The sequence below is a fragment of the Chanos chanos genome, chromosome 12 (genome assembly GCF_902362185.1).
Source record: "Chanos chanos chromosome 12, fChaCha1.1, whole genome shotgun sequence".
Taxonomy (NCBI): Eukaryota; Metazoa; Chordata; class Actinopteri; order Gonorynchiformes; family Chanidae; genus Chanos; species Chanos chanos.
In genome coordinates, this window is record NC_044506.1 from 20,893,222 (window position 1) to 20,963,288 (window position 70,067).

At 44.4% G+C, this 70,067-nt stretch overlaps 4 protein-coding genes and 2 long non-coding RNA genes across 6 annotated transcripts; all 6 read left to right on the forward strand.

Moving 5' to 3' along the window:
* The first annotated feature begins 3,674 nt into the window (after positions 1 to 3,674).
* On the forward strand, positions 3,675 to 10,565 carry hcn3 (hyperpolarization activated cyclic nucleotide-gated potassium channel 3). Its single transcript, XM_030788577.1, has 7 exons — positions 3,675 to 3,856; positions 7,166 to 7,598; positions 8,037 to 8,198; positions 8,595 to 8,813; positions 8,980 to 9,126; positions 9,661 to 9,901; positions 10,381 to 10,565. The coding sequence occupies exons 1-7, from the start codon at positions 3,675 to 3,677 to the stop codon at positions 10,563 to 10,565; spliced, it is 1,569 nt and encodes a 522-aa protein (XP_030644437.1).
* Positions 10,566 to 14,442: 3,877 nt separating this feature from the next.
* Positions 14,443 to 23,001, forward strand: ndufv1 (NADH:ubiquinone oxidoreductase core subunit V1). Its single transcript, XM_030788966.1, has 11 exons — positions 14,443 to 14,505; positions 15,659 to 15,847; positions 15,958 to 16,040; positions 18,039 to 18,209; positions 18,412 to 18,595; positions 18,902 to 19,091; positions 19,382 to 19,594; positions 19,826 to 19,992; positions 21,065 to 21,146; positions 21,409 to 21,554; positions 22,428 to 23,001. Exons 2-11 carry the CDS (start codon positions 15,668 to 15,670, stop codon positions 22,503 to 22,505), a joined length of 1,494 nt encoding a protein of 497 aa, XP_030644826.1. The 5' UTR covers positions 14,443 to 14,505; positions 15,659 to 15,667; the 3' UTR covers positions 22,506 to 23,001.
* Positions 23,002 to 26,268: 3,267 nt separating this feature from the next.
* On the forward strand, positions 26,269 to 35,938 carry LOC115825594 (uncharacterized). Its single transcript, XR_004025746.1, has 3 exons — positions 26,269 to 26,460; positions 35,618 to 35,687; positions 35,864 to 35,938. It is a non-coding gene; the product is annotated as an uncharacterized LOC115825594 (long non-coding RNA).
* Positions 35,939 to 36,232: 294 nt separating this feature from the next.
* Positions 36,233 to 57,030, forward strand: kmt2ba (lysine (K)-specific methyltransferase 2Ba). Its single transcript, XM_030788578.1, has 36 exons — positions 36,233 to 36,238; positions 36,298 to 37,843; positions 38,070 to 38,266; positions 38,468 to 38,566; positions 38,748 to 38,904; positions 39,199 to 39,412; positions 39,574 to 39,638; positions 39,836 to 40,090; positions 40,936 to 41,021; positions 43,033 to 43,143; positions 43,256 to 43,369; positions 43,564 to 43,710; positions 43,956 to 44,048; positions 44,595 to 44,712; positions 45,062 to 45,175; positions 45,525 to 45,715; positions 46,050 to 46,154; positions 46,934 to 47,044; positions 47,314 to 47,390; positions 47,980 to 48,080; positions 48,321 to 48,406; positions 48,516 to 48,650; positions 48,781 to 48,939; positions 49,051 to 49,168; positions 49,289 to 49,367; positions 49,526 to 49,686; positions 49,991 to 50,146; positions 50,323 to 52,912; positions 53,040 to 53,159; positions 53,265 to 53,386; positions 53,609 to 53,740; positions 53,993 to 54,245; positions 54,618 to 54,725; positions 55,132 to 55,215; positions 55,566 to 55,695; positions 56,360 to 57,030. The coding sequence occupies exons 1-36, from the start codon at positions 36,233 to 36,235 to the stop codon at positions 56,633 to 56,635; spliced, it is 8,616 nt and encodes a 2,871-aa protein (XP_030644438.1). The 3' UTR covers positions 56,636 to 57,030.
* Positions 52,864 to 53,322, forward strand: LOC115825595 (uncharacterized). Its single transcript, XR_004025747.1, has 3 exons — positions 52,864 to 52,912; positions 53,040 to 53,159; positions 53,265 to 53,322. It is a non-coding gene; the product is annotated as an uncharacterized LOC115825595 (long non-coding RNA).
* Positions 57,031 to 64,387: 7,357 nt separating the features above from the next.
* On the forward strand, positions 64,388 to 67,060 carry LOC115824959 (trypsin-3-like). The gene is made up of 5 exons (XM_030788666.1): positions 64,388 to 64,427; positions 65,321 to 65,483; positions 65,659 to 65,916; positions 66,313 to 66,445; positions 66,911 to 67,060. Exons 1-5 carry the CDS (start codon positions 64,388 to 64,390, stop codon positions 67,058 to 67,060), a joined length of 744 nt encoding a protein of 247 aa, XP_030644526.1.
* The last annotated feature ends 3,007 nt before the right edge of the window (positions 67,061 to 70,067 follow it).

Below are 70,067 nucleotides of genomic sequence, written 5' to 3' on the forward strand. Positions count from 1 at the left end.
TTCTCGCGGTCTTTTTCTCTTTCCCCTTCGCGGCCTGCCGTTATATGTCGGGTCTTCGCACACCACCGACCTACTACGCGGCGTCCGCTGCACACCTTGAGAAACGAGAGACACTTCAATCAGCAGCTCTAAGGATCTCACTCACCCCTGCCATCCTTTCATTCATTATTAAATAAAGGGCTCAGTGAGGATAATATGGCAACCAATCATTGTCGTTATAATTCTTTTGTTCATATCACCATATTAACATAGCCCACCACAATATTTCCGTATATGCTTCTGTATGCTACGTAGGGCTGACAAATATATAATTATCCAATGGCAAAAATGTTTCCTCAGAACACACTCAAGAGGATGTCAGATATGGGGTAGCTTAAAAAAGCCAAAAAGTTCAAACAAAACCACTGTTCCGCCAAACTACTATTTACATTCGGCGGCTATCAACTTGAAACCAATTACGCAAGCTTTGAAAGATGTATGATTGCTTTATGATGGAGCGGTTACTTAGCAGTCTTAAAGCATGTTGCTGGGGTGATGAGTGTTTTGTTTCAGGACCCCTGGAGTGACTTGGGGTTAAGTGCTTTGCTCATGAGCACAAAGACCAAAGCCAGAGGAAGAGCACAGACAATCAAGGCATCAACCCTCTTATGACACTACGCAAATATCACTACTGTTCTGCCTGGGATTCACATAAGACTGCAGGTGATTTTAACAATATCTGTGATTCAAATTTGTGTTAAGCGGTGAGTAGACCTGGAGTGGTAGCAGAGTCGTTTAACTCTGCTGAGTCACTGCACGCTCAGGCTTACCATTCATTTCTTGGGACCTGGCAGCCTTGTTATGGAACATGACAGAGACTTTAAAAACTAGTGATACTTTTCTAGTGAGTCTGGTGTGTTTGTCTGTGTGTGTGTGTGTGTGTTGGCTTTTCAGATGGTTTAAAAGGTTTATTATGCAATTTGAAGCTGTCAGGGAGATGCCCCTCAGTGCCCCTAAGATGGAGCTGGGAAGCCTGTTATGAGGAATGTGGAGGCATTGTTATTTACTGGTCAGATCACAGAAACTGATCTAGGATCAGACTAGTGGAGCTTTCCTGATCAAGGCCTGAATCAGATCAGCCTCACATCTGAAGCCATTCCCAGACTCATCTTGCAACCAGAAGTGGGAAAATGCCCTTAGAAAACCATTCATAAACATAATCCGCATGGTCTACACCAAAGTTTTTTCATTGTTAACAAACAGCTAATGAGTGAAAGCTCTCTCTTCTCACATGACTCTTCTCTTGGATCGCATTTAGCTGCTCTTTTATACTGATCTGATGTCAGTTTTGTTACATGTCTTTAATGGTTCAGATTAAGAGCTTGGCACTGGGAGGTGAATGTGAAAGAGAACCCTCTGCCTGGTGCTCAGTGATCATTCTGCACTGTGTGCTGGGGTCCTAATGCCCAGTCCCAGGCCCCTTCTCACATTAAACTCACAATGTTAATAATGCAGGTGCAGGAAATTTAGTTTGGCTCTACTCTGCTCTGCTTACACACACACACACACACACACACAAATTCAGTCATTTCTTTTTTTCAAGATGCAGAAAGTGTCATTCATTTTATTTAACACTTTATTTTAAATTCATTTTATTTCATTTTATTTCTCTTCAGTGAAACATTATCACAAAACATTACAGAAATGTTCATTAACACAAACCTGGTTAATGTATATTCCAATATAATAACACTTACAAATACTGAAAAATATCTTTTGAATAATTCATTAGGTCATGTGTTATTATATAGGCTCTAAAGTGACGTATAGAATGATTTCCTCTGACCTGTTCTTTCACCAATGACAAACGACTTTGCAAATCATTTATTTATGTTTAAGGAATCAGATGTCCTTCACGACAAATTAACCTTGTACTTATTTTTAATTAAGAAGCTACAATTTACCTAAAAACCCGTTTTAACTTTTAACGCTACACTGATGTCTTACAAGAGGACAATATACTTTTGGCTTTGAGGTTCATTAAACTTTTATCCATCGGTTGTCGATCTTTCTGCAATATGTTATGTAAGTCTGAAGCAATTTAAAACCCTCAGAGGGTCCGTTAATGTTTACAGCTTTCCGGTGACCTGATCTTCACGAAGTAGCCTAAATGTCTTGGTAACGGGGAGACGTGTGCTGTACGCTAATTCCTGATATTCAGATTATGATCTTAAAATTGCATTATTTATGTCGGCGTGCCTAGTTGAAATTCTTTAAAACTGATTGTAAGACTTTCGAGGTAAAATTGAAAACTTGGTAAAGTAACAAGGGCAGAAGTTCCCTCCCGTTGTAGTGTGAGGGCGAACTGTCCGGTGTCTTTGCACAGACACCAGTTAGGTCATAGCCTTAATTATACTCACCTCCATCCACTTGTTCCGCTAGGAAAGAAATACCTGACCTACGTTACAAGGAACAGCAAAACAGCACAGTCCTTAGCAGGATCCCGTTCATTGTTTTAGTCACAGCACACTATCAAGACTTCTGAAGAAGTGCAAACGTTAGAAATCGACAACACTCAGCCTAGAACTGGAAAGCATTGTAATTACTGTTCTGTATGTATTTGGGAGGTTAGAGCGTGACTGCAAGATTGCGAAAGCCTGTGACTATCGGATGCGGGCGCGCGTGGTACGTCCCGCCCACTTCTATACTGGCAGTTCATCACGGGAAGTAACGCACTCGCCTCCTTCTTAATCCAGTCTGGAAAATAAGTCGCGGAGAGAGTCTCTCTACTCACACCATCAAAACTTGACCCTGTTGCACCAGAGCCTCGCAGCTGTGGACGTCGCAAGGGCTCCGAAATTACTTTTTCAAAGCTATATAAACAGATAAAGGTGAGTCTACGTTAGTTGGAGTCCTCGGACAGTTTAGACTTTAGTCAAGTCCTCTCAAACTAACTCTCAAACATGTTACTGTGTTAGCGCTATTATTCGGATATGTCAGTAAGTTAACATTGCTCTGATATGACATTTCCCAACATGTCTTGTTTACATCATCCTGAATGTTTGCATTTTCAGGACGAACATGCCTTGTTTACAGACGTTTGTGACAACGGATTTACCACTGCTGGATGAAAACTCATTAAAGAACTAAATAAATGAGAAAGGTAACAATGATTTTTATAAAAGCACAAGATTCCATTAATTCTGAGCATCTGGAAGAGCACTGATCTGATTATTAAATTGGTCATTTCAAAGCAACATTTACTCAAGAAAGCATAGACAGACACAGCACAGATGCTTGACCAAATGATCCTTTTCACAGAATATGGAAACACTCTTCACAACTCAGAACTGCACTTTCACTTTTGAAACTTTCTGACCTGCTCTCTGGCCAAGATGGACGGTGACAGACAGCCAGGTTCTGACCAGGGCCCGGCCCAAAACGGAGACTCCAAATGCCGCCCCTCGGGAAAGCGCTCGGCCTCTCAGGGCTCGATACACAGGGAGCGCAGCGGCAGTGAGCTGCACAGGAGGCTTCTCTCTCTGGTCAGTCACCATCAGTACGGGCCCTGCCTGGCACGTGGCGCCAACCCCAAAACCGCGGAGGAGCCCGCGGACTCTGATGGATCCGTCATGACCACAAACCAATCCCAGAACCTAGCTGCTCCACGCAAGGAGTCCATCCTGCTGCCTGACATGGAGGAGCAGGGTCCGTTCGAGCCCGACTCGTACCTCCAGAGGCGGCTGAGCGCCATACTACAGCCGGGGGTCAACAAGTTCTCCCTCCGCATGTTTGGCAGCACCAAAGGGGTGGAGGCAGAGCAAGAGAGGGTCAAGTCTTTTGGGGTCTGGATCATTCACCCATACAGCGACTTCAGGTGACTTTTACCAAAGAGAAAGAGAGAGAGAGTGAGAAGAGTGTGACAAAACGTGAAGGGGTAGGAGTGAGAGAGAAGGTGTGAGAGTCAGAGAGAGTGAGAGAGAGAGAGAGAGAGAGAGAGAGAGAGGGATGGAGAAAGAGGAAGAGAATGAGAAAGAGAGATAGAAGGACAAAGATAGTGAGGGGGGGGGGGCTGATTTAATATTTTATCCCTAAATTGCTGTGTAACTGAGTGGTGACTGTGGTATTTTGTAATGTGTGTAAATGTATGACCAGTCTCTTAATATTATCTTTAAACAGATGTCTTTAGCCACAGGCACTTCTGAATAATGAGTCTGGCACCAACTTGGAGACGGCGAAACAGAATTAGGTCAAAAAAGGGTCAGCTTCCTGTACACACCTCAGGATAATGCTCTTGCGCTAGTTTGTTTTCCTCCTGTGGCATTCCTCACCTTACATCTTCACTGACAACATGTTTTAATGGTTTATATCAATGACAACAAAATATCAATGAACTCCACTAAGGAATATTAAGAGCAGACTTAAATAAATGATTACGTTGTACAAAAGTAACGTCACAACAATATCAGATGTTATCAGAACCTCTTCAGCCTCAAATCAAGTTTGCGGTAGGAGGACATAAAACTGACCGTGTCTTTCAATTGCTTCAGAAGTGAACGGTCATGGCTATTGGATTACCCTGTGTTGAGTTGTATTGAATTACCATTAGCCTGAGAGGGTAGTCCTGTGATCTGAGCCAGGTACAGACGTTAACAGCGAAAACCTTGTCCTTGGTATTGGGTGTATACTGGTCGTGCTGGTATCAGTGCGTAGGAAGGACAATAGGATAAAAGGATGAAGAGATTTGAACAGAGAGAGATGATCAGGATGAAGCTCTGTATGTGTGTCATTCACACTTGCGCCTCAACCAAATCCATGCCTTGAGTACAAGAAGAAATTTTGAAAAGTCAATGGATGGTACCAGATTGGATTTAGAGAGCCTATGTGTTGACGTTTAATGACTGGTGGAATCTTGTGGTGAAATGTGTCTTTGGTGTGGAAGTTGGCTGGTTTTAGAAACATAGTAACAGTGCTGTTAAAGAGCTTAATTAAAGTTGAATTAATTATTGAATGAAGGTGACGGCCAACGTTTTCCCATTAGGTGATGTGATTTGGTTACCGTGGCGTATTACCAAAATGTTTTATCCATGTACTTCTCAGCTTATCACACCAGAAAGAGCACAGACACAAAACAGGTTATCAGCACTCTACCGTCAGCTGGGGACAGGGTCAAGCGGAAGAATCATTTGGTACACATAAATATTAAGTGTGGATTGATGATCTCGATCTTCAAAGCGATCTTTTTTTTTTCATTAATATCAGTGATAAAAGACAGATAAGTGACAGTCTATTGCGTGAGAGCAGTAAGGACAGATAAGGAATATGAAGTGACCGAATCTCTCGGGGACGGGGGCGTGTCTTAGCCCTGTGTGTTATGCTCAGAGTATATGCTGAGATGGGGTAGGATGCAACCACATGGGATCAGGTAACGCGTTTTTAAATTAGGACACCACCAGTGATAGTCTTCATAACAACATCCGCTTTGAAACCACCGCGTCCGTCCTGGATAGCACGGTGATCTGCCCGCCACGGCTGGGACGAAATGAGCAATACAGACGCATTTCACACACGTATACGCAACCTGCTTTTCAGTGGAGATCAGTATCTTTAACCTGTGAGATCATCTGTGTTTTTTGGAATTAGACAAGAGAAACCTCCAGTACATTCTTGATTTAAAACTCAGTAAGAGAACCCTGTTAACTGGAAAAGTGGTAAATGTTTGCCTCCTGTCAAAAAATAGAAACAAAATGTTTATATCAGGTATCACTGGCTAAGCAGGATGTGTAATGTTGCTGCCCCTTCGACACAGCCAATCAGAGAGCTCAGAGACAGATCTTCTTTATCACTATTAGCTAGTCACGTCCCTTATTTATTGTCTCTAAATTCAGCCTACAGTGTGAAGTCAGCAGTAGTATATTTTCACAAAGGAAACCGCTTAGCATCTCTGAGCGACGTAATGTGCTTAGAGCACAGTGATGTTCTCGCATCAGCACTCACAGTTACTGACCGTCAGCGATCGCCTATCCAATCAGCAGCAAGAGGGAGACCCTAGATGACACGCCCACTAAAGCAAGCACAGCCTGTTTCACACTGCTGGAACCCCTAGCCACTGACTGCAGAGGTGACACCACTGAGGTGGGATCTGAGTCTAGAATCCCAGACATGGGACACGGGGCCCCTGAACTCTCAGGCCGTGTGTTGGTGCAGTGAAACCTTTGGAGCTCAGATGAGGTGTACTTGAGAAGTCATAATTAAGCAGAGAGCTCTAAGTCCAATCATATTAACTAACCAGGTCAGAGGTTATAGAGACGCGACGCCCATGTTCACCGACACCACAATGGAAAAATTGACCATAGGAGGAAACCTCAAACCTTTGACAGATAAGCCTGCACACACACACACACGCGCGCGGTTCCCCGTCTTTATTTATTCCATGCAAATACAGTAAGCATACAGAAAACACATTCGACCTGTGGGCAGAGCTGAAAGATTGTACAGGCAGTCTCAGCTGTAAATGAGGTATGCTCATTAAAGAGATCTGAAAAAAGAAAATTAAAAAGAGTGAACATGTTGATGTTTTTGAACAAGCTAAAGTAATGCACAACTCAACACAGAAGAGGACCAAGAAGAAGCGTAGATATTTTACGCCGGAAGGTTCTGCTCAGTGCAGGTTTGGAGTTCAACAGCCTTTAAATGAGAGGGACTGATTTAGTGTAGAGTTATCAGGAATGAAGTACAGAATGATGTGGTCAATTTCAGTGTGCAGCAGGAAATCTGAGGGTTTGAGAAGTTGTGGTGTGCTGTAATTCACTAAAAAAAAAAAAAGGATGAACTTTCAAGAGCCAGATAAAACCCTTAAACTTCAACACCAGAGACCTGGACTGTGGGTTTTTTATTGATGATAATCCGGTTCAGACAAACATAGGATAAGAACGATATCAGTCATTTTGTCTCCTGCAGACTGTTATACCTTCACATACAAACCAACCTCTGCCACACACAGATAGACTATGAAGAACACCAGAGCCACTGTCTCAGTGTCTGCAGCTGTATTCTGCATTTACATTTACATTTATGTTCTGATGTTACTTACTGTTGTTTACTGAAATAAAAAAGCAGACTGTCGTTTTCCACCCTCAATCCACATTTTGAGGACACATCTCTGGTAACCAGGGTTCTGTTTCAGGTTCTACTGGGACCTGGTGATGCTCTTCCTTATGATGGGAAACCTCATCATCCTCCCGTGGGGGATCACGTTTTTCGAGGACCAGAACACGCTGCCGTGGATCACCTTCAACGTGGTGTCCGACACGCTCTTCTTGGCCGACCTGATCTTCAACTTCCGCACGGGCATCCTGGAGGGAGACAACTCCCACATCGTCCTGGACCCGCAGGTGATTCGTAGCCGCTACCTGCGCGGCTGGTTCCTGGTGGACTTCGTCTCGTCCATCCCCGTGGACTATATCTTCCTCATGGTGGACCTGGAGGCTCGGCTGGAGTCGGCCGAAGTGTACCGCACGGCCCGGGCTCTGCGAATCGTCCGCTTCACCAAGATCCTCAGCTTGCTCCGCCTACTCCGCCTCTCCAGGCTCATCCGCTACATCCATCAGTGGGAGGAGGTGAGGAGGGGGAGAGGGAATGGGAGTCAGTCAGGGTTGGCAGAAATGGACAGAGGGGTTGGAGAGGAATAAGAGGTGAGAAGGAGGAAGAAAGTGATAGCAACAGAGAGAAGAGAGACAGAGGAATAGGAGACTGAGAACGACATGGAACGACAGATCGGTAAGAGAGCAGAGAGAGAGAGAGAGAGAAAAGTAGGGAAAGAACACACGAAATGAAGAAGGAGATGAGAGGATGTGACAATAGAAATCAGGAACGGGTTTTGGGGGGGGGGTGAAGGAGAGACATGTGAGGGATTCACTCGTTGACTTTGGCCTGTGATAATATGCAGGATTATGATGTTAAAGCATCAGGATAGTGACACTGCTACAGATCTCTGTCCCAAAACTAAACCCCTCCCTCCCTCTCTCTGACTCCGCCCCTTTTCCTTTCTCTGGCAGATCTTCCATATGACGTATGACTTGGCGAGCGCGGTGGTGAGGATAGTCAACCTCATCGGCATGATGTTACTGCTCTGTCACTGGGACGGCTGTCTGCAGTTCATGGTGCCCATGTTACAAGACTTCCCCCGCGAATGCTGGGTCTCCCGAAACAACATGGTGGTAAGGAAGACCACACACACACACACACACAAACACACAAACACACACACACACACAGACACTCAGATACACACACACTCACACACACACACACTCACACACTCACACACTCAGACACTCAGATACACACACACACACACACACACACATTCACACACTCAGATACACACACGTACTGGAACGTATATGGTGTGTATGTGTGTGAGATGAGACTTGGTGCATTTTCCTCAAAGTTGTTTATAGAGGCACAGATATCTTTGAGTCTTGATCTTACTGCATGTCAGTTAGGAGGTTCTCAGATATCCAACAACATATCTTCCCTTCTCTTCTCTTCTCTTCTCTTCTCTTCTCTTCTCTTCTCTTCTCTTCTCTTCTCTTCTCTTCTCTGCCTGTCAGAATGCCACCTGGGAGTTGCAGTATTCCTATGCCCTGTTCATGGCCATGAGTCACATGTTGTGTATTGGCTATGGTGCCCAGGCTCCAGAGGGCATTACTGATGTGTGGCTCACCATGATGAGCATGATTGTTGGTGCCACCTGCTATGCCATGTTCCTGGGCCACGCCACCAACCTGGTGCAGTCTCTTGACGCATCCCGCCGCCAGTACCAGGAGAAGGTAAGCCCTCCTGAGCACCAGCTTTGTCTCCTAGACTTTACATAGGCTTTACAAATACTGAGAGATGTTTCCTGCTTCCACTCTCTCCCAAACTGCTGTCTGTGTGCATGTGTTTGTGTGTGTGTGTGTGTGGGTTGGTGTGTGTTTGTGTGTTGGTATGTTGTAGTATAAGCAGGTGGAACAGTACATGTCCTTCCACAAACTCCCAGCCGACATGAGACAGAGGATACACGAGTACTATGAACACCGATTCCAAGGAAAGATGTTTGATGAAGACAACATCCTGGAAGAGCTCAGTGATCCCCTTAAAGAGGTATATGTTCCCCTGCCCCCCCCCCCCCCCCCCCACCACACACACAAGCTTTCTTTTTCTCTCTCCCTTGTCTCCTGATCATTCCCTGTCCCTAATGACTGTCCACTGTTGTTTGTCTCTGTTAGTCTGTTGTTTGATTGGTCCTGCTGTTGCTGAGTGTTACTGTTGGTCTTTAGTTTGATTGGTTCTGCTGTTGCTGAGGGGTTACTATTGGTCAGTTGTTTCATTGGTCCTGCCGTTTGGTTAGTATTATTGTTGGTCAGTTGTTTCATTGGTCCTGCTGTTTGGTTAGTATTATTGTTGGTCAGTTGTTTCATTGCTGCTACTGTGTTCCTGTTATCATTTTAGGTTCCTTGTCCATTTTTCCTTTCCATTGTCCCCGTCTAGTTACATTCACATTCTCCCATTAAACATGAATATCTCCATCACTCTTCGTCCTTTCCTCTCTTTTCCTTTCTCCCTTCCTTTTCCCGCCTCTGTCCTCTATTGTGTCTCACGTCCTCTCTGAAATGATCTCGTCCTGTCATTCTGTAGGAGATAGTGAGTTATAACTGCCGGGGACTGGTGGCCAACATGCCACTTTTCGCCAGTGCGGATCCACACTTTGTGACTGTACTTCTGACCAAGCTGCGTTTCGAGGTGTTCCAACCCGGTGACATCATCATCCGAGAGGGTACCCTGGGCAGAAAGATGTACTTCATTCAGCACGGCTGTGTCACTATAATAACTCATGGAGACAAGGAGAAACAACTCAGTGACGGAAGCTACTTTGGGGGTGAGCTGGAGGGTCATGACCTTTTAGAATCTCACCTCAGGTTTTGATCTGAATTTCCCTTTAGTTCCTTCTTTCTTGACTTATGTATAATTTCTGTTTCTAAATCTCTTTCACTGTCTCACACAGTCTCTTACAGTCTCACACAGACTCATATAGTCTCAAACAGACTCATACAGTCTCACACAGTCTCACAAAGTCTCACACAGACTCATATAGTCTCACACAGACTCATAGTCTCAAAAAGTCGTGCACAGTCTCACAAAGTCTCACACAGTCTCACACAATCTCCATGACTGTTTGTCTTATAGTCTCTATAGCGAGAGGCTGTTCTGAATCAAAACGACTCTCTACATGAATGTAATGCATTACATTGACTTCTACTACCTCATATATAATTGGAGGCCTACTCTGAACATCTCCTCTCCCGTCCTCTCCTCTCCTCTCCTCTCCTCTCCCGTCCTCTCCTCTCCTCTTTTCAGAGATTTGCCTGTTGACTCGTGGGCGTCGCACAGCCAGTGTGAGGGCAGACACGTACTGTCGGCTGTACTCTCTCAGTGTGGACAGCTTTAACGAGGTCCTGGAAGAGCATCCCTTGATGAGAAGGGCCTTTGAGAGTGTTGCTGTAGACCGCTTGGATCATGCAGGGAATGCCATTCTGCCCTAAACCTGTCCAACAGCAGACACAAGACTGCTCTTTAACTTTCAGTAGATGAATTCAACGAAGAACTCAACGAAGAAACCCAACACGTGAACCAGAGATACTTCAGGGAGCCTGTAGCTATGGAATAACACTGTGCTGAATGTGAAGGTGACGACTGTTTATGCAGAACTCTTCGTTAGTCTGTGTTTTGCTACTTAAAAGAGAAGACAAGGGCATTTTCTTAAGAATGACTACTGCTGCAAAGAAAACCCTTTCGAAAAACGCTGAGAGCTGGGTCTTTGTATGACCACACCCACATTTATGATGCTCCAGTAGACTATTAAATACAGCAGTCTCCTCCCCGCCCTGAACGTCTCACTCAAACAGAGGGTCACATGACCATAATCCACAGCAGTTTGTGCCAGGCTGCACACAGACTAACCTGCGACGTTTTTGTGAGAACGGCTGAAGTTTTGTGACCGTTGTACGAACCCCGTCGTGTTTTCGCGTGGACTCTTCATGTGGCCTTGGTGTGCAGACCGGTCACGTGATCTGGGAAGATTATCGTCCTTTGTGTATGTCACTGTATGATTCATTTAATTACCGACTAAACCAGTTAAATCCGTCCGTCCTCTCTGCCCTGGGATATGGGTCACAGGAACCTCCTGGAGAGTTTCAGTATTTCATTCATTTGTAAAAAGTATGTTTTTACTACTATGAATCTGTCCAGAGGTGAATTTTACTAGAAGGATCTAGAATATGTGTATCTGTACTATTTGCACAGACAGGCAACACATTGCACTGGCCTCCATCTATATTTGCACATACACACACACACACACACACACAAATACACACAATGTCCAACTCATGTGTCCACCTACATCCATGCATATACTCATTCATGAAATGAAGCCACTATAATGGCTGGCCACTTTGTTATATTATGGCCCCGTTTGCAGTTTGCAATTTTTTTTTTTTACGTGAGCTACAATATATGCTGTTTTTTTAACGCATTCTACAAACTGTAAAAATTCGAGGAGCTCTTTAACCTGTCAATGACTGAAGTAATATTCTTTTTGTAGAACTACACATAAATCCCACTAACCTCAAATTTGAAGGTACATCTGTTTAGTCTACAGCTTCAATAGATTCCCAGCCTTGTTTTTTTTATCATTTTACCTTCATCTGACAAACATAACATAAGCGCACAATGATCAGATAAGTCTGTTTTCTTTTTTTTTTTTCTAATCACAGATGTGTATTTCTTCTAGAACGCAGAGCTGGAGGACTGAATTCTTTTAAACGTCTAAAGGGACAATTGCATGTCGTGATGGAACATGTTAAAAGTAATGTGAATGAAACAGTGTGTATTTTTGAGTATATACCAGTATGTTTATATATTCCATTGTCATTATGTTGGTCTTCTTTCATTTTCTCTCGCTGGTATTCTGATTATACAGCCTGCTTACCAGTCATTTCATCATAACCACTGTCTGGGTGTTTGATGTTCTGGAGACTGTATTTAATGGTAGTTAATTGTAGCTGACCTTGGCTTAACTGATACCTTGTGTTGGTGATCTCATACATTTCGTAGAATTCTGCAAAATTCATTATTTCTCTAGAGACTTGCAGATTTACAGACCATTCAGAAATGTAACATTTTCTATATGTATTTTAACCCAGGGCACTGTCTTATTCTTCGTTAATACATATTTTACATGAATACATTTATGACAGTCTTGAGTTGACTCAATCTGAGAATATTGAAATTGTGATCAGGGAATTCTAAGCACTTTGAAGAAAGGGCTCATAAAAGATAATGTCTTATTAAACCAGCCGCGTGAGCGCTGTGTCTGAACACAGCCCAGATCCTTTACCAAGAGCGAAAGAGAGAACCCTCGCTGATTGTGATTAAACCTTGGAATCAATTCTGCTTTCACAGCGAAATAAACAGCAATTAAACTGATTCATTTAATCCTCTCTGTGCCAGCATGATTCAGTATTTTTCTTTTCTCTGCACCATCATAAAACCCATTAATGTTCTAACCTGTCACATCTGTGGTGTTATTGATCGTTATTGATCATTAGTCAGCACCTTTATCCCTCACTTCCGTTCCTCAGACACTCAGACTCGTGATGAGGGTCTATGGGAGCCTCCTGGTCACTTTTTATTTTCCTTTTATAAATTTTCATTATTCTCCACTATGTAAAAGTGAACAACTTTTTCACATATTTCATTTGGAAAGCAGCCCAGCACTCACATAACAGCAGTCTGTGAGGAACTGAAGCTGACCTGAGGGATGGGCCAAAGAGTGACCCACCTGTTCATCCATCCCCTGCACACATTTCAGGTGACTATTGATCATCTAATGACCCTTTATGGAGTAGTAGTAATATTGTACAAAAGAGTTGTCAACATCACTGCATGGACTCTATGTCTGAAATGACATCAGAAGGTTATTGTAACTCAACTTTTCACATTTTATACAAGCATCAACACAGACCTGTTTTAACTCATCACCATGTGTCCTCAAGTTACACACAGTTAAGTGACACGCATGTGACTAATAAATAAATATGAGATATATGTTTATCATCTCTTTTAATTGCCTCTGTTTTTAGTTTGAGTTTAGTCTAAACTCGCAGTAGGACTTAGAGTCTCATAGGCTGTACTGCCAAATCATCAATGGTTATTCATGGGAAAAAAAAAAAAAAAAAAAGTATTAAATTAAGCCTCAGGAATTGTCCAAACTGCATGTGGTTTGCATAACTTTTTTCCTTAGGTTCTCTGTCTCCCGATGCAGACAATTTATCTATGCACAACCTCTTAAGCAAATTAATGGAAATGTTCTTACAGATACATCTTCCTGATGCTACGCTAGGGCACATCATCAGTGATGTTACCTGGGGTCGTCAGGTGTTTTGGGTCTTTCGAACATCATACACACTCACCCAGGTGACCTGACCGGGGTTGATCAGACCCCAGCCCATGCCCTAGCAGCAATCCACGAATCTTCCTTGTATGATATTCTGGTAGAAACAAGAGCTTTTAACTTGGAGGACTGAGTCTGCTAAAAAAATAATTAAATAATAATAAATTAGACATGAATACTCAAATTTACCATATTCACATTAATTTTTGTAATGTTACATTTATTGATTTTGATTTATTGATTTAATCCAAAGCCACTTCCATGTCTGCTGCATGAGCGTCACTAGTAAGTCAAATATTAGACCAGATGTAAATGCAATGTGGAATGAAAATATTCCTGCATTTTGTTTCTGGTTACTGTTTTATTTGTCCTTTTATTGTTGTCGTTGGTGGTGGTGGTATGTTTGTTAGCACACTCGGTTCTCCACACATTACAGTCCTGCGGAACTGGCCTGGTCTGAAGCGAACTAATATTTCGTCCCAGAAAATTGACTAGAACTTAATGTAATACGCCAAAACATGCATTTATGTGTAAAAGCTACCTTGAATGAATCTGTGTAGTTTAATGTGTACCCTTTTTAAATCGTGAAGAAGTTTGTGTTAAGCGTAGGCTGTGCCTATAAGAAAGACCACACAGGGTATTCATCCACCTCAAAGATAAAGAATTCCAACTATTTGTTCGACGGTTTAAATAAATTAATCTTTATTCTAATGACGAATCAAACAGTTCAGTTAAGTACGACACATCGAAAATTTGGTCTCAAAAATCTTTCGACGAGAACACATGCCATTACTGATGAAATTCCCTTTGTGTTATTACCATACGAATGACACATATTATCTAACGAAGGGCTGCACGTCAGATTATCTAATGTAGGGTGCAGTGAGGTAGGAGGTACTCCGTGGGAGCTTTTATAACCGAAGCCATATAGCGCTGCGCAACAACACAGAGCGAGCTTTCACACTGAATGTTTCCGGGTCGTTCTCTATAGCTCTTCCGTTCCGCATTTTGTAACCAGAGATTTGAAGGTAAGAAAATCGCTGGGTGTGCATCATGAAAAATATTTCGATTTTCAACCTTTTGTTTATTATTGTTTGTTTAAAAATAAAGATTGAGCCGATGCAACGTCCAAAATGCAGTATCGTGCAGTGTTACCGTGAAAGTTTTTAATCTGAATTAACCGAATGTCAGCTAAGTGTACATGGAGGTCATAGCAATACGTGTTCGCTTTCGCTGGTTTTAAGTTGGCGAATTCGGTCAAGAGAAGCGATATTACTTTGTCAATCGAACTTTTTTGACGATTTTATAATTTGTCTAATGTTATGATAATCTCTTCGTTGTCGTTGTAATTATGCGTTAGGCTATGAGTTACAAAGAGCATTTGATAGCTTTGCATAACCACTACAGCTGTGTTTTGCAACAAAGTTGGCTAACGTAACCACAGTGTTTATTTGGTAGAACAAAAGCTAAGCTTGATGTGTTGCGCCCTCGTTTCTCATTTCGTTTACCTTATTCTCTATTGAAAGAACATACATGTTAATAAACGTTCAGTTAAAACGTATATATCACGTATATCAGTCTGTGCAACTGATAGTAAGACCCAGTTGGACATGCCACTGTACGAGGGCTTTTGAAAATCACCCCCGACATTTTCAGACAGCTAGTCAGGCTGTTTGTGCACCTCAGATTACATGAGCATCTGTCCATATTACACTTGTCGGGTTGTTGACAGAATTTTGGTATTCGCAGTTGCTCAGTAATATTGGTTGATAGTCAGTTTTATTTAAAATATTCCTTGATGCTGTCGGACCTAAGTTTTGCAGAAAAAATATAGACATCCGAAGGCTTCTCCTCTTACTCAACTCCAAGGGTTGTTATCAAACAGGGTGTCACATGACTGTAGAGCGCGCATCACCTTCAAATGCAGTGCAGACTCTGGATGCTGAAAAGAACCGTGTCCTGGTTTTACGTCCTTGAAATATTTTGTTCAAATGAACTGTATTACACGTTCTGAAACTGAATAGATAGCCCTCTCTGTGTTTTGTTATCACTTTACGATTAGCGGTAATAACTGTATAGCTGCATTTTATAGAAACAAAGACAAGCACGCGATATAATACTTGTACATTATGATATATCTGCGAATAGTTTATTCTATTTCGTCTTTGTTACTGATTTCAGTTGAAAAGTATGCTATCCTGTCTTGGGTGCCCTATGCTGAGCCGGGTGTTGAGCACAGGGGCCGCGCGAGTTCCAGCGGCAGCTGCCGCTGGAGTCACTCGTGCGACTCCTCCTACCACTCCCGTTACCACCACCAGTCCTGCTACCACGATGGCCCTCACACGATATAACAGCACTGCCACACAACAGGTAGGATCAAAGCGTTTTTTTTGTCTTAGTTAGTTGTTCATCTCCTCAGTTTTTTTTATTGCTGAATCCTTGTGTGAATGTTGTAATATGGTGTATGTTATGTTAACCAGGACAAACCAAAAAAGACCAAATTTGGGCCTCTAGCCGACCAAGATAGGATTTTCACCAACCTTTATGGACGACATGATTGGAGGTGAGGTTATGCAGTTGTTGCTCGTTGTTATGGCAGTAGAAATGGCTTAACTCACTTATCTGAACATCTGTGAATGGTTGTAAATATGCTGAATGAGTGACTTCATTGTTAAAAATGTTGTTTTTACTGTGTGATGTGAGGGAATGCAAATTGGTTACGTTTACAGGTGTATTTGTAGGGAACTGTTGATAAGAGTAATAGCACATGTATTTGTATGGCAGTGTTTGGCACAATGACCGCAGTTCAGGACATATCGTGAACTGAACAGTTTTCTAACTGGGAAAGGGTTAACACAATGCATAACACTACATCCCAGTGGTTATATGTTATTTATATGAAGAGTTCCATGTGATGAAATTAGGGCTGCCCGAGTACCTTTTTTTTGGGCTCCGGAGTTTCAGTAGTAAGCAACAGTGAATATTTGAAGGGGGGGTGTTTAAGGGTGACCTGAGCACGACTTGAGAAGGACTCAGCCAGACGTTTCTCCATTCTCGTCTGAGATGGACAGCATAGCGCGGCAACACGTGTCTTGCGGTTGAATTAAAGGCATTGATTTTGAAGGATTCTGTTATTCTGTTACAACCAGTACATCTTGTCTACCTCTCCCCTGTAACGACTTCATTTAAACGGTTCTGTTATCACGCGTTTGGCATTGGGTCCTCTCTTTCACGGCCAGAGTGAACTGAAGTGTGCCGTTCAATGCTGTGAGTGAGAGGGATGTCAGGAGATATCTCGTAAAACTTCCAATAATAACCCAGTCTCCGATAAACGCAGGTGTCTCACAATCACCGGTATCCGCGACCCTTTCAGTGAATTAAACGCCTGCCTCAAATAAACACTGGGGAGGATTATGCCGGTATTTATTTTTTGTGACTATAATACGACAGAGCAGTGGATTAAAATGCTTACTGTAGTCCTGTTTATTTTTTGCGGCTAAAAAGGCAGCACAGTGTTTTTTCAGGCTATGAAGAGGAAAGCGGATGTGTTTTTTAAAAAAACAAAAAACAAGGTAATGTTTTAGTGAATTAAATTTGCCTTATGCCTGTTCATCTGTTCACGACTTTTCAACATAATTAAACATAAACATAACATAAAGTTAAACATAAATGATCTAAACAAGCGGTCTTTCGGATCGTGGTCGCCTGAATTTACGGTGATACTGCTGTTTAGACAGTGCTTTCCCATCATAGGCTGTGATGACCGTATTTCACTGAGTGAGTCCCGCTTGAGTTGCCTCCATAGGCTGTGATGACCGTGTTTCACTGCGATGACCGTGTTTAACCGCTTGAGTTGCCTCCATAGGCTGAGATGACCGTGTTTAACCGCTTGAGTTGCCTCCATAGGCTGAGATGACCGTGTTTAACCGCTTGAGTTGCCTCCATAGGCTGCGATGACCGTGTTTAACCGCTTGAGTTGCCTCATAAGAGCGCTGTGCCGTATAACGTTTGTTACACAGGCTATTTGGGGGGAAAAAAACGTTGTGAATTTTCCTGGTCAGTTCAGCTTCCAATAAATTGGAAAAGCCTGATGGCTTCAGCTGAAATAAAAGCAGGTCCTTTATTATCACTGAGTCTCCTGTAAACGCCGGTAAAGTCGAGTAATTAAAGTAAATAAACGCGTCTGCGTTTATTGGAAGTGTTACGGTATTTCCACATTTGAACAGTGCAATTAAAAAGTATAAGTATAGTACAGTAATGTGCTGACAAAATGTGTTTTGCAGTTCGCCAGTATTGATAGCCCACATTTAGTACAAAAAACCCACCAAAAAGCAAAAAACCGAATATCAGAATCCCAAACATTGTGCCAACAAAACCACGGTACCCGCTGTGGTCTCAAACGTCAGATTGTTCTTACAGCTGTAAATCAGGACCTGCTCATTCCAGCTCTTATGAAGTTGAAATGGTCTAAGTACCATCATAGTCAGGATAGTTGTGTTGTATGCCTGCTATGTTGCGTTACTGGTTTATGAGGATACTGATTTTACCATATCCCTCCCAGGCTGAAGGGGGCGCTGAGCCGTGGAGATTGGTACAAAACCAAGGAGATGTTGCTGAAGGGAGCGGACTGGATCCTCAATGAGATCAAGGTCTCGGGTCTGCGTGGCAGAGGAGGTGCCGGCTTTCCCACAGGCATGAAGTGGAGTTTCATGAACAAACCCAGTGACGGCAGGTTTGTGATCCCAGTCAATCTCCGTGGCAACCACAGAGCAGAACAGTGTTCTCAGAATGTCGTTCAGTTCCTTACCCCACAGACCATGTTCAAAAGAGCAAAGAAAGAGCTCTGAGTTTCTCTCTCTCTCTCTTTCTCTCTCTCTGTCTCTCTCTCTCTGTCTCTCTCTCTTTCTCTCTCTCTGTCTCTCTCTCGCTCTCAGGCCAAAGTACCTGGTGGTGAACGCAGACGAGGGAGAGCCTGGGACCTGTAAGGACAGAGAGATCATGCGTAACGACCCTCATAAGCTGGTGGAGGGTTGCCTGGTTGCTGGCAGAGCTATGGGGGCCCGTGCCGCCTACATTTACATTCGCGGGGAGTTCTACAACGAGTCCTCCAATCTGCAGGTGTGTGAACGTGAAAACACTCAACAGGCAGGACAGAGAAACCACCATTCATGAAATAAAGCATAAACATGGGGTGATAAGGGGAGCGGGAGCACTTTAAATACCATGTTGTAAATGAGGCACCAGGGTCCCAAAGTCTTGTCCCGTAGCACTAAAAAAAAGTCCTGCTGTGTTTCTGTCGTCTCCTCGTAACTTTCTTTTTGGGCTTCTGAAGAAAGCTTGTCGTAACGGGTAGACCGTTAAACCCAGGTGTTTTGTGATCTGACGATTCACCGTTACCCGACTCACCTCCCTCTCCGTGTCCAGGTGGCCATTAATGAGGCCTACGCGGCAGGGCTCATCGGGAAGGATGCCTGCGGCTCTGGTTACGACTTCGACGTGTTCGTGATGCGCGGGGCGGGAGCCTACATCTGTGGCGAGGAGACGGCCCTCATCGAGTCCATCGAGGGCAAACAGGGCAAGCCCCGCCTGAAGCCTCCCTTCCCTGCTGACGTGGGTGAGTGTGAGGGCGACGGAGACGCGGGGGGGGGGGGTGCTTCTTTACAGTCCGCATGAGTCTGTAGGTTGCCATGGTTACTAGACCAGAGGAGTACTGACAGCAGTTCCGTAAACACGTGATCAAAGAAATGACATTCAGTAAAAATCGTACGTCTGGAAATGAAGTTCGCTCAATTTAGGAAATGATTAATAACGGCTAAAATGCTCAGTCTTTCTGTGTTAAATGAAATTCTCTGTTAAGGTCAGGTGATTGCATCTGTACAAACACGTTCCTTTGACTGTCATCAGGTGTCTTCGGTTGCCCGACGACAGTTGCTAACGTGGAGACGGTGGCCGTGGCGCCGACCATCTGCCGTCGTGGCGGAACGTGGTTTGTAGGATTTGGCAGAGAGAGGAATTCTGGGACAAAGCTCTTCAATATCTCGGGCCATGTTAACCACCCCTGCACAGTTGAGGAGGAGATGTCCATTCCCCTGAAGGAGCTCATAGAGAAACATGCAGGTACGCTGCGTGTCCACAAGCACCTGGGCAGACCTCATACACCTCAACACCAGTTAGATCTTTTTTTTCTGTCTTACCACGAAAATGAATGAATAAATAGGAAAGGAAAGGATTTTTTCATTGTTTCTGTAATGGAGCATAATTTATGCTTGCTAAATATGTGGCCCTGTAGTGTCGGAACTCTGCCTAGCAGCTGTGACCAAGCAGCCTAATACCTTTTCTGTCCTGTAGGGGGCGTCCGTGGTGGCTGGGACAACCTTCTGTGTGTGATCCCCGGTGGCTCGTCCACTCCACTCATTCCCAGACCAGTGTGTGAAGAGGTTCTGATGGACTTTGACGGACTCATCCAGGCACAGACGGGCCTGGGCACGGCCGCGGTCATAGTGATGGACAAATCAGTAAGTCTTCACTTCGCCCGTAACCACCTTTTACACGTTCCCTTTCTCTGAGACGGGATATTTCAACGAATTAAGGACAGATCTAAAGACTTGGCTCTTCTCGTGTGTCTCACTGAAAACTCTGATGAGCTCAGACTGGTGGTGGGAATGGTGGGAGAGTTCTGCAGAGTTACTGATTCCAGACCTGTCGGAGGCTGTGAGAAGCAGAGCAGAGTTTATTTACACTTGCAGGAGTTACATTTCAAAGACAAACAACTCCACTCCAAAATGCACGCAGTGTCATTTTACGCCTCAAACAACCTCCCTTCAGTTTATCCGTATGTGGCACGTCAAAGCCCTCTCTTATTCCTGATTGGCTGATTCCAGGCCTGACCTGACCGTGAAACGAGTCAATGACTGCAGATGTTACCACAACAGAGTCATTAATGTTAAGAGTCACCCTGAGGTCTCTGAGTCTCCTGCTCCTCATATGTCTGACAGTGATAGCGTTTCTCCTCACACACACTTCATCCACACAGACACTGACAACGTAAACTTGGGGTCCCATGAAAATGTAGTAATTGAAATGAATGATTACAGTGAGTCAGTCAGTTTTTACAATTAACGTTGAATGCCATGATAATGATCACAGATTTGTAATATATTTCTGAGCACAGATAAAACCAATTAACTTGTAAACAGATACAATGTTTCCTATCTATTCAGAGAATGATTAAAAGGATAGGAATGGATTCACTAATTTCTCTGTAACAGTTCAGAATCTAAATCCTCAGATGGCAAATGAAAACAGGTTTAGAGTTGATCCAGTGCGAGTTTGCACTGAATGAAAACAGGTTTGGAGTTGAATCGGTGTGTGTTTCTACCGAATGAGAACTGGTTTAGAGTTGATCCAGAGTGTCAAACTAATAAATTGTATACTAGATGTGAAAAAACAAAGGTGACCCACTTTATATATCAGTCATGAAGGGAAACAGTGAAGTTTTCTCCTTGAGTATAAAAACAGTTTGTTTATGAAGAGACGGCCAGAAACAGATAAATGTGTCTTGATAACAGAAGTCCTATCCTTTGACAGACGGATGTAATCAGAGCGATTGCCCGCCTAATTGAGTTCTACAAACATGAGAGCTGTGGCCAGTGCACCCCCTGCAGGGAGGGTAAGGAACTGCATAACACAACCACATTTTCCTGATGAGGTTTCTTATCACAAATCTAAATCATTTTGACACGAGGCAAAGAGAGAGAGAGCGGAAACCTCCTCCGATATCATCTTCTGCAGTGGTGGTTTGATGTTTCAGTAAAGGCGTGAATGTCGGCTGTGGTCGAGAATCGTTATGTAACCTTCACATCATGAAACGTTCTGTGAGGGGGAGGGGTTTGTGTAAGTCTCGTTCTCATTGGTCGTACGCTTACATCTAGGCGTGGATTGGATGAACAAGATGATGTGGCGTTTTGTGAAGGGCGACGCGCGGGAGGCCGAGATCGATATGATCTGGGAAATCAGCAAACAGATCGAGGGTCACACCATCTGCGCACTGGGTGACGGAGCGGCGTGGCCCGTCCAGGTAACGTAGCACCTGAGAAACATCTACGGCCACACCTGAGAAACTGTCCTGGTCGCAGATGTTTTTGTTACGAGTGATGTGTTATGCATGGTGTCAAGTGTAATGTGAGTGTGTGTGTGTGTTTTGTGAGGTCTGCAGTTCTTATCTGTTGTCACACTTAAAACTTCAGCTATTTCTGTTTAGAATGATAAACCTAAGCGTGTAGGAAAACATTCAGCCAAGCCATTAGATCAAAATCTTTGTTTCTGCAAACGCTGAGAGAGTCCAGATAGACTAGTTTTCCCGCTTCTGATTCTGCAGATCCAGATTGAGTCTAATGAATGGTTTACAGTAGCTCCTCAGTTTGAAAGGCCTCTTTAACTCTCCACACAATGGGGATGTCTCAGTACCTCGTCAGCTGCCTTTCTATTCACTGCCTATACAGGCCTCTCTCTGGGTCAGCAGCGTTCTGACTGAAATCAAACCTCACAAGACTTAACATCAAGCCTTATAAGGCTTCTTATAGCACTGCAGTTAGATAGTGATTACATCACGGATTATTCCTGCCCCCTGCACGTGACCAGTGTTTACTCATCTCAGTCGTCAACACTGAATCCCCTTCATTCTAATGATAGCGAATAGCCAATGATCCAAGACTACCCTGGGTGGCTGGGAAGGTGCGCTATAGATACTCAGCTAAATCACTTTTGGTTTTGGTTTTGACCAATGGCGCATTTGATGACTTAATATGCTCTTTGTGTAAGCAGCTCACTGGGCGTTGAGATGTTCCAAATATGTCTTTCAGTCACATGTACTGCTGTTAAGAATAATATTTTTGATTATGAATTATGGAAAAGTGACCTCTCCTTTTTTTTTTTTTTTGTCCTCCTCCAGGGACTGATCCGTCATTTCCGCCCCATCATGGAGAGCCGGATCGCGGACTTCCAGCAGCAGCAACAGGCCCGAGCTTAAACCTCCTCGTCTCCTGAAAACTCCCCCCCCACCCCTCCACCCCCACCTTCCACCCTCCATTAATCTTATTTAAGCGAATCGTGCTTTGTCTCTCACTCAATGTGAACTCTGAACTGTTTGCATCCACCTTATGTTGCCTGCATATGTCCACAAATGGCCAATCTATTCCCATGTACCTTAAATTAGACTAGCCGTACCTGTGGTACCTTACAGCATTCATACTCACGGTTTTGGCAAAGTCCCTCATCTTTTTGGCCTGGGGACACTGGGGAGATAGCAATGCTGCTGGAGACAGTGGGACTACATCAGTTGGAGTATATTAAAATGAGTGTTTATGATAGACATACAACACAGACACTGTTAAAACCAGCGGCCTGATGTACTATGGTCGAATTATTAAAAAAGCAATTGACAAATATTTTTGTTCTGTTAGTAGTATGTGATCATTCATGTCTGTCGAGACCATATTTCTTGAAATAAAGCACATATGATTGTGCGATGGTCTTCCTGTAATATCTGTCCGTGTCCACCCGGTCAAAGCTGCATGTAAGGTCAGTTGTTCACGTTTTTGTTTGAATTGAACTGAAGTATGTCAGTGTCCTTCAGAGGAAGCCGCCGCAGTGAAAGACTGACATACACTGTGCATTTACAGACAGTACATGAATATTACATGAACAGTGATTAGTACATGAACTATGACACTGTCACCAGTAACCATGGGAACCGCATCTGCGGACCTTGATACATATTCTACAAATGTCTGGAACTCAACTGGGGGGACAAGAACTTCAGTCATTTTCCAGTAGTTTTGATGTTGCTGGTGGCAAGCCCTTGAATCTCTGATGAGTGCTAAGACATCTGATGACAGAGACTGGTTTACATTCTTTTCATGCTTAATCAAATCATTCAGTGACATCTCATCAGGGGTGGAAGTGAAAGTAGAAGTACTCTTGCTAAAAAAAAAAAAAAGAGGTACTCTAGAGTTAGACTGACCGCTGTTTTTGGAAGTTCGTGAATGAGTGACTATTTTACTCTAGTGTTTTTCGGGAGGGTGCTGTTTTTTTTAAGCAAGAGTACTTCTACTTTTTCCACCCCTGCAACTCATGCCACTGTGGACAGGGAGATTGTCATTATGGGATGTTGACCATTGTCATCGGTTTAAAAATGCTTCACCACAGGATCTAACTGATCACTGATCAGAATGGCTCTTTGTTTATGCTGGTGATTCGCTTTGCCCTCTGGGCGGTCTGACTGGACTTAAACTGTACCAGGATACAGTGATTATAACCTCATAACAGATCCATCAGGCCCTTTCACATGGGGGAACGAGCACTCGGGTCTATTTGGCTAGTCTTAGCATGTACCACACATTCATCCCTGGACTCGATGTTGGATTGGTTTGCGGATTGATCATGTGGCCTCATGACTCTTTTCCACTGCTCGGTACACTCCAGGGTTTTTTGCAGTACCTTGGTCTCGAATGCTTATTTTTAGGTGTAGGGAGAGGTTTATGCATCACACAGTTTCCCTCTCTGTATGAGTTTCTTGTCAAACTGAAGTGCCAAGTAATTCTCAGAGACTGATAACTGTCATCAGTTGATTCAGAGTGGCTTGTCTATTTTTTTTCTTGTATGTTGAACTAACACACAGAAGACATGGTAGAGGAGACTTTCCTCAGTTCTATGTAAGCACCAGCACTGTAATTTAAGACCACACAGCAAACTGAATCTTCATCACTGAATCTCTAGCCAAATGTTCCTTCAACAATCATTCCTCATTCAGAATCACGAGAATCTCTTCCCCCAGTCAAGACGGCCAAACAACTGACGACAGGACCCTGCGCATTAAGGGATGGCAATTGTGTTATTTACTGGGGAACCACACCTGGCTGGGTGCAGTTAACCCAAGTGTTCGTTCTAGCAGGTGTTACGGTGAACCACGATAAGTACACAGAAGGTAAGGCCCGAATAAAGCATAAAGTCACATACAATCACTCGATATAGTTGAGAACGCCGATAGACGAGTACTGCTGGTATGGATAAAGGTGTTGGTATGGCCTACCCTTAGCCAAACGTTATTAACCGGTATCATGCATATGGTTGTTTAGGTGTTCAGTTAATACCTGCGACAGAAATGTAAGCGAAACACTTGTAAAAAAAAAAAAAAAAAAACGTTTAAGTGGAGCAGTACTATGTAATAACCCTGTGGTTGAAACCGCAAATGTCGCAGGAGCAAAAAAAAAAAAAAGTTCGACGGGGAAAGTTATTTATCGTCAAACACGACATTTGCTCTTTTACCTTCTTAAACTATCTTTTCTGGTTTGAGTTTGTATTTCACTCATAGCCCATTTAAGTCCCCTCTTACACTGACATTGACAGTGACATTTTACTCCTTTACAGTTTGTTTGACATTGCGACGAAATTGTAATAACCTCGTAGAAATGATCATCAGAGGTGATAATCAACTTTCGGTCAACTGTCATTATCATTGGATATCATCCAGAAATCATATCATGCGCAAATCATTAAATAAGACCTGTAATAAATTCATTTACTAAAACTGATCACGACGGTTGAATTTGCTGATAACAAATCGAAAACGACAGAAAAACTGTAAATCTAGCGTGTGTCTAATCTCTTGACTGCTGCGCACACTGTGTTCTTTAAAATGATTTTTTTTTCGCACCGTCTAGTTTTAAGCAGGTGCACAGGCGTTCGCGCCTTGTTGCCGAAGACAGTCTTGTCAGAAAACTGTTATGGTGCTAATAAACTGAGACAGCAATGGTAAATGCCAAGAAATCTCGACAGCGACAATGATGTTTCCAAACACTGATAATGAAACCTGGCGGGAAGTTAACGTCCTTCTACATGTAAAAGGTTATGCGGACAAACTTCAGAAAGCAGTTACTCAACGCCCTAAGCGTTTTTATACGTTACAACATGTGCATTAAACGCAACATGATAGCCGTCATGACATACGTGAATGTTTCCTTGTTAACCGTGAGAATGTTTTCTTTGTGTTTTGTACATTTCCAGTAAATTTCAATCCGTATGAATTCATTTCAGGTAGATAGAAACTGATAAGGCGTAAAATGTATATATGTCGGCTGCACTTTTGTGCATTCTATCAACTTGTCAGGCTATTTACTGACATACTTTGCATACACTGTCCTGAGGGGTCTTAATGTGTGCTCTGCTGTAAGCGCTGCATTGAATTCCAACTCATTTTACCGATAGAAATTAGTTATCCCGTCGACGACAGATGTTGCTGACTGACTCGCAGTTGTCCGCTCAGCAACTCACCAGAACGCAACTATAATTTCATATAAATTATAACGTCATCAACAGGGGACTTTAAATTGTGGTCTCTGCTCAGTTTGAGTGGAATACCTATATCACTACATTTGAGCGCGACAGTGTCAGCAAGATATTGCACTGAGATTCTTTTGCATTATTTAGTCCCATTTAAAAAGCGGTGAGCTAGACATTTGGGTAAAAATAGGCTAACGCCTCACTTACTTTGCAATTCAGGACCCAGAGAATAACTCAATTTCCCACAATCCCTTGCTGACACTCCGTTGTCTCGCGCCTTTCCATCTTGTTCTCGACTAAGCGCGAGCGCAGCAGTGTCGTTGTTGTTGTGGTCGACAATAATGGCGGCAACAGGAGGCGGATTATCAGCCTCGGTTGTTGCTGCTGGCACAAACATTTCTTCCGTAGTTCGTTGTCGCTTCCCGGGTCGGCCATTAACATCTCGCAGCCAACTGCGGACGGAGAAGCGTTTGCGAATCGGGAGGTTGGGGGATGAAGACGGAGTGCTGCGGTTAAGCGGGCCAAGGCCCATCAACATTGGAGGAACGCTTAAAGACGACCCGTCACTTCTGCGCTTATTGGGACTTGGAGAGAAACACAGGCGTAAGACAGAGGCGGGTTTTTACTCAAGTGAGAGCGATGAGGTTAGTAACAGTACTTTGCATTGCCCTCGAAACAAGGAAGAAAACATATTCAGTAATTTCTATAGGTCTCAGTGCAGCCTTGTATTAAATGTAGCGTTGACAACATAAGATCATCGTACATTGAAACGAGGCAAACTTTGCTAGTTAACTACCGCACGATTCACACCATGCGCTCACATACACGCTTGCTAACGTTGAGCAAACTTTCGTTAGCTAAACGTCTAACCCCAGTTGGGTTTGGCTTTTTTGTTGCGTTATCGTCTTTTCATGGCGGGAGTTTCGCTCACTGTTCCCAGTGTTGCCTTGGCTACAGGTTGCTTGCTTGCGTGGTATCAATTTTTAGTTCTGCTTTGAAGAGAAATTTCTTTTGCATTTTGTGGTGTGAAATTACTAGCGCGTCAGTAGCAGATAACTACACAACTGCTCGAAGCTAACTACTTATCGAAAGCGCTTATTGTCACCGAAGTCAAGACATTGATCCTGCAGTCAGACGTTTTCTTAACGTTTCAAAATGCTAATTGGTATCAGATGTTTTAATGCACCTGACAATTTTGAACCTATACTCCCAGGTGCCAAGTCGTCGTCTTGGGTGACGTATGCATAAAGATGCAGCTCGCCTAGAGCTTGCAGTATAGGTTACAAGTAACTCTCGATCCATTTAACATGGCCACAAACAGAAAAGACATGTTTTTCAGCGTGTTCATGTTTTTTTGGAGCAGGAGTTAAATACGGAAGACCGCTGCCTGAGCAGTTTTGAATCTCTCTCACAAATGTTCCATTTATCATTTCTGCACCTGGTGACACTTTGATGGTGACGTAGGCGTGTCGAGTTTGGCGTAAGTGATTGCAGAGTTTTGAAATGTATGCCGAGTTAGGGGTGTATTGTACCATTGTCCGGTGGACCGATATTCTGTTGACAGAAAATAGGCCTCTACCACACACACACACACACACGTGCATGAATATACAGTTGATGGGACACACCTCTGCACTGCGTTCGCTCTGGGTTGTCTAATATGTATGCGAGAACGTGTCGGGGGACAGAAATGAATAGATCATAACTGAAAATGTAGCTTCCTGTTCAGTGTTCAGTCGTTAGATGTATTAAGCTGTTAATCTGTCCTGATGACAATAGTGATGCTGAATAGTGATGGTCTGAAAGACACCAAATTGTTTAGTTTATTCTGTGGCATTGTTTGTCTGTCTGTCTTTGTCTGCTGTTGCTTTTTAAATCAAGTAAGTGTTTTTTTTATATATATATATATATATATAGCTGAACTGTAGGCTGTTTCAGGAGATCAGTCCTTGCCAGTATTCTGTTGTTTGCATTTGCCTCACCACCATTATCAACAAGTTTACCCACCAACACCCACCAACATGTCAGAGGACATGTTACATGTAAAAAAAAAACTGGTCTTTGGTTGTGTCGTGTGGTCTCAATTTCGTTTTGCTTAGTTCATTTAGCGTTTTACCGCGGTTACGTCCCACCGCTGTTAACGGCACTACGCTGTGCCTCTTGGAAGGTCTAAAACAGTGATCTTCCCCTTTAATTCAGAGTTGGTATTTACCATTGAAAAGGCTGCTTGTCTTTTGAAACCCTTGGATAGGGCGTCTGTTTTCACAGAGGGAAGAAACCCCATCAGTAATCATCACACTTTGTTTTTTTTCAGTGCCTCTGGAACTGTGCCATGACATCCCACTGGGCCATAGATTTATCGTCCATTTAAAACCCCTGAGTTACGCTTTATTGAACACGCTTGTGGGTAGCGCTGCATTCTCTGCCGCCTCTCCGGCATTTCAGAAATGAGAAATTATTTTGAATTATTTTAATTCGTGGACATGTGCCTTCTACACTAGATTGACTGAAAACAGCAGTGTGTAAAACATCTAGAGACAAAAATATGAAACCTGTTTCTTTCATACATACATTTCATACCCTGAATGCCGACACTGATAACTAGGCAGGTGTCAGTGCCAAATAGGTCCATCAGTTAACGCTTCGGTGAAAACAGTATGTGTTGGTCTTGCCTTGTTGATGGTTGTTCTCTGGGATGGTTTCTTCCACCTTGTGCATCCATGCTTGTATGTAGATGTAGTTGTTTTGCATGACTGCGTGAACCAGTCTGGGAGGTGAAAGGCATCTCCCATTTTCAAATGCAGTCAGGAGACAGGTGGAGCATTTCTCACCTATTCACATGCAGTGAAAATGTGAGTTTTGTCAGCTTTGAAGCACATAGCCGATAGCCGAGCAGTGTGTGTGTATGTGTGTGACTGACTTGAGGACAGAAGGCTGGGGTAGAAAGATCTTGCCATCTCTCCCTCCTGGGGGGGGGGGTCTTTGCAGACAGTTGTGTTCCGTGGGACTCTCAGCATACAGAAAGACTGGGGAGCAGAGAACTGAGACTAAAGCCATTTTCACACGTGCACTACGGACTGTGTCCACAGAGACTAGGTCTGGACATTGTCCGAAGTTGCCCTTTCACACATGTGGCACACAACAGGAGACTGTCTGTGTCAGACGCGTTCTCACCTCTCTCCGTTTGGTTTAGGCAAGGGGCAACGTTGCCAGATGAGAAATGTTAAAGTATCATACCAGAGGCTTAAAATGATCATATTTTGAGGGAAATTATCATATGCGAGTCATAACCGATAGAGCAAATGGGCGTAAGTGTGTAAATTCAAGAGACACGTATTTATTGAGACGAACAACATTTTGACACCGCCTGCAAGCCACGTTGTTTAAAAACAAACTCCGCCTCTCCCCTGTCCTCACCTCCCTGTTCAGCACTCTTTTTTTTTTTTTTACTTTTATTCACATGGCTGCAGCAGTAAGTTATGCCTAGTGCAAAAACCCTCTTCACATGAGCGGTCGCTCATTTAACTTGTAATATTATAACGATAACCGCATTGCACTGGATAAATGTAGTACTGGCCCGTAAGTTACTGCATTCAATATAAAATTCCTAAAATTTCTGCCTCGTAAAGAGGATTTGATTAATGGTTACGTTAACGACAGCTCGTGAGTTCATCATCACAACCAGAGTGACTGACTGGAAAGAGTGTGAGAGAAGACGCATAGACACAGACATAGGATCCATATTTTACCATCCTGATCGTGTCAGGAACTGAATTAAAACCAGCGAGAGCCTAGCCCTAGACTGATTACAACTCCTAATACTACTAATACGCCCACTTGCTGGCTGTGCATTCTCCGGCCAAGATCTGCTCTATTCACACATGGACTCACATCGACGTACAGTGGACTTTGTACTAGTGAGCTGATAGAGTAAAGTCCTTTTAATGTCCGATTCCGACCGATTCGGACTTTTGTGTTCTCACATGCAGCTCCTCCGGGTAGAGTCCAGATACATTTAGGGTTGCAGTGCATGTCTGAACGGGGGGGGGGGGGCTGCTCTGCAGGATGGGGCAGTGTCCTGACACCCACGTCGGTCAGTTTGGTTATGATCAGGAGAGCGTTGGTTGTTATGCTGACAAAAAGAAAAGCCAAACAAACAATTTGCAGTCTTCTGTGTGAAATTCTTTTTTTATAGAGCTGTGTAAATGCATGTCAGCTGATAGTGGTCTGGCCCTGTGTGTGTGGTAAATGCCCTGTTCAAGTTGAAGACCTCGTAACTGTTTCACACACAGAAGTGAGTTTTTTTTTTCCCCCATCGCTGTCAAGTTCAAATTGTGTTGTGTCATGTTAATGTGAGCCTGCCTGCATTGGGTCAGTGTACGCATTGTTTTAAGTGGCAGAAATTGTACATTGTCGACATAAATGCTCTTTTCTCTGGCTGAACATTTATGAGCCTTTGTTGTTCAGATATGAGTTTTGTCTGAACGGGGAATTACATTCAGAGTTCGCAGGATTAAAAATTATATTTTTGGGGTGGATTTTCTAAGCTCTTCAGTCTCAGCTGTGGTCACTGATGTTAAAAAAAAAAAAAAAGACAAAAAAAATTTGAACAGTGGTCGTCTGTGTTAGGCTAACTGAAGTCCTTGAAACAATTTGCATTTGTTTCAAAGTCACATTGCTGAGTCAGTGTGAAAAAACCCTACTTATTACAGTATTAATCCTTATGACTAGCTCAGAAAAAAAAAAAAATGCAGTAACAGATGGTGTTGACAGTGAGGCCCCCACTTGCACTGGCCTTACTGAAACAATTCCGCCCTAATTAGTTTGGCCTTGTTTAAGTCGTTTGAATATATCTATTTCAGTTTGTATTTCAAATCTGAAAATTGACATGGACTCTACTGGTCAATTAATTGATTGATCAACTGCCCAGACTCATCCCCGGTGATCACAGCAGTGAGATGAGTGCCCTGCGGTAATGTGTGTGTGGTTGTGTGCGCGTGGGCATGCGTGTGTGTTTGTGTGCTGGCGCGTACATGTATGTGTGTGTGTAAAATGAAGGATTCATACTGACTGTATGGGACCCTTCATTTTGACTCAAAAGCACAGTGTGGCCATTGCTCTGGGAATGACTCGCGTGATTTATTGTTGAGTATTTTTGTGTCGAGTTTGTAATGTAAAATGTGTTATTAATGCTCTCTCACCCTGTTCCTCTTGCTACCAAACCGATGCTGATTTTATGTTTTGGTGGCCGAGAACGTGTTTGTGTGCTGTTTGGTGTGTTAGGCTCAGGTGGCCTGTCATTACCTGTCAGGCAGAAACAGGAAACCCAGAAACCAGAATAGCAGCATTCACAAACAGAAGGCATTAAAGGAGAGCCCGTGGTCGATTGGGAGCACTTCTGGGAGTGTGCAGATGCATTGTATGGTCGGTCTTCCCTCTCCTCGTGGTGGATTTGGTGTGTATTCATTTGTATTCCAACCTTGGAGACTTATCAGACTTGTTATACTTCATTATCAGAAGCCTGAAACAGGCTTCATTGATCCTGAATGCAAATTCCATTTCTGGAGTCCTCGTCCAACCAAATACTGGTTTCTCTCGCTCTGTGTAAGTGGTAGATGTTTAAGCTTCAGCGTGTTTTTCAGGGGTCACGTCAGTCAGTCTTTCCTGCCTTATTTTCTCAGCTCATCGAGTAAGGGTCAGACTGTCTAACACTTCTGTGTTACTGTAGTTAAGACTGTCTATAATACAGAGGTGTCACTGTACTCAAGACTGTCTGTAACACAGAGGTGTCACTGTAGTTAAGACTGTGTATAACACAGAGGTGTCACTGTAGTCAAGACTGTCTGTAACACAGAGGTGTCACTGTAGTTAAGACTGTCTGTAACACAGAGGTGTCACTGTAGTTAAGACTGTGTATAACACAGAGGTGTCACTGTAGTTAAGACTGTCTATAATACAGAGGTGTCACTGTAGTTAAGACTGTCTGTAACACAGAGGTGTCACTGTAGTTAAGACTGTCTATAATACAGAGGTGTCACTGTAGTTAAGACTGTCTATAATACAGAGGTGTCACTGTAGTTAAGACTGTGTATAACACAGAGGTGTCACTGTAGTCAAGACTGTCTGTAACACAGAGGTGTCACTGTAGTTAAGACTGTCTGTAACACAGAGGTGTCACTGTAGTCAAGACTGTCTAACACAGAGGTGTCACTGTAGTTAAGACTGTGTATAACACAGAGGTGTCACTGTAGTCAAGACTGTCTGTAACACAGAGGTGTCACTGTAGTTAAGACTGTCTGTAACACAGAGGTGTCACTGTAGTTAAGACTGTCTATAATACAGAGGTGTCACTGTAGTTAAGACTGTCTGTAACACAGAGGTGTCACTGTAGTTAAGACTGTCTATAATACAGAGGTGTCACTGTAGTTAAGACTGTGTATAATACAGAGGTGTCACTGTAGTTAAGACTGTCTGTAACACAGAGGTGTCACTGTAGTTAAGACTGTCTATAATACAGAGGTGTCACTGTAGTTAAGACTGTCTATAATACAGAGGTGTCACTGTAGTTAAGACTGTGTATAACACAGAGGTGTCACTGTAGTCAAGACTGTCTGTAACACAGAGGTGTCACTGTAGTTAAGACTGTCTATAACACAGAGGTGTCACTGTAGTCAAGACTGTGTATAACACAGAGGTGTCACTGTAGTCAAGACTGTCTATAACACAGAGGTGTCACTGTAGTCAAGACTGTCTGTAACACAGAGGTGTCACTGTAGTTAAGACTGTGTATAACACAGAGGTGTCACTGTAGTTAAGACTGTGTATAACACAGAGGTGTCACTGTAGTTAAGACTGTCTATAATACAGAGGTGTCACTGTAGTTAAGACTGTGTATAACACAGAGGTGTCACTGTAGTTAAGACTGTCTGTAACACAGAGGTGTCACTGTAGTTAAGACTGTGTATAATACAGAGGTGTCACTGTAGTTAAGACTGTGTATAACACAGAGGTGTCACTGTAGTTAAGACTGTGTATAACACAGAGGTGTCACTGTAGTTAAGACTGTGTATAACACAGAGGTGTCACTGTAGTTAAGACTGTCTGTAACACAGAGGTGTCACTGTAGTTAAGACTGTCTATAATACAGAGGTGTCACTGTAGTCAAGACTGTCTAACACAGAGGTGTCACTGTAGTTAAGACTGTCTGTAACACAGAGGTGTCACTGTAGTTAAGACTGTCTGTAACACAGAGGTGTCACTGTAGTTAAGACTGTCTGTAACACAGAGGTGTCACTGTAGTTAAGACTGTCTGTAACACAGAGGTGTCACTGTAGTCAAGACTGTCTGTAACACAGAGGTGTCACTGTGGTTAAGACTGTGTATAACACAGAGGTGTCACTGTAGTTAAGACTGTCTGTAACACAGAGGTGTCACTGTAGTTAAGACTGTGTATAACACAGAGGTGTCACTGTAGTCAAGACTGTCTGTAACACAGAGGTGTCACTGTAGTCAAGACTGTCTATAATACAGAGGTGTCACTGTAGTTAAGACTGTGTATAACACAGAGGTGTCACTGTAGTCAAGACTGTCTGTAACACAGAGGTGTCACTGTAGTCAAGACTGTCTATAATACAGAGGTGTCACTGTAGTTAAGACTGTCTATAACACAGAGGTGTCACTGTAGTCAAGACTGTCTAACACAGAGGTGTCACTGTAGTTAAGACTGTCTGTAACACAGAGGTGTCACTGTAGTTAAGACTGTCTGTAACACAGAGGTGTCACTGTAGTTAAGACTGTGTATAACACAGAGGTGTCACTGTAGTTAAGACTGTCTAACACAGAGGTGTCACTGTAGTTAAGACTGTCTGTAACACAGAGGTGTCACTGTAGTTAAGACTGTCTGTAACACAGAGGTGTCACTGTAGTTAAGACTGTGTATAACACAGAGGTGTCACTGTAGTTAAGACTGTCTATAACACAGAGGTGTCACTGTAGTCAAGACTGTCTAACACAGAGGTGTCACTGTAGTTAAGACTGTCTGTAACACAGAGGTGTCACTGTAGTTAAGACTGTCTGTAACACAGAGGTGTCACTGTAGTTAAGACTGTCTGTAACACAGAGGTGTCACTGTAGTTAAGACTGTCTGTAACACAGAGGTGTCACTGTAGTCAAGACTGTCTGTAACACAGAGGTGTCACTGTAGTTAAGACTGTGTATAACACAGAGGTGTCACTGTAGTTAAGACTGTCTGTAACACAGAGGTGTCACTGTAGTTAAGACTGTGTATAACACAGAGGTGTCACTGTAGTCAAGACTGTCTGTAACACAGAGGTGTCACTGTAGTCAAGACTGTCTATAATACAGAGGTGTCACTGTAGTTAAGACTGTCTATAACACAGAGGTGTCACTGTAGTCAAGACTGTCTAACACAGAGGTGTCACTGTAGTTAAGACTGTCTGTAACACAGAGGTGTCACTGTAGTTAAGACTGTGTATAACACAGAGGTGTCACTGTAGTTAAGACTGTCTAACACAGAGGTGTCACTGTAGTCAAGACTGTCTAACACAGAGGTGTCACTGTAGTTAAGACTGTCTGTAACACAGAGGTGTCACTGTAGTTAAGACTGTGTATAACACAGAGGTGTCACTGTAGTTAAGACTGTCTAACACAGAGGTGTCACTGTAGTTAAGACTGTCTGTAACACAGAGGTGTCACTGTAGTTAAGACTGTCTATAACACAGAGGTGTCACTGTAGTTAAGACTGTCTATAACACAGAGGTTTCACTGTAGTTAAGACTGTCTGTAACACACAGTCTTGTCTTATGGCTTGTCCAGAAAACACTTCAGTACTTTTGTGAGTTTCTTTGTCTTTTTCTTTTTTTTCTTTTTCTTTTTCTTTCTTTCCTGGTTGTATTTTTTTTTTTGCAGAGACAATACCACTTTATGATCAAGCCAACATGGCTGGTCTAATGCTGTTACAGATAGGGCCTTTAAAAGTGACAAGGAAGTGAAGATAAGCTTCAGATATGTTGAGATACATGTGTGTTCTTTTTTTTTGTTGATGTTGTTGTTTTTTTGGCAAATACAGTATCCCAGTGTAGAATTAGTAAATACCCCTCAGTAAGTAGGTGAATTACTATTAATAATCATGTGTGTACAGCTAGAGGAGATTATCCATGGACAGTGAGTAAAATCCTGAGGTGTGAAGTATCCCTGCACTGTGTGTGATGCTTAGATTCAGAGGTTCCTTTTATTACTTACATACATTAGCAATATGTATTTGAAACGTTCGAATATTACGGTTTCCCACATTCTTCAGTCTATGTTTACTATTTGCTAGGGCTTTAACTGAAAAAAAAAAGGAAAAAAAATTCAGTGTATAAACTATCTGAACGTATTATCAGTGGTTAAACAGTTAAAAAAAAAAAAAAAAAAAAAAGGTTGCAGCTGGATAATTGAAAGAATAATTATACATCAAACCTGAGACTTCATTTACGTGCTGCTATTCTGTCTGATTTGGCGTGGAGTGACCTTGCTTGATTTGTATTCATGATTGTATTCATTGTTGCTGAATGTGACAAGTGAGGTACATTGCTGGCAGCTGGGTCGAAGCTGTGCTGATCTTCTGTTGTGTTTTTGTAGAAATCTGAACTGACTGTCAATCAGTTTCATGTTTTGTTAAGACATGTTTAACTTAAGACGTGGTGGAAGCTTAAACTAAAGACCGGTGACGTGTGGGTCCATATGCAAAGGGGTGGATATACAGCGTGTTGGTCCTCACTGTCTCTGTGTTTTCCGCAGGAGGCAGATTTCCGAGGCTTTCAGGCAGAGAGCTGCTGGTCCTTGCGCTCTAGCCGCACCGTTTCAGAAAGTAAGTGTGTCAACAGATAAAGTCTTGTCGTGTTTTAGAGACATGTGTGACGTTCTTTTTTTTTTTTGTTACGTTCGGGACATTTCTCTGCATTAAGAACGCTGCGTGTTTAAATTGATGAGGTAACACTTCATTTTTATATACGATTTTAACCTTGTCTGTTTGTCTCTTTCAAGGAAGCGTAGTCAAATCGTCATTATCAATACAAGAGGAGTCTCCGTCAGCTCCAGAGCTCGAGGCAGGAAATCTTGAAGCTGGGGTTTTTCTTCAGCGAGCCTCTGGCTCCTCTGCGGAAGACGGAAAAAGCACCGTGACTGAGGGACGGCCGAGGAAGGAAGGAAGGATCTCCAAAAACGACCAAAGTGCAGTGAGGCCCAAGATTATTGTCAAACTGACTGCGAAAAAGACGACCAAGAGAGGTGAGCGACAGGCAGCAGAAAGTGTGAAAAAGGAAACATTGAGGGGTTCGCCCAAGGTCAGGCAGGGTCACGGTCAGCTCAGAGTAAACAAAACAAACAGAGAGCAGCTTCGTCAGGTCAAAGAGGATGGTCGCAAGGTAAGCGGTTCGAACAAGAACGCAGCAAAGGTACGAATCGTTGAGCCTAAACAGAAAGGGAAAAAGCCCTCGCAGAACGAGGAGAACGGAGATGTTACGGACGACCCGTTAGAGGGGTCGGAGTTCCAGGGTCCAAAGTTAGGCGCGGCGAAAAAGGGAAAGAACCAAAGTCATCTGGACGAAGGGCTGACGTCGATCGCCCCCTCCGCGTCGTCGTTAGCTAGTGCGGAACGGCCTTCTCTCAGGGAGTCCAGGAGGGCAAGGCAGCAAAACAGATTCGTGTGGACTCTGACGCTCTTGAAGGGGAAAAAGAGAGCCCCTCGTGGCTCTGTCAAGGCAGCTGTGGATGTAGACCAAAGTTTAAAGACGTTAACAAAGAGGAGGAGACCCGGCGGACCCGGAGAGTCCGACAAGGCTGATCAGGTACGTCTCGGGAACGACGGGAACGGGGTTGATGGCAAGGCCCACGGGTCCAGTTCAAAGCCATCCCGAAGAAGCACCAGCGACGTGCTTTCATCCGCCCGGAGAGGCAACACGGACGTGCTGAACTCCAGCCAGGACGTCGCCGTGTCCCCCAAACCAGTATGCAAACAGAGGGGAAAGAGTAAGGACATGAGCACTTCCCCAGAAGCGGGGACCGAAGCCGGACAGGAACCTGCGGCGCCTCCCGTCGGAGAGACGGGCACGGCGTCGAGCGAGGACCTGAGCGCGACCGCTAAACGACCTCTGACCTTTCGCGTGAAAAGAAGGAAAGCCCTGTTCGGCCGCCGGAGGAAGCCGGAGCAGGAATTGCGACGGAAGATGCGTCAGGGGCCCGTTATTCCCCGAAAACGGAGACGAAGGCTTAACCCGTATGTGTATTTGGACTCTCCCGTCGAGCCGAGCGACCAACAGTTGGCTGAAGAGAGTGCAGGAACTGAGACAGAACCAGGGTTCTCTGTGAGTGACGCTCCGCCCGGAGCTGGAGCCTTCGCGCCGGTGGTTACCGCTCGGTCAGCCAGGGTGATCAAGACTCCCAGAAGGTTTATGGACGACGAGACCATGTCCTTCGTCATTCCACGGAGCCCACAAAAGAAGTTCGGTCAAGCTGGGATCCAGAAACCTTCCCAAGACGAAGAGCCAGTCAGCGAAGCGCAGAAGGAGAACTCGTTGAAAGATGAGGTGCAGCAGCCGCTGAGCGTGACGTTCCAGGTGCCTGAAGATCCCGAGGTTTGCTCTTTGGAAGTGAAGACGAACGCTCAAGGAGGGAAGCCCTTCTTTAGGGTGGCGGGATCCGGACGTGGCCGGGACGCGTCGCAGCTGAAGATTTATGACAGACTGAAGAGACTCACCGCTAGCCTCAATCAAAGAAGAATGCAGCGAGTGTTGAGCGGCGGCTCGGGGAGTCGCGGCGGAGTATCTGAAGCGGATGCCCGGAAGGAGGAGGGAGGTGACGCTGTGCTTCTGGGGAAGAGGAAGAGGAGGAGGAGGAGATCTGAGCTGAAGATGGAGGACCTGAATTCTCCTGGGGTTGTGCGCCGACTGGCTGTGCACGTCAGCAAGTCTGGGTTAGCACCCTCCGCGCAGGACGGAGGAGTTATCGCGGCGTCCCAGGAAAATGGTAAAACATTTGCTGTACATTTTTTTTTTTTTTTTTTTCTGTTCTCTCAGACTCATCGTTTAATGCCGTTTCTTTTTAAAGAAAGTTTTATTCAAGGTTTCTCAACCTTTGCTGCATGTTGTTGGATGGTGCTCGTTGGAACTCTGGTTTTTGTTTTTGTTTTTGTTTTTGTTTTTGTTCGTTTGGTTGTTTTGCTTATATCCATGATTTTGTCCTCTTCTTTCAGATGAGAACGTCGCTCAGACGGAGGGTTCAGCCGAGCAGGGCGGAGACGCTGAGGACACACAGGTGGTGGTTGAGCAAGGGGGCGTTACCCACAGGGTCCACCTGACGGGCTCGAACAGACGCATGTTCCACCTTCTGAAGAGAGCCAAGGTCCAGCTGATCAAGATCGACCAACAGAAACAGCTCAAGTCCTCTCAGGTTAGACCTCGTTCAACGCACGTTTTTAGAGAAGACGCAATCGGACATTGCACAAACACTCCCCCTGCTTCACTCTTGCTTGTCTATTTACTTAATTTACTTACTTGTCATAATTTTTTTTTTTTTTGCTGCCACATAGATGTATCAGAGCAGCAATGGTATATTTTGCAATACGTTTTCTCTCTGTTCCCTACAATGAAGCTGCTGTTGGGGACAGTGCAAACCAGAGATGCAGCATTGTCAAGGGTGAGGAAAAGGAGGAGGATGATGGTCCGAGGAAACAGGGAGGGAGCCCCGCAGGTATGCTGGGTATTTTTAGTGACTGTTCAATCAACAAAGAAATTACACTTAAAATAATGTGTTTTATGAAAATCAAGACAAAAAAAAAAAAAAAAGCAACCAGTGACTAAGAGACTGAATGAGTGGAAGGATCTGTTCTCTGACGGCAGATGTTCTTCCCTTTCCTTAACCCGTGTCACAGGAGCATCCGAGGGAAGGTCCGCGGATCAAACACGTGTGTCGGGCGGCGGCGGTGGCGTTGGGACAGCCGCGGGCCATGGTGCCGGACGACATTCCCCGTCTCAGCGCGCTGCCCCTGCACGAGAGAGAGGGCATCACCCCGTCCGCCATGACCGAGGGTATGCCCCGCCACTCCGTCACGGTTTTTACGCCAATATACAAGACTCCGACTGCGGACTGTAGACGTACAAGGAGTTCTGACGTTATAATGTAGCAGTGTCTGCGTTTGGTCGCCATTCTTTATTTTTTTTTATTTTGTAATTTTTGTTACTTATTGTTTTTGTCATTTTTAGTGGTAGTTGTTTTATACTTGCACATCTCTCTGCTTTCTCATCTCTTCTTCTTTTTGCTTCTTTTGTTTTTTTCTTTTGTTTAACATGTTCTCCCTGCCAATCTCTCTCTCTCTTGTGTAGATGCAGGTTCTCCCTCAGATCCGGAGAGTCCCGGCACCCCCGAGCCCAAGCCCGTCCGCATGCGCAGGTCCGGCGGAGGCGGCGGGTTTGGCTTGCGGTCGCGACGGTGTTACCGCTGTAAGGGCTGTCTCCAGGAAGAGGACTGTGGGAAGTGCGTGTTCTGTCTCGACAAGCCCAAATACGGAGGGCCGAACAAGAAACGACAGTGCTGCATGTGAGTGAAGGAGGGAGTCTCCACGGCACTCTGTGCCTTAAATGGCCGCAGAGTTTATGAACGCTCTGGAACAGTGTGTGCGGATCACAGAACGATAGCGATGAAATGCACGTGAATGGCCCCGTGAATGATTTCGGTCTGTATGATGGTTTCTTGCACAGGTTGAGGAAGTGCTCTGTGATTGAGGAAAAGAAGATGAGGAGATTAGGAGGGAAGTTGTACCGAGGTATGACGGCCCTGCTTTCTGCGTCCTTTGCTCTTACCGAGCCAAAGATCATGACTTCATCGAACATTTGAGTTGTTATTTATTTTTTTTTTTTGTGCAGTGTTTTTGGTTTTTTTTTGTGCAGTGTGCTAGTTATGTGAATAAAAGTTATTGTTCCGTGCGTGTTCTGCTATTTCCACGGTTCCTCTTTCCCGCAGTCCAGATGAAGCGACAGAGGTTGTCGGCAGACGCTGGAGCCACCAGCGGTGATGATGAGGACGACGAAGAGGCAGGTTGCGAGAGAGGGGAGGGGTCGACGGGCCACGGCGAAGTCCTGAGCCCCTCCAGGAGGCAGCCGAAGAGACGAGTCACGCCACGCTGCTATAGCAACCTGCTGGAATCCGACTCCACGGACACGGACGCAGTCGAAGTGACGACGGAGAAAAAGAAAACCGCCTCCCCACCGCGTCAAGGTAACGTTTTTTGCCGCCCCCCCCCCCCAACACACACGCACACGCACACACATACACACGCACGCACACACATACACACACACACATACATGCACACACACGCACGCATACACACACACCCCCCCAACACACATACACACACACACACACACACACACACACCCCCCCCCCCAACACACACACACACACACACATAGACACGTACTCTTTCGCTCACCGCGTGTGTGCTTACTGAAATGAGGTTTATATTCATATATGTGGTTGGAGAAAATATGTATGAAGCATGTATCAAATGGTTATTAGGGAAACCTGAGTGAAAACATTTTCAAAAAAATGAACTAAGCCAATGCAAATAAACAGAATCCTCAAGAATTCAAGTACAAACCAATTTTTAGAGCTGGCAGGTCAAAAAAAAAGAAAGAAAGAAAGAAAGAAATAGTCAGTCTCTTAGTTGAGTGAAATTTTCAGACCAGTGAATCAACATTCAGCTACTCAAAAGTGTTGTTAGAAATCTTAGTATGCAGACACAAAACAGCCTCACCCTAAAAAGAGCAGGATCAGCCCTGTTCACAACCACATCAAAACGCTGTAGCCACGTCCAGGGAAAGAGAGAGGAGGCAGACTGAGGTAAGTCTGTTAAGCTTCGGCCTTGATAAATAACAGACGTCTGGTAGTCTCAGTAGCTTTGAGCTTAATCTCTTCAGCCAGGTTTATGAGGGTGTTTGTAAATCGAGTGTCATTACCCCTTCAAATGAAACCAGTTTACTTATTAAAAGAGGCTGACGGGGCCTTTCACTTTTGTTTTCATTTGATAAAAAACGTGAACGTGCTGACTTCTCCTTCAGATAACGAAGGCCCCGAGGACACGCTGGAAAACTTGATGAGGCAGCGAAGAGTAGGGCTACCCAGAGGACGGCGACGGTTCGACAAGGTAATCAGACCTCTGATCCCCTCACCTCCGTCTAACCCCCCCCCCGAACGACATCCTGGACTCTCTCTTAATTTACCTCCATAAATCAGAGACCTGCTCACCCACGCCGCCCTGAACGACCATTAAACAGGAGCCAGCGCTGATTTATTTTAACGAGCGGCAAGTTTCCGAAAGGAACTGTCTGGTAGTGGCGTGTAGCCGAAGGCAGTATTAAATTGTACGGACGCCTAAAAGGATTTGTGTGACCAGGCGAATGAAAACCGTCTCTTCACGTCCCCACTGGGGCTTCGTAAGATCAGTGGCCTGGGTTTTCTGTAGATGCCTGAAAAGTGGGATATTTGTCACTAAGAAAGATGTCTTGGACCAGGACTAGATGTTCCGACTACTGTGTGTTTGTTTGCGTGTGTTGTTAAAGATGGTTAGTTTACATGGTCAGTTTTGTTCAGGGTTTTTTGTGTTGTAGCAGTCTTGTCTGTTATAGACTAAATGTGATTAATAACTCTGGTTAAACATTTCATGTCATCACACCTGTTATTAGTAACCAGTAGTTAACAATTGTGGAGTCGATCGTCTCTGGATGAACTCTGTGCCTGTTCTCTCCAGAATGCATGACCGATGACAATATTCATTTAATTAATCATTTCTTTTAGGTGGATTATGTATGTTTGCCGCATGACAGAATTGCACATCTTAAACAATCTGAAACGTTTTGCATGAATTAACACACTTTTCTTCTTTTCTGCAAGGGTCTGTGAGTCACTATTCCTTTCCTGTTGGTGCTTTCTCTTACACACAGACACACACACACACACACACACTCTCTCTCTTTAGCTGTCAGCGGAAGTACCTGTTTTTCCCAACACCTTATCACACTAACACTGATGCTGGGACGAGGTGTCATTAATCAAAGGTGTTTTAACCATTCTGTTTTTTTCTCTTTTACCAAAAGACTGTAGGAATCCTTTTTAATCTTCTCCGCCTCTTCCTCCTCCTCCTCTTCCTCCTCCTCCTCTTCCTCCTCCTCCTCCACCTCCTCCACCACCTCCTCCGTCTCCTCCGCCATCAGAGTCTCTGTTTGTTTTTCTGTAATTGGATATGATGAAGGTAAGAGTTAAGGCCAGGCCTATTCAGCTGGTGGCCTGCAGGCCAAGTCCAGCCCAAGAGCAACCTACAGTGGCCCAGAGACGATAGATAGTTAAAATGATGCAGCTTCAAATGAACAGCTAGTCCCGGTCGAGTGATTTGATTGGACAAGAGGCATTCCGTGAGTGCTGATATATACAGTATAGCGGCACTGGGACCATATAGATCACTCTGCTCTACACCACCGTGGTTCAAATATGTAAATTTAAACAAGCTGCCGACCATTTCTGCCCCCTGAACACGGCCTGAAATCTGGCCTATGTGAATTTATAACGGAATAGCCCTGGGTTGGACTGAAGGGCGCGATTGGGTGTGATTGGTCTGTCTGTCTAGCCCTGGGTTGGACTGAAGGGTGTGATTGGTCTGTCTGTCTGTCTGTCTGTGTTTGTCTTGCCTGCTGTCGCGTCGCTTTGCCATGCTTTTGAGTTGTGTTTGTGGTTGCTCTGTAACCGAGACCCACCCACCTCCACCCCTTTCCTTTCGCTTTTCGCTTCAGCAGTCCCCTCCCTCACAGGGCCCCGCCCAGGAGCCTGCGTCTGCGTCTGCGCCCGCGCCCGCGCCCGCAGAGCGTCACCCACCCAGTCATCCGGGAAGCCCCTCCCTTAAACTCCACCTCAGATTGCAACTGCGACTGGAGAGGCTGCCACACAGTGTGGTGCAGGCAGCCAGGTCGTCGTCTGTGCTAGCGAGAGCACCTGTTCAGCCTGACAGGCAGGAGCAGGAGGATGAGGATGCACGTAAACGACAGGTGGAGGAGGCTATGGAAGAGGAAGAAGATGAGGAGGAGGAGGAGGTGGTGGTGGAGAAGGAGAAGGAGGGAGCCCCAGAGCCCGACATTACTCACGATCCTTATCTTACTTGTTCCCAGAATTCTTTGGAGAACACGCCGCCCAGCGTCTTGGCCGCTCTCGCCAACGGATACACGCAGCGGGAACCTCGGCCGCAGGAAGCAAGACACAAGATCCGCGTCGACTTTAAGGTTTGTGCGCGGGGGATCTTCTCATGCCGAAATAAGTTAAGCCTCTGGTTGTTGTTTCTCTTTGCTGTTGATTGTCTGTTTTCATTCTGGGTTTTGTCTTTAAAAACCTCAGGAAGACTGTAACATCCAAAACGTGTGGCTCATGGGAGGACTCAGTATTTTAACGTCGGTGCCTGTCCTGCCTCAGTGTGTGTGTCTGCTGTGTGCCAGCAGGGGGCAGCACAATGTAAGGGTTAACCCGTCAACCATTCACTCAACAGAAAACCAGCAGCATTGTTTAATGAGGCATTTTTCTGATCCCAAACCACTGTTAGATTTTGGATTAAAAAAAATGTAATTTGTTAGGGGTCCTGATGTGTTGTTTGAGTCGTAACGTTTTTGGTGGCGTTAAACGCTGAGCGTTCTGCTCCCTGTTCTCAGCTGATCTTCTGTCAGATGTGTTGTGAGCCGTTTCACTGGTTCTGCCTGCCGGCGGACGATCGCCCGAAAGACGAAAACAAGGAGAATTGGTGCTGCCAGCGCTGCAAGTTCTGCCACGTATGTGGCCGCAAGAGCAAGCACTCCAAGGTGAGAGAGAGAGAGAGAGAGAGAGAGGACCAGCAAAAACAGTTCTCACGCTGACACCTTCAAATGATTTTCCTCTGTGATGAGTTCCCATTTACTCAAACAAACCCCTCTGAGGCAAAGTAACCCCCTACTAATTCTGAACAACTTTAAATTAACTCTCAAATATACTCATAACAATGTCTTATAGAGAAGTCGTGTGGATGCGTTAATGCTGAAGCCCAGTGTTTGTCTGTTTGTCTGTTTAGCCCGTGTTACAGTGCAGAAGGTGTTTCCATTGCTACCACCCAGCCTGCCTGGGGCCCACATACCCCAAACCTGTGAAGTGCAATATGCCCTGGGTAAGTCCTAACACGCAGTGGTCTGCTCACACTGCTGTGGCTGAGCTGTTACAGTTTATGGTCTGGTTGAGATGTTGTGGGTAATTTATAATAGTTAATGGTCTGGTTGAGATATTGTGGGTAATTTATAGTAGTTAGTGGTCTGGTTGAGGTGTTGTGGGTAATTTATAATAGTTAATGGTCTATTAGAGATATTGTGGGTAAGCTGTAATAGTTAATGGTCTGGTTGAGATGTTGTGGGTAAGCTGTAATAGTTAATGGTCTGGTTGAGATGCTGTGGGTAAGCTGTAATAGTTAGTGGTCTGGTTGAGATATTGTGGGTAATTTATAATAGTTAATGGTCTGGTTGAGATGTTGTGGGTAAATTTGTAACTATTTATTTTAGAAATTGTGCCTCTCTGTATAGATAATGAGCCTGACTGTTTGTTCTTTAAATGTGATGCCCATTACCGCCCAGTACTGAAGTATGATAGTACTGGATTAGCGTAGAGAAGATGATGTCGCCTTTCAGCCTGTGTTAAGGTGTTGACGTGTTTGGCTCTGCAGGTCTGCATGATGTGTATCCGATGTAAGAGCTGCGGCGTAACTCCGGGGAAATCCTTGGATATCACCTGGAATACCGAGCTTGACCTCTGCCCTACCTGCAGCACCCTCCACAGCCAAGGTCAGTCCCAGTATGCGTTGCCCAGTCTCACAAACTGGACGATTCACCAGACCAGTGGTAGCAGAAACAGGGGTTGTCTGTGCAGACATGCGGGGTTTACATTCTCTGTGTTGTTTTACAGGGTTATCACTTTCTTTTAAGGATACTTCCAAAATACATTTTTCTGTGTCACAAAGTTTGAGTTTTCACAACCAAAGAGTCAGAGATGACATCAAACAGATCATTATATTCCTCCATGAATGTTAAAACAGCAGAAAACAACATGACATTAAAAAGAAAGGTTTGGTTTGTATTACACATTTTCGAAAACGAAGGCTGATATGCAGTGTTTTGTCTGACGGTTGCCTAGGTAACTTCTGCACAGTGTGTCTGAAGTGTTGTGAGGAGAACGAGTTTGACAGTCAGATGATTCAGTGTGCCAGGTGTGCCCACTGGGTCCACGCCAGGTGTGAAGGACTCACAGGTAAACGAAAGAGAGAGAGCATGAGAGTGTGTGTGTGTGTGCGCGCGTGCACGTGTGTGTGTGTGAGAGAATTACCTTTTACATGCATTCATAGATCCTCATTTGTTATTTAACCTTTACATTTTTTTTTTGTTTAGATTTGATTATTTGTTTAACTTATTTAGTCAGTCTGATGACTTATTTGTATCCTTCTCATTGTCTCACTGTCTGTCACCCCTCCCCCCCCCACACTCTCTCTCTCTCTCACTCACACACACACACGCACACTCACACTCTCACACGCACACTCACACACGCACACGCACACACACACACTCACACACACACACACACACACACACACACACAGATGATCTCTATGAGATCCTGAGCAGGCTGCGGGGGAAGAAGAGTCTGGTCTTCACCTGTAAGGTGTGCAGTAAAGACTTTCCCAGTAACTGGAGGGATGTGGTGGAGGGGGTGCTGCGGGCGGGGCTGGAGAAAATTCTCACGGGCCTCAGAACGTCCAAGCTGACCCGTCACCTCCACACCTGCAAGCAAGTGAGACTCCTCTCTGTCCTACGGCCAGCGCAGCACCTCCCGTGCTGCCTGACCACCGTTTAACTGCCCTGTCCGCTGACGCGTTGAATGATCACTGAATATGAGGGTGTAACTGGTTACAGTGGGGAAATTATAGTTAATTATAGTTAGTATGACTATATAATTGGTTACAGTGAATGGAAAGGGCATTTTTGTCTCATTGAGATCCACCCTAAGCATTTGCAAGAGTTTAGTTCATGTTTACAAAAATGAGATTTTCTTGTTAAATTGAGTCATTTGGTGGAGTGCTGATTATTTTTTATGTGTGTGTGTGTGTGTGTGTGTGTGTGCGCAGTGTGAGGTGGGCCCACGTGACTCAGATGGACCCAGGGACGAGCAGACGCTGTGTGATCTACAAGCTGTGCAGAAGAGGTTTGAGAGAGGCCTGTACACATCACTGGTGAGTCTTGATGACGTGCATTTTGGCCCAACCTCGTGCAGCTAGATTTTCATTCTCTCAAACAGAGCTCAGCACAGTGTCCACGGATAACGTTACACTATTTAAAAAAACACTGTTGAACAAGGACACGCTGACTGAAGACACAACCTGACATAGATTTTGGGGTGATAAGAATATGTGTTGAAGTTTCTACATGTTTCATCACAGAGGGTTTTAGTCACCATGTATTGTAATACCTACTGTATAACAGGGATGTAACGGTACATGTATGGGCACCAAACCATTCGGAACGCTTTGTGCACCCTAACCCTAACCCTGACATTTTCCTATATTGTTCCGTGACCCAAAAACCACAGTGTGTATAGAGCAGCAAGTTTCCTGGACACCCTGGATGCATGATGATGTAGCTTATTACACTGTGTAATAAAGGTGTTATTACCTCATTTGCTTAATAGACTTATGATGCCATTGACAGGCATGATGAAAGTTATTTAAAGTTTAACTAATTAGTACTACATTGAGTTTCTTCGTATTACGTTTTTTAATGTTGTAAATTCTAAATTTGTCATTTTATCTGCTCTACCTTTTTAGTACGGGACTGACATTGTTAGTACAGGACGGACATTGTTATAGAAAGAGAGTCTGATGAGGGTGTCAGAAGTTATCACATTAGAAGATGCTGTGCCCTGAACTTCCACATAATTTCCACAAACTTTGATCAGTCGCGACGCTGTCTCTTGTTGTCTGTCGTTTTCCGCGCCCCCCGCCCCCCCCCTCAGGACGCATTCCATCAGGACGTGGTGAAGGTGATGAAGAGGCAGCTACAGGAGGAAGAGTGTGGTGCTGACGCCCAGAGGCCCACAGGTCAGGCCAAGGCCCACTACTTAAAGGTAAAGGAGTTTGGAAGGAGGGAATTTTTAACCTTGACATTTTAGGGATCAGACTGTCAGTCAGCTAAGGTGTGCGTGTCTTATACTTAAGTAATGTGTCACCCAAGGCTTTGTACTTGGTTTTTTTTTGCCCTTTTTTTTTTCTCCTGTCTCTGTCAACACTACAAAGAGAAGCTGGTGTTGAACTGATTTATTGAAATTGCACAAACTTGAAGTACATGGAGGAATGGTGTAACTCTCTCTCTCTCTCTATCTCTCTCATCTAACAGCTATTGGAAGGTGTTTTCAGTTGGTTCAGTAGCCAGGACAAGAAACTCTGGGACCCTCTTTCAAAGGAATTCCCATGGTATGCGCATCTGGCTAACGTCTCTAAATGATTCATTTTGCTGGTGGAGTTTATGAACTGTATTAAACGGATGGTTTATGTAAACTGATTTAACATTTGATTGCAGATTTTTTTCACATTGCCCCATAAAGTTAATGTTCTTATTGCGAGCAACACTGTTATGAAGTTCCAGAAATGGATTCATTTTAATGATTTGTTTGAATGATGAATGCAGTGTTAAAAAGGAAGAAAAACATGATGCCATTTTAACTGCTGTAGTGAATCATCTCTACTAGTCTGCTCCCCCCCCCCCCCCAAAGCATTAAAGTATTCATTTAAGTTTTGTTTTTTTGGGGATTTTTTTTTTAATTAGAAGCTAGCATATGCTCTTTGGTTTAGCAGTACAATTTTTGACATTTGCACATATTTGTGGAAATGTGCTCTGGTAAAATATATAGCAAATGTAAAACATCAAAGTTCACCCTACCACCCCCCCCCCACCCCTGTCTCTCTGTTTCTCTCCCTCTCTCTCTCTCTCGTTCTCTCTGTATTGCATTCTGTGATACATGCCTTTTCTCATCCACTCATCCCCCCCGTGTTTTCTTCTCAGTGGTATGCTCTCGGAGGCGGTCCTCCCTCCTTCGGCTGAGCACAGTTATGCCCAGTGGCTGGAGAGAGAGGAGAGGGACCAAGAGAGGCCCAAATCTCAAGGTAACCAAAACACTATAAAAGTCCACACAAACTGAAACCGCAGATTTCAAAGGCGACCAAAACTCGGCTTCATTTTTTTTTATTCTTGAGATTCCGGTTCTGAGCACCCCCCCCCCCCCTTCATCCTGCAATAACTAGTCGGCTCTAGCAGTGCAGTTGAAACGATGATCGCTGTGTCTGTCGTGATACTGTCTGTCATTAAATGCCACAGTGACGATGTTCATTTTTGTTGCTTTGCAGAGGATCGCTGGAACTCGGAGCGGAAGTTTTGCCAGGATGAAAGGCAGTGCTCTCTCTGTCAGCAGTGTGGAGACGCCAAACCTAACGTAAGCCCAGCTTCTGACCTTAACAGTATCAGTTGGTACTGTATCAGTGGGAGGGCTTAAAATCACTGCTGATGGCTAATTGAAGCTGTGTGTGTGTGTGTTTGTTTAGGATGCTGGAAGGTTGCTGTATTTGGGACAGAACGAATGGGCTCACGTGAACTGCTGTGTGTGGTCCGCGGAGGTGCAGGAACTCAGGGGGGCGCTGTTACATGTCCACAGTGCTGTCGCCAGGGGCCGGTTCATGGTCAGTGTCCAGTCGCTGTCAGAATTCTTTTTTCGCAGAGTAAAGGATCTGTCACCTTGGTAACTGTTTACTGGCACAAGCTGAGTACCTACACTGATCACCTGTATGGATCCTGTCTCTCTCTCCGTAGCGCTGTGAACGCTGTGGCCAGCCGGGGGCGACGGTGGGCTGCTGTCTCACCTCCTGCCAAAGTAACTACCACTTCATGTGTGCCCGCGTCAGCAACTGTGTCTTTCAGCAAGACAGGAAGGTCTACTGCTACAAACACCACGACCTCGTCAACAACAAGGTACGAGCTTTCTTGGCCTAAAGGCTTCTCGTCTCTCTTCTCCAGCAACTGTTTTGAGTGAGAGAAGTCAGTCCACAGGACTTCTTTTTAGCTGTTCCTCTCCTGTTGCAGGTAGTGACTGGGAACGGCTTCGAGGTGGTCCGACGGGTTTACGTGGACTTCGAAGGTATTAGCCTCCGCAGGAAGTTTCTCACAGGCCTGGAACCCGAATCCATTAACATGATGATTGGTGAGTTTTGTTATTGAAATAAAAATGTTTGGACCAGCACTGCACCTGCTCTTCAAAGTACGCTGTTTGTTGCTGACGGTTATATTCTGAAGCCACTCTGTTGTTTTTGTTTCGGTAAAGGCTCTCTGCAGATTGAAAAATTGGGCGTGCTTACAGAACTGTCTTCAAATGCAGGAAAGCTCTTCCCCGTGGGATACAGGTAAGTCACTGGCTCAAATTAGAAATGATTAAAATATTAGAGTGGGGTAAAGTTTTCCTAAGACGTGTCAGAGAAGTTCAGTTGTTTTAATCAGTGCCGATAGTTTTGACCTACATGCAGTGGAAAGAGCGAGACGACAGTTTGTTTCCCATTCTCAGGTGTTCTCGATGGTACTGGAGTACTGTCGACCCTCGTAAACGCTGCAGGTATACCTGCACAGTGACTGAAGTGAGGCCCTCGGCGTCTGGGAAACCTCTGAAAGGGGTCAACTGTCAGGAGGAGAACCGCACCATTGCACACAGTCCAAAACCTCACACAGGTGAGAGTCTTAAGTGTCGACAGGGCAAGGTGACAGTGGTCTGACACAAGTTCTCCCCAGCAGAACAATCGCACTTAAATGGCATATCATTAAAGTTTTGACTTTGATGATCAATTTCATGGTGGTATATTTTAGAATTTATTTGGTAGTCTGTCCATTATTCTGTTTGGTGATCGACTGTTAGGGGTTTACTTGGCCCTGGATCCCTCTCTGCAAAATCAAGATCCTCTGCTCTCCTCTAATTTATACAGGGTTTTTTTTCTGCCTTTATTGAAGTAGCCTTACGTTGTTGTCTATGTTCTAGAAGTGGAAAATTCTGAGACCGAGATGGTCCTGGCTGCCGAGGTACCGCCAAGAACTCCGTCTCCTCACTCCAAACAGGACTCTGGGATGAAGACCCAAGGGTACTGTCACACCAGAAGGCCAGCAGGTGGAACATCCAGGCCTTTGCCTTCCCCTGGTAAGAGTTTTCCCATCTGACAGGTCCCTGTTGGTGTCGCTTGTCTGTTGCTTTACACAACTTTACGTATCGTCATGTTAGAAAGGTGCAAGCCGTTGTCATTATGTCTAGACATTCCTCTTCACCGTTCCCTCTTCTCAAGTCGTCCTGTTGTGGCTCACCATTTTCCTTCCCAGGCAACGCCGCGTCCAAATCTCATCACATCCTGACCATCAACGACCTTGATGAGACTCGTCGGCCGTGGCGGCTTGGTGCCTCCACTAAGGGTCCAAACGCGTCTCCGGCCAAGACGTCTCCCGCTTTAAGGCCCAGATCCATCACCTTCGGCACCAGCATCACGCCGCCTGGTACTAATGAGAACCTGCACACCTCAGCATTTCATAGGGAGAGACAACCTTCCACTCCTACCAGTACTACTACCTCAGGGCTCTCCCCTCAGCAAGAGACTGGCGTTGGCAGCTCTCCGTCAATCACTTCTCTCCTCCATTCCTCAAGGACCCAGCAACCCTCCCCTTCTCCGTGCAAGTCTACTGATGTACCACAGAACTGCCTGGCCTCCTCACAGCCAGAGAGTGCAGAAGCTGGGTTGGCGGATGAAGTCTTATTCACGCCGAATGTTGCTGATGGAACGGTGTCACTGTCCTCCAAGGATCAGGAGCTGCTTTGTAACCAGTTTGATGTGGACACCGACGTAGCGGTGGCCTCTGTGCTGAACGCTAACCTAGAGTTCGATGAAGCTCTGCTTAACGACAATGTGGCTTTGCACTGTGGAGGTGCTAAAGAAGGAGGTGAAGGAGAGGCAATGCAAACCGAGGAGGGGAGGAGCTCGTCGGACCAGATCCAAAACCCATGCGTGGATCCCAGCAAATCCGTGGCAGCCATGAGAAATTTATCCAGCTCCACAACCACGACTTCAGAACAGGAGGCAGACTCAGCAGACGAGGACATGGACCATTACTTGAATTTCTCTCGTACAGTGGTCTGCGATGGCCCCAAGGACTCAGCCCAAACAGGTCTCGCTGTACTACCGGCCTCAGGGTCCATCTCGCAGTTGGATGGAGCGGACAATGACTCGGAGAGCGACACAAACGGGTCTGCCGGAGAGGACGACACTCAGGAAACGGGATACGGTCACCACAGCCTGGAAAATGAGCCATCTCATGGGATTGTTCCTAAAGCGGGAGGCGAGAGCCAGACTTCCTCAAGCACATCTTGCATCTCTTCGGATGGGACGAAGCCAAAAACCGTGTTGGAAAACAGTGATGCGGTGACCATCCTGCAGTCAGGAATTGAACAATGTACGTCCATAGAGTCTGCGAAACCAGATTTGACGTTCCTGGACCGGAGTGGGGATATGGCTGTTAACACAGCCACTGAAGAATTGATGTCTTCAGAGGTACAAGGAGCGTTTGAGGCATCTCAACCATATGTAGAGGGTGTCTCATTATCATCACCTGTCTTTGACCCAAATGCTGACCAAGTTTTGATTCAGGAAGAAGTTCTTTTGGACTATGAGCAAGCAGAACGCACAACAGAATCGGGGTCCGATTCTACTCGTGGCCAGTACGTGGCAGCAGATGATGGTACTATGGTGTATCTGCTGGACAAAACGGAACGCACGGAGGACGCTGATGACTCCTCATCGCTGGACTCTTTCAGCAACGAAGAAAAGGTGACCGAACCTGTGGTGAGGTTGACGCCAGCGCCTCCTGTGAGAAACAGTCCGAAGGTGCACATCGTTGCGCCGGCTCCGACGAAAAACGTCCACGTGTCTCCAAGTCCCGCGGCTCAGCAAAACACGTTCAGTTTGACTCTGCCCGTGGGCACCTCCTTACCTTTCTCTGTCCCTGTCAATTTTGCAACCTCGTCGCCCGCCATAACCGTTCATTCCCTTTCACAGGGGAACCCTGCCACTTCAGTGCCAATGGTTATCAATGGTATCGATTCTCTACCTAAGGCAGCCACCAAAGGCCGAACGATAGCCATTCGCCTTGCCGCTCCGAAGCCGGTGCAGGAGCAGAGGGTTTCCGCTTTGTTGACCGATGGGACCGGTCCGCCCGCCCCGCAGGTGCTGCTGGTGAACCGTTACGGCCAGATCCTGGTGAAGGACCCGCAGACCAACACCTTTCAGACGGCCAGGGCCAACGCCCCTCCTTACAGCCACATCAGGCAGATTGCTAAGGTCATCCACAGCAGTAACATCCTTCCCAGGCCCGTGCCCAGAATTATGGTGACCCCGGTGAACTCGGCGCAGGCGAGTTTCGGTCCAGGCACAGCCACACACGTCGTGTCCTACAGTAACAACAGCGCCGTGCCTTGCAGTGTCCTGATCAGGAAAACCCCCGAATATCCCGCCGAACAGCGGACGCTCGGGCAAGGGTCCCTGAGGCGCTCGGGGGGCGCCGAGCCCGAGAACACGGCTGTGCCGGGGGTGCCAGGCTCAGCTAAAGCTTGCGGTGGTTTAGCCCAAGCTATAATCGACAAAGCCATGGCCAGTCATCGGGAGGTGGAGAGCCATCCCGTCCCGAGCCCCTCCCGATTACGGATTCACCCCGGCCTGGGCAAGACGCCATCCCCGGATGCGTTCGGAGCCCCCGCCGACGTCCGTCACAGGACCCAGCCAGCCATCCTGTCCCGGTCACGTCTGCAGTCTCAGGTCAGAGTGAAGAGGGTGTCCTCGGCCTCGGAACGTCCCGCCGTTAAAAAATGCAGGACGGATTTCGTGGAGGACGCGCCCCGGGCTGCCCTGGAGGACCACAGCAGCAGGTTGGAAGGGGTACAAGATTGGGGAAGCATATGTTATCCCATTTATGTCTGTGCTGAATCTCTTGTCTTTCATCATCTGAAGAGCGGATTTTTTTTGTTTTTTGTTTTTTGTTTTTTGGATGTGTAGGTCTAGTAAGGTCCGTATCAAGGCTCCAACAGTTCGGGATGTGATGGACCTCAGCCAGCCAGAATCAAACACCGCTGAACGACTAAAGGCAGATCACCTCAATAAATTCGGAGAAAAAAGGTTAGCAATAATGCAAAAGCTAACAAACATGGTGCTGTGTGCTTAGACATGTTTGGTTTTTTTTTTTTTTAAATAAATATGTACCTTCAACTCTTTCCCCCCCAGATTTTCTCTAAAGGAAAATGCAGCCAATGGGCAGCAGGGGCTTGAGAGCGGTAACCAGGGAAACACGCACGTATGGGTCAGTTCTCGTCACAGTGACCTTTCAGACTGGGGACCCTACTCAGGTGGGTTAAAATCACACCCCTTAACGTGTCGTCTCTGTGCTTTCCATAAAGGTCTGGACTCTAAACTCTTTTCCATTCTGTGGAGTTGTTCTGTCGTGTCTTCTCACGTCTTTTCTAGCAGGATAAGTCAGATACATAAGGAAGAGAACTTTTAAGGGCCATCCATCCGTTCATCTTAACTTCCCCAGTTTTTTTTGTTTGTTTGTTCGTTCGTTCTGCTAGGTTTTAGTTCAGATGAGGATACGTCATACCCGAAGCAGGATCCCGATAAGAGTGCCAACCAGAACCAATCTCACCTTCGCTTCCACATCACCAGTGACGACGGTTTCAGCGTGGAGGCGGACTGCATTGAAGGTTGGGGTCCTCTTCAGTTTAAAAATTTAGAAAACGCGTTTGCGTAGCACGTGAAAAACCCGAAAAAAAAAAAAACCCTCTACGGTGACCTGCTGCTCGAGGCGCGTGTGAACTCAATAACTCCTCTTCTTTTTTTTCTGTCCACCTCTTCATCCTCCATCCCTTGCCTCTTTCTCTCTCTCTCTCTCCATCCTCTGTTCCCTCCCTCTTTCTTTCTCTCTCTATTCTCTCTCTCTCTCTCTCTCTCCTCAGTGGCCTGGAGGGCCGTGGTGGATGGGGTCCAGGAGGCGCGGGCAGGCTGTAGGCTGGAGCAGCTGCCCCTGGGCAGAGTGAGTGGGGCCCGGGCGCTGGGCGTCATCCACGACGCCGTGCTGTTTTTGCTGGAGCAGCTGCAGGGCGCCGCCTCCTGCCAGCGCCACCATTTCCGTTTCCACCAGCACGAGAAACCGGAAGAAGAGCTGCCGGTCAACCCCAGCGGCTCGGCCCGCGCCGAGGTCTACGAACGGTAAGACTGACACCCCCTGTCAGAACACCGAGCTTACACTTTGATTAATTCCATGTGGTAAGGAACGATTAGGGTACCGTATACACAGTTCAATATAAATACATAAATATGTATCTAATCAGCGAAGGTAAAAAAAAAACCAAAAAAACATGTATATGTAAGAGTCATTTTACTATCAGGCTAATCTGAAGTACATGTTGACTAACATCACCCCATTTGAACTAATCCTCATCTCAGTAACTTTAACCATGAAATGAATCGAAGCATGTAATTCCTTTTATTTTCACCAGGATCCTTATAATCCGTATTGTGCAATTTTAAGTCCCTACTTCAGTTCTCTGATCATTTTCTCATTTATCCTGTCCGCATCAGGAAGTCCACCTTCGACATGTTTAACTTCCTGGCCTCTCAGCACCGCCAGCTCCCCGTCAGCACCCCGTGTGACGAAGAGGAAGATGAGGTTAAGCTCAAATCCAGCAGGTGACACAGCATTTTACACTTTATGGGTTTATTTGAGCAGAACCGTGTTCGTAAGGATGTCAGTGTCCATTCTGTCTGCCTGTAAAATCGCCTTTGTCATAATTCACCTCTTAATATGTGCAAGACCCCCTCAGTATCGTTGTTTTTTCCTCTTCTTTTTTATGTTTTACCTTAAGTAATGAATGAATGAATGAATGATTCAGCCTGCTAGTCAATCGTCAGACCGATATTGATTAATGATCACTCTGTAATTGCTCAGAGGAGCGACTTTATTGTGAAAGCTCGACGGACTGCCTGGGGAAGGCTTACTTAGGAAATGTGGCTGTTTTGAAGCTTTGTTGTATGGGTGAAGTCCGTCAGAGACGGGGTGAATTCTCTCTCTTTTTTTTTTCCCCCTCCCTTTCAGACGCGCCACGAGCGTGGAGCTACCCATGGCCATGAGGTTCAGACACCTGAAGAAAACTTCCAAGGAAGCAGTGGGAGTCTACAGGTAACAAAAATGTTTTTTTTCCCTTGCGTTGTTGCCGCACTTACACCTATCACAACCAATTAACAAGTTCATTTTAAACCATTTTGCATAAGTAAATAAATGCTACTTGTGTCTAACTGGGAGCAGTGGAAAGCAAACAGGGGCATGACACTAGGAAGAAAGGCAGCAAGAACATTTGTAATCTGGGGATTTATTCATTTCTTTTACACCCCTGGGGAAAAAAAAGTGATTTATTTATTATTTATGTGTTTTTGGTGTTGAAAGTGTAAAATACAGGTTTATTCGTATAATAGCGGTGAAAATAGCTGTCATGTGATTTCCCATGCATTGGCTCTGACTGTGTTTGGCAGGTCGCCCATCCATGGGCGTGGGCTGTTCTGTAAGAGAAACATCGAGGCTGGAGAGATGGTGATCGAGTACGCCGGGACCGTCATTCGCTCCGTTCTCACGGACAAACGAGAGAAATATTACGACAGCAAGGTGAGGTTTTAAGACTTGGATTCACAAACACATCAGTCTTGCTTTGAAACTGACCTGCACATATTTGCAAGCTCAACAAAATTCAACAATAGTGTGAGGTTTATTCATTGCCAGGGGTGGATCTGCAGAAATGAATGTCTATTCAACAACCACATGTACCCTAACAGCCACCACATAGAACACAGACTACCAATCAGCAGTCTGCTTAATGAAAACACAACACAGACTACCAATCAGCAGTCTGCTTAATGAAAACACGACACAGACTACCAATCAGCAGTCTGCTTAATGAAAACACGACATAGACGACCAATCAACAATCTGCTTAATGAAAACACAACACAGACGACCAATCAACAATCTGCTTAATGAAAACACAACACAGACGACCAATCAACAGTCTGCCTAATGAAAACACAACACAGACGACCAATCAGCAGTCTGCTTGAAACAGAACACAGACTATTTACTATTTCAGCAGTGTCCTTAAAACAAAGTACAGACTTTTCAATAGCAGTAGTCTGTTTGAAGAAAACAGCAGGCAGTGGAGTTTTGCGAACACCTTTCACACGATAACATGGTCTGTATTTCTCTCTCTCTCTCTCTCTCTCTCTCTCTCTCTCTCTCTCTCTCTCTCTCTCTCTCTCGGTTGTGCTCTTCTTAGGGCATTGGCTGCTATATGTTCCGCATCGATGACTTTGACGTGGTGGATGCCACCATGCACGGTAACGCGGCGCGTTTCATCAATCACTCCTGTGAGCCCAACTGCTACTCCCGCGTCATCCACGTGGACGGGCAGAAACACATCGTCATCTTCGCCCTGAGGAAGATCTGCCGCGGGGAAGAGCTGACCTACGACTATAAGTTTCCCATAGAGGACGCCAGTAACAAACTGCACTGCAACTGTGGGGCGAGGCGCTGCCGTCGCTTCCTCAATTAGAGGGCGTTTTAAAATGAAGGCGGTAAGCTGGCTGGTCTCCGCAGCTGGACGCGAACAAACTGGAGATCCTTCGGTCGAAATACCAGTCGTGTCCCCATAATACGTATGGATATAAGCTACTTTCCCCAGACGTAACCCCATTGGGCCAGAACAGGCCAGAGCCCATGCAGGACTGAACAGTGACGACCGGTGTGGAGTCAGAAACACCGAGGGTGTTGACGCGACCCGGAGTGAAGCTCTCAGGTCGCGTCCTCCTGGCCGGAACGCGTCCTCCCGCGGCGCTGAGAGGGGATCGCGTTTGCAAGCCTCGTGTGTGGCGTGTGTCGTCGGTGCTGTCGAAGACTGAGCCAGTCCTTTATAGAAGTCTCTTCCTCATTTCGCTGTTCACCACTTTGGATTTGTTTTTGAATATCAAGCAGTATATTATGGCTTGCTGTAAGTTCCTGTGTAAAATAGAGTGGGAGTCAGACTGATCTTTTGCCATGTGTCAAACCCTGAACGACAGAGCGGGGACTTTATTCTGTGCTTTGGTTACCTGTTTGTTTGTTTGTTTGTTTTTGTTTTTGTTTTTGTTTTTGTTTTTGTTTTCACATGTGTGGAATATTTGTGCAGTGCCCTCCTCACCTGTATTTTTACGTTTTGTTATTCTGCTGAACCAAAAGAGCACACTGATTGGATGGCAGGAGGGGCAGGCCCATTTTGCACCTTATCCTTTATTCACTGGATGCAGCTGCACTGCTCATGGTAAAGAGGGCGGGACTTAACCTTCCACTGGCCAATGAGCCAGTTCCACTCAGTACCTCTGGCTGTGAGAAGAGTATTGTATTTTTTATCACGTGCAAGGATCATTGAGCCCTACAGCCATGCTATCCTGATACACATTCTGACACACAGGTGCATGTTCTTTTGTGTCATATTTAAAGTTTGGACGATGTAGTTGGAGTTGTGATACTTAGACAGTATTTTTTTGTTTGTTTGTTTGTTTGTTTGTTTGTTTTTTCCCGGTGCACCCAGTATACGGACAACAAAACCAGATCCTGTTCAGCTGGGTATATTTCCAGATTCTTTTTTGTTTTGTTTCATTTTTTTTATGTAAGTGTTGTGGGGTTTTTTTGTGTAGTGAATGTTTGTTTGTTTGTTTGTTTGTTTGTTTGTTTGTTTGTTTTTCAAGCTTAGCACAGGAGGGAAAGTCAGTGTTCCAGAATACTATAATATTCTAATTTTTGTATGCTCTTAACTGATCATTTTATGAAACTGATTCCTTCTCAAACACACAGACACAAACAAACAAATTTATAAACTGGTGAACTCAGTTGGATATTGTCGTTGTTGTTGTTTTTTTTGTTTTGTTTGTTTTTTGTTTTGTTTTTTTTTTCCTCTTGAACACAGGTTTACTACCTCAGTAACTCAAGACCAGTGTAAATCAGGGAAGAGCCATGAACAATAGCTCAAGGATCAGTAAGGGGCCCGTTGCTATCATTTTGAGCTGCACGCTGTTTGTGTGCTTGGCGTTTATAAGCTCTAAACCTGATGATGCTCTTGTACAAAAATGTGTGTTAATTACTGATGAAGCTGATTAGAAAATGTGTAAAGACCACATTTTTGCACCTGTTACCTGAGCATGAAATGAAATGACCATTTTGTACATAGTTGTATACGAGAATTTCTGAACATGTTCAAATTTTCTACTTGCTTTTTTTATTTATGATGTTCTGAGCAAAATAAAGCTTTTAAAATGTTTTAGGAAAATGGCGGTGTTGTTTTTTTTCTTTCCACTTTTGCTTATTTTAAAAGTACTGAAGACCCCTCGTGGAAACCTCATGGCCATGGGTGTGTGTCCATTTTTATTTAACATTTTCCCCCTTTGGTCAGACTGAAGTGTTCGACTCAGATAAAACCTAACCAGCCAGATGGGAGGCTTAGACCACCCAAATCGCAGTCTCTCAACCAGTGAGTTGCTCGCAGATCATTCTATAGGGGTCGCGAGACTTTCTCTGTAATAGGTACAAATTGCCCATTGCTCCAGGAGTATAGGACTGGGGATTGCCGGCGCTGCCCGTGAATGCACTTCACGAAAGGCTCGTTGCGATATTCTGCCAACCGTGATCTCTGTCATCGAATCGTATTTTCGAATGTCGTATGTCGAATCATAACTTTCTAATGCAATTTTTTAGCAGTTATATCACTTCATTTAAAATCAGTTTGCCTCATAGTCTGCCTAATGATTGAAAATGGTTGTGTGTTCTCGTGAAATTAATTATAATGAGCATATACTGTAGCCTAGGTCTAAAGAGGCATCTCAGTTATTTATTTCTTTATTTCCCCCCTGACTGGGTTGTGGATGACTAACATACTAAAAAGTGGGTTGCAGTAGGCAAACGGTTGAGAGACACTGTCCTAAATTATCCATTTAATGATACTTTTACTCCTGATTTTAAACTTGTTTAGAGGAATTTAAATACAAGTACCCAAAACACAAGCCTACCACATGCACTCAATGGCCAGTTTATTAGGTACACCTCCCTGTTTCTGAATATGGTTCACTCCTACAAAAAGTGAGTCAGATGGCCGCTGGTTGCTCTACAAAGCAGGCACACAGGCATCACAGGATCTTGGTGCTGTTTTACTGAATGTGAGTCGAGTCACGATTACAAGCTATCAAACTTCAATTAAACTGTATTTTTTTAATAGCTGTTATTCTGTATTAAGGAAATCTAGAAGAAATGTCAGAGAAGTCTAGTGAGAATGTAATACATGGGCATTGTCAAGTCAAATAGAGGGCCAGTGTTTATCAGGGATATTTCAGCAGTTGGTCTGTTGAAGGAAAGGCTTAGTAGGTGGAAGAAGAGGGCTACAGGTGGTCTGGCTGCAGGCAGTCGGGAGGGTTGGCTCTCAGGCTGGGTTGAAGCACTCACTTTGGGGCTCCAGCCGAAGATAATGTTGGTAGGTGATTCTGTCAAGCTGTGTGTGGCTGGTCGCCTTATCCATTCATGTAGGGTTTGTGGCCGAAGGCAAAAGCCCCAAGGAGAGGACATAGCATTAGTGTTCACATGGAAGATTTCTAAAGAAAGTAAGCGTCTGGACCTGTGGATGTCTTTGACACATATGGGTTGACAAATTTGTATAAGTGCAAGTAACAGTCAAGGCAAGCAGGTCAGTGCACTGTGTCAGACAGTGCTCAAAGAGGTCATTAGTCTGGGGCATGATGAAAGAGTTGGATTGGATATAACTGCATCTCAGGGAAACCCAGCCCACAGGTGTGAACTAGAGTTATATTGGATTGGATGTAACTGCATCCCAGGGAAACCCAGCCCACAAGTGTGAACTAGAGTTATATTGAATAGGGTATGTTATTGGTACGGTCAGCTAAATGCAGTATGAAATTCTATGGCATCATCGATAACAGGGATGATGTTGGAGGGCAACACAGACATAAGGAGCGGGGCTCCCTCAGATATCCTGCATCTGATGTGGAAAGATCTGGAAGATCACTGAAATAGTGATTGTTTGCGAGTGAGCAGCATTATTCTATGATCAGTGTGGGACAGAACAGGAGGCCAATACAAAGGACAGAACAGGCCTGAGGAGTTCAGAATTTCTAGTTCTATTGAGAACCTATTGACAGCTAAATTTTGAATTAGCTGTAGCCTCTTTCGCAAACACTGAAGTACATACAGCAAACAGCATTGCAGTAGACTATTGTAGAACTAGTAAAGGTATGGGCTACGTTTTCTGCCTCATGAGAGAAGAGCAGTTTCCTAACCGTGTCAACTTTCCTTAAGGCTACACGAGAAAGGATGTGAGCCTCAGAGGAAAAATCAGAATCAACAGCAACTACTGCGCCCAGGCAAGACAGAGATACCATTAAGATTCAATGGCCAGTCACTGGGCCACTTACTTTCAACAGCCTCAGGACCAAATAATAACATTTCTGTCTTACCACTGTTGAGCAGGAGGAAGTCGTCCAGTGTCTTGTGTTCCGTAAACAGGAAACACTTCATGTGGGTTTAACCGTGACATATATATATATATATATATATATATATAACTGTGTGTCATCAGCACAACAGTGAAAACTAACAGTATATATAGACTACCCAAAACCAGGGGACAGCACAATAACAAGAGCAGTGGCCCAAGCACTGCAGAAGACTCTGCATTGTATTTACTCGTAACAGTCAGTAAGCTGGGATCCAAACTAGGAGAGTGCCTGTTTCCATACACCCTTAAAGTTTTCCCGTCTGTCAAGAAGGACATCCATATCTGTGGTATGAAATACTATACTTAAGTAAAATTGTCCAAGTATAAATTGACAATCTCTACTTAACCACATGCACCTGCATAACAACAACAAAACACACAAAATTCACTCTGTATAAAAAATACCAGTGTCCTTTTACAATCACTCTGACAACTGGTAAAATTTCAGCAATCAGTATCTACCAAACAAAACAAAAATGAACAGAAAACATAAAATGCATTGTGTAAATATGTCAATGTTAACTCAACAACAGGCACAATAATAAAAAGGAAAGAAACTACAAGTCTCCTCATTAAAAAAAAAGGTTAAAAAATACCATTTACTGCAGTCACACTTCAATAAAAGAGAAAGTCCATGTTAACACACCCACAGACATGTAAACAACCAGTAGACAACTTTCCCCACAATGGTTACCATATCAGAATCCCAGAAGCAACCACTAAAATGCTAAGACATTACTTATAACAACCAATCCATGACAACCATTAAATAAAAACACACAAACACAAGTTCATGCTGTCACAAGTAAAAATACAGCTGCAAACGGCGATGGCGGGCCCTCGCACCTCCGGCGATTCATGGCCCGTGACATTTCGCCATCCAACAATGCATTCACATCTGATGTGTGTGCCAAAGTACACGGTCAGAGCAACAGCTAAAAGGATTTGGGCTTACAACCACAAAACACAATATGCCCCACCTACTTGCTGAGCTATTGGCAAACAAACACAAATATTACTGTTAAATGAACATTCATGTGTGCCTTAAGACAATATAAACATCAGTGTCGTGATTCTGAATAAAACTACAAAAAAGGAAAACCTTTTTAAATGTCATTATGCTCAGTGACTGCATACTCTAACACATCTTTACACAACACCTGTTCATGTAACCTGCAATAATACCACAACCCCCTTTTATGTGCTGTGTAAATATGCATCTGACAAATTTTCTTAATTTCCATGCAGGATGCTGAATTGCATGTAATATCTCATTTTCAGACATTGCCTTTACTTAACATGCCTGTGCTCAAAAAAACAAGAGTTTTAAACATTTGAAGTGTCAGTTTCTGTGTATCAAGTCAAGGTCAAGTCATAAGCTCAAATTTGAAACATTTTGTGCAGTTTAACCTTTTTGAATGAGTGTGTAATGAACCACCACACCCCGATTGTGTGCCGCGTCACACTACATGCAACGTTCACACCTAAATTCATCCTTTCCCCATGGCTACACTGTTCAACATATCAAGAATCCCTTCACAGTATAAAATCAAGACACCCATGACTTCATGTACACCACTTCTGAAACGAATCCCATGAACCGCCTAGGAGCACTATAGCCAAGATGGGTGAAAAAGCCACACACAATTTAAAATCTGCAACGTCTTGACATCATATATAGCAAATCTGACATGAATCTGATGAACCATCTAGGAGGAGAAAGTCAAAATGTAGCACGTGTCAAAACACACAAAATCCAAAATAACTCACTTCCTGTTGGGAATGGCTAATACAATGCAATTGCAAATTTGTTTGTCTGAGGGAGACCCACATGCCTACAAAATCTGGTGTGTGTAGGTGAAATAACATGCCAGGCACAAGACTCAATGTCATATGGGGGTGCTATGGAGTCCCCAGGCCACACCCCAGGGACAAGCCTCTGTCCCTGAATAACTGTGACAAGCACTGATTTTTCAACTGTCACTGAGTTTTTGCCCATGGGAACCGCTTCAAAAATGCCCAAGATTTGAAGAAAAACAAGAAGAAAAAGAAGTAGAAGAAGAAGAAGAGAAATCCTTACGAAAGCAATAGGGCCTTGCATGTCTGGTGCATGTGCCCTCCAGTGGACACCGGAGGTGAAGCCCTAATAATTCTTATAAAAACAACAGGGCCTTGCACCTGCACCTCTGCTGCTTGGGCCGTAAATACTCACTCACTCACTCACTTTAAAAGCCACTTATCCTAATTAGGGCTGCGGGGGGTCCCTATCCCAGCATTCACTGGGCGAAAGGCGGGGAAACACCCTGGACAGGTCGTCAGTCCATCGCAGGGCAGACACACAGACAAACACACTCACACACACATTCATACCTAGGGGCAATTTAGTGTCTCCAATTCACCTTCAACCGATTGAAAGAAATTCTGGTTTGAACCCCTGGTAGAAACACAGACTACTATATGAATAGGCTTGTGTGTGTGGGTGTGTGTGTGTGGGTGTGGGTGTGGGTGTTGGGAACTCTATCGACTTGCATCACACACCTCTGCCTGAATGAACTTACAGTTTAAAAATATATTTGAACAAATAGTGAAGGTTTGATAATGACTGAACATGCCCAAGGGAATATGGCCATATGTGTTTCCTCGAACTGTCAGCAAATGTGACATGGAACAAAATATCCATTTTATCTGGTGGGACTAGTAACTGATGATCAAGCATTTAAGTGTTTTGTTAAAGGTTAACAGAAACGAAAACAAGGCAAATACTTCCCTCTGACTCAGATGAATCTAGTCAGTCCTTTATCCAACATAATATTTTTCCTCTCTGATATCTGCCTTTTTTAAAATAATATGCATGTTCATTAAAGATTTTGTGACTAAATGTAAAATGTGCCATAAAATGTGGTGACATGCCATAACTGGTCTCCTGTGGTGTTGGAGTGAGGCAGGGTGACATGCCATAACTGGTTTACTGTGGTGTTGGAGTGAGACAGAGTGACATGTCGTAACTGGTTTACTGTGGTGTTGGAGTGAGGCAGGGTGACATGTCGTAACTGGTTTACTGTGGTGTTGGAGTGAGGCAGGGTGTTGTGGCTGGTTTAATGCCAAATGTATACCTCTATACTGACACCAAAAACTTCCACTTTTCCTACACAATTAAGATATTTTCAGAGACAAACTGTGCTTTTCAACAACTTATTGGTGATCTTAATACATCAAAAACATAATTCTCCATCCAGATGTCCAGAGGTGGCAAAAGTAAAAGTAGAAGTACTCTTGCTAACAAAATGTACTCTAAGTAGAGTTAAACTGACAACCATTTTTGTAAATTGGAAAAGAGTATTTTTCGGGAGTGATACTTTAACTCTATTTAGAGTACTTTTTTTTTTTTTTTTTTTACCAAGGGTACTTCTACTTTTTCTTTTGCCACCTCTGCGGATGTATCAGAGTCATTTTAATGGCTGTGATCCTGCATAGGTTGGGTTAGGCGTTTGGTGGATTGAGAGAACCAGAGGTCATTTGGAAAGGGCACGTCTGCCCGCACAACCCCAAAACTTTACGTCACACAGCCGCATGTGTGTGCTGGTGCAGGGAGGAGGTCCTGCCGCGTGTGTGCCGATGCAGGGGAGGAGGTCCTACATGCTTAGAGTCAGGTGCTGCATTCCCACATACCTTACCCTTCAGAGAGATGCTTTAGAGAGAGGGAGAGATAACACAGGGATAAGACACGTTTAAAAGGAGCTGTGCTTGTTTAGCACTAAGACACACATCACCATGAAAGCCCTGATTGTCCTGGTCCTGCTCGGAACAGCATGTAAGGAATTTACCCTGACTAAAAGCCGTTCGTCTAAGTATTAATCAGTTTACTTCACTAATTAAAAAGTAATGGATAGAGAAGTTTATGAATATAACAATCGTATGTAGGTGTTGAAATATGAGGTGTTTGATACAGAATATAAAATGATTGTTTATCGAATACAGAAATATCAACATGTTTTATATACAGTATTATCAAATGTCTGACTTCTTTGCGGTTTCCATATGAAAAGGAAATTCTGCCAGAAATGTAAAATTCGACAAGTTCACTGAACATTTACTAAAAACTGCTCGAAAAAAATGCTCTTTGCAGCAGTTTGTTCTGTTTTGGATTTTGTATCTACTTTTTTTTGTTGTTGTTGTTTTTGCAAAAGGGCGCTTAAATGTCAAAAAAAGTTCAGAAATTTTGCTCTGACAGCATATTTCTGCATGTCCTTTGGAAGACCTAAGTAGTTTGGTACAATGGAATTTTTTTTATTTATAATTTTGTATGACTTCCAGTTACATGTGACCAGCCGATCTGGGCCCTGTTTCAGAAAGCAGCTTTAGCGAAAACTCAGAGTTAGTTAACTCGGTATGTAGAAAGCCTCGTAATAGCCCTATGGCTTTATTCTCCTAACATAATAAAGCCATACGGCTCTTCTATTAGGTTTACTACTTACTCTGAGTTAACTAATTCTGAGTTTTCACTAAACCCGCTGTCTGAAACAGGGCCCAGGTGATGCATCTACATTAATTCCATGTTACAGTCGATGTTCTTGTCGCTGTTTGGGTTTCTCCAAATGTTAACTTTCTTAATGGATGTTTTGAAAGACTTGCTAACCGCTCTCCAGTTTACCAGGTACTGTGTGTTGTGATTGACTTGATGAGTTTATTGTTTGTGTCCTGCAGTGGCTGCCCCTGTGGAGCAGAGCGATGAGAAGGTAGTTGGAGGCTATGAGTGTCCGAGGCACTCTGTACCCTACCAGGCCTCTCTGAACGCTGGATATCACTTCTGTGGTGGCTCCCTGATTAACAGCCAATGGGTCCTCTCAGCAGCTCACTGCTTCAAGTCGTGAGTTTGACCAATCGGACATCTGCTCTATGCCAGAGTTCTTTCCATTCATTTTAATTTTTGTTAATCATTTAAATTGAATCATATCGCCATTATCAGTCTTTTTTTTTCTTTTGTGCACCCTACATTACTTTTCTGTTGATTCCGTTCCTGCTTCACTTTTTCCTCCGTCCAGTCGTATCCAGGTGCGTCTGGGTGAGCATGACATTGCTGTCAATGAGGGGACAGAGCAGATTATCGACTCTGCAAAGTTGATCAGGCACCCCTATTACAACAGCTACAACCTGGACAATGACATCATGCTGATTAAGCTGAGCCGCCCGGCGATTCTTAACAGCTACGTCCAGACAGTATCACTGCCCAGCCGCTGTCCACAGGCCGACGAGAACTGCATGGTCTCCGGCTGGGGCAACACCATCACCAATGGCAGTGAGTGGACAAGCAATCAAGGACTGGGGACAGGGGTGTGTGTGTGTGTGTGTGTGTGTGTGTGTGTATGTCTCAGTGTCTGTGTCTCTGTGAGAGTGTGTGTGTGTGTATGTAGTAAGGGGTGGAGAGGCTGTTTGATTTGTTGTTGTCAGGTCAGGTAGTTTGTTGACATTTCTAAAATTCACTTCTCCAGATTACTTATTGTATTGTATTAAGGGATGTAGAGGGAAACACATAATCCCTGGTGGGTGGTAACATTTGTTCTGTTTTGATTATACACAACATTGTGACAGTTGTGGGTCTTCTGATTAGTGTGTCTCTGTATGAGTATTCAGCTCCTGTTCAGGTTTTCTCGCTTTAGCTCAGGGTTCCCTTTTGTAATTTCTTTCTTTGCAGACAGTTTCCCTGACAGGCTGCAGTGTCTAAGGCAGCCCATCATCGATCACAGAATCTGCCGAAACGCTTACCCACATCTCTTCACTGACAACATGGTGTGCTCTGGATTCATGCACGGCGGAGCCAGCAGCTGCCAGGTCAGTTCATCTCAGTTCACTTCTCGAAAGAGAAAAAAGCATGCGTTTGTCCTCAAATCACATAAGGCTATTCATTTTGTAACTGTGCCTGTTTGTTGATTGGTAAATACAACTGTAGAGCAGGGATATGTTTGTTTATTTATTTATTTATCTATTTATTTAAGTATTATTCTCTGTTGTGTTCATTTTAGTTTAATGAATGGATATTGAAAAGATGAACACACTGTGATTGGTGTTGTCAGATTTTATACTATCTTGGGCTATTTGTGCTGTAAATGTTCCAGCTATCTTTGCAGTTGGATTTTCCAACAGTACAGTACCCACAATGCAATGTGTCTCACACCTTCTGCTCTAAGGCCCGAGCTAATACGAACCCTCTTTTCCTCTTTGCTCTAACACCTTTAATCTGCTGTCTGCACTAATCATCGACTTCTCCATCTCTCTTTCTCTCTGTCTCTTTTGCAGGGAGACTCTGGCGGACCCCTAGTGTGTAACGGACAGCTGCAGGGTGTTGTATCCTGGGGTTACGAGTGTGCTCAGGTTGGCCACCCCAGTGTCTATGCCAGAGTGTGTCGCTACAACAACTGGATTCACAGTGTGATAAGCAACAACTGAACACACATGCATACACACACACACATCAAATACTAAATACTAAATAAATGCTAAATACAGTCAGAAATTAGGCAGGTGTATGTTGGCTGTGATTGGGTCTTCCATATAGACCCTCAGTCTCTAAGCTTTATCTCAGACGTTACGGAATTTGTAGCCATGCTACAAATGATACATTGGAGCTACTCGTGATATGATGGAGTTAAACAATAACATAATAAAACCCATATGGAACTACAAAATGTCCTGTCCCCTTTTTTCCTTTTCCTTTTTATCCATCTTCCTTTCAAATAAAACACACGTGCTTGTGAGAGATTTTTAAAGTGCAGACCTCTGTTAGAGAGGACTCAAGATGCTGCAGGGAAGACGCGACAGAAAAGCCTGATAATCCTCAAAAAATACTGCAGAAATTTTACAAGTAAATACTCAGCCCTTGATCCATTGATTATTAAAAGGGAAAAATGATCTGATCTGATCTGAACCTTCACGCTAAATGAAAATGAAACTCTATGTAAGACAGCGCATCTATCTGGCTAAAAGCTAAGCAAATTAGCAGAATGCTAACTATCTATCAAAAGCTGGAGCTACTTAATATAATTCATATTGTACATATGTTTATATTATGCTGAGGAGCAGGCATAGGTGTCATTTACGTTTGGGACACTGGGGACATGTCCCCACCACTTTTTGAACTTCAACATGAATAAAATTATGTTGGTATATAGGCCTATCATGTCATTAAGAGAGAGACCCAACATGCTTACTGATCGGTAAATCTAAATCGAAACACCTGCGTTGCTACTGTGCACTCGTTTATCTATGATGCAACAACGTAGCTTTAGTTTAGACACAAACACACCCCCTCAGGGAGGTAACGACTGAGCAATTTCTCTGAAGTTCAGTTCTGTAAGTTTGCCGGTGGCAAGCTAAATGAAAAGGAATGTCAACATTATTTGTTTCTCATTTGCTGCAGTATGGCTTGGAGTAGCGATATCCATAGGTCTAACACGGTCTCAGTATTTGGGAAAACAAGCACAGGTGGTCTCCTTGACAGACATAACTTAGACTGTTATGTGGCTGTCATAAACTTTTTATTGTTTTACATGATAGTGACTTTCAAAACACTAGAATAAAAAACACAAATGCGTCTACCTTACCATGACGTATTATGTCATCCATGTAAGCTGCTTGAGCTTTTTATGTGTTATAGCATCGTAACACATAAAAAGCGCAAGCAGCTTTCAAAAGCGATCCATAAAGGGATGCGGTTAACATCTATCGGCAGGATATGGCCCACGGAAAAAAAGGTGTGAACACGTCAAACCCGTCATTGTCCCCAGCACTTTTCAGAACAAACTGATGCCCATGGGAGCAGGGGTGGTAAAAGTAGAAGTACTCTTGCTGAAAAATAAAAGTACTCTATGTAAACAGACAGCCGTTTTTGTAAATTGTGAATTTGTGACTATTTTACTCTTACTTAAGTGTTTTTCAGGAGGGACACTTTAACTCTACTTACAGTTCCTTTTTTTAGCAAGAGCATTTCTACTTTCAGTGACAGTGACAACTGTCACTGTCTTTCTCTGCAGGGAAATCCACTGTCTCAGGACTGTTTGAACATGTACAGATTAAACAGTGTTAGAGAAGGAAGATTATAGTTGAGGTTAACACTGGACAAGACTTTCCCATAACACATACAGAACATCACTGATAACAGATTCACAGATGGGGTTTTCTCAAAAGAGGGTAATTATACAAAAACAGCAATGCAGATCTCAGATCCAGGAAAACATCTCCCTCTTGGGCCCCCTGGCTATGTGCTCCAACCAGCGGCTCCATCGGTAGAGTTCGAGGTTGTACCACCCAAGCTGAGCGAACTGAATGACATGGTGAGAAGAGCAAGGTCAAGCTCTGCCCCCAGACCAAATGGTATTTCACACAAGCTCTACGACAGATGCCCTCAAATCCTAAAAGAGCTATGGAAACTGATGAGGGTGATCTGGAAACAACAGAGTGTTCCTGCTGTGTGGTGTCGAGTGGTGGCGATCCTAATCCCAAAAGAGCAAGAATCTTCTACCATTGGACAATTCTGAAGCATCACACTGTTGAATGTGGAGGGAAGGATTTTCTTCTTTGTGATTGCCAAGAGAATGACCAAGTTCCTGCTCATGCTACAAGACAACTGCATCGACACAAGCTACCAGAAAGCTGGAGTCTCTGGCTTCTCAGGCTGTATAGAACTTGCAATGCCAATCTGGGATCAGATCAAATCTGCCAAGAGAGACAAGAAGGACCTTCATGTTGTATGGCTGGACCTGGAGAACACATATTGGGTCTGTCCCACATCAGCTAATAAGCTTTGCCCTGATCCTCTTCCATGTGCCGGTGTGTGTCAAGAACATCATCGAGAGCTACTATGGAGATTTGAAAATTTGTCACTCGCTGCAGGACTACACAACTGACTGGCAGCAACTTGCCAGGGGAATAGCAATGGGATGTTCCATCTCACCCATCATATTCATAGCCACCTCTGAAGTCATCCTGATTGGGACAAGGACAATGACCAGAGGAGTGCGCAAGAGTGCAGGCCAATGGTTACCACCCCTGCGTTGCTTCATGGATGATGTCACAAGCCTACTGCAGACAGCTGCATGCACCGTACAGCTCCTCAAGAGACTTGAGAAGAAGTTGGTGGTCATGGAAGTGACAAGAATGGAGGAAGACAAGTTCTTGGTGAAGTTAGCCAACACCAGCAAGGCCAGTGGACAAGGTGAGAGGGCATTCTCCCATGGACAATGGGATGGAGTGACCTGTGGAAGATCCCTCAGACAAGAATGAGTTTTTAAATAAGGGCCACGTATGATACCCTTCCTAGCCCAGCCAATCTGGCACGATGGTTCGGCTCAGAGGAGAACTGTGGCCTGTGTGAAACAGCCCAGGGAAATAATCCACCACATGCTGTGTGGCTGCAAGACCACCTTGGCCCAGGGTAACTACATGTGTTGGCAAGACT

What these genes read in the sequence shown, in the direction of transcription:
- hcn3 (XM_030788577.1), top strand. Translation starts at nt 3,675, where the DNA reads ATGGAGGAGCAGGGTCCGTTCGAGCCCGACTCGTACCTCCAGAGGCGG. An exon ending in TCTCCCGAAACAACATGGTG is followed by an intron (nt 8,199 to 8,594) that starts GTAAGGAAGACC and finishes TCTGCCTGTCAG; the next exon opens with AATGCCACCTGGGAGTTGCA. An exon ending in TGACGGAAGCTACTTTGGGG is followed by an intron (nt 9,902 to 10,380) that starts GTGAGCTGGAGG and finishes TCCTCTTTTCAG; the next exon opens with AGATTTGCCTGTTGACTCGT.
- ndufv1 (XM_030788966.1), top strand. Translation starts at nt 15,668, where the DNA reads ATGCTATCCTGTCTTGGGTGCCCTATGCTGAGCCGGGTGTTGAGCACA. An exon ending in ACAGCACTGCCACACAACAG is followed by an intron (nt 15,848 to 15,957) that starts GTAGGATCAAAG and finishes TATGTTAACCAG; the next exon opens with GACAAACCAAAAAAGACCAA. An exon ending in TATGGACGACATGATTGGAG is followed by an intron (nt 16,041 to 18,038) that starts GTGAGGTTATGC and finishes TATCCCTCCCAG; the next exon opens with GCTGAAGGGGGCGCTGAGCC.
- kmt2ba (XM_030788578.1), top strand. An exon ending in CAGGTGTGAAGGACTCACAG is followed by an intron (nt 45,176 to 45,524) that starts GTAAACGAAAGA and finishes ACACACACACAG; the next exon opens with ATGATCTCTATGAGATCCTG. An exon ending in GTTAAGCTCAAATCCAGCAG is followed by an intron (nt 54,726 to 55,131) that starts GTGACACAGCAT and finishes CCTCCCTTTCAG; the next exon opens with ACGCGCCACGAGCGTGGAGC.
- LOC115824959 (XM_030788666.1), top strand. Translation starts at nt 64,388, where the DNA reads ATGAAAGCCCTGATTGTCCTGGTCCTGCTCGGAACAGCAT. An exon ending in ACCATCACCAATGGCAGTGA is followed by an intron (nt 65,917 to 66,312) that starts GTGGACAAGCAA and finishes CTTTGCAGACAG; the next exon opens with TTTCCCTGACAGGCTGCAGT. An exon ending in GCGGAGCCAGCAGCTGCCAG is followed by an intron (nt 66,446 to 66,910) that starts GTCAGTTCATCT and finishes TCTCTTTTGCAG; the next exon opens with GGAGACTCTGGCGGACCCCT.